Genomic DNA, 72,089 nt, shown 5'->3' on the forward strand with positions numbered 1-72,089 from the left:
TCAGTTCAGGCTGTACTTCTTCAGAAAGACCTGTTCACCCAGTTTAAGGAAGCTACTGCTCCTCCCATCCCTCCACTATGGTGCCATGTGTAAGTTTTTTAATAGAACTTAACAGAAGCTGAAATCTTGTCCATTTATTTCTTTGTTTGGTTATTTTCTGACTGCCCCTAATAGAATGCAAGCTCTATGAGAGTGCAGGCCTTGTCTGTTTGCCTCATCACCGAAGTCCCAGTGCTGGAACAATGCCCGCCACAGTATCAGCAGTGAATAAAGGTTTGTTCAATAAACAGACTGGAGCAAAATGAGCAGAGAGAGAGAGAAATCACAGCTCATCAAAGTAAAAATTTGTTCTTAAACCACAGCAGAGTAATCAAGGAAAATATCACATCTATCTGTGTCTTGTAATTCATGCCCACTCAACCAATATATAAGATCAGGCCTATTTTGCAAATATGACTGGCTAAGCATCACATCTGTGCCATGCTGTCATGTTTTCTAATAACAAAAAAGAAATATCACAGTTTATAAACACTGCCTACACAAAATAAAATATGAAGAAAGTTCAGTGGCAAGAAAAAAGGATGAGATTTCATATATTGATAGAACTGAGTTTCAGTAAAACCTTCTTTTGGTTGTAATAAATAGTTCAGGCTAGGCACCATGGCTCACGGCCTGTAATCCTAAGACTTTGGGAAACTGAGGCAGGAAGATTGCTTGAGGCCAGGAGTTCCAGACCAGCTTGGATAATACAATAAGACCTCATCTCCACAAAAAATGAAAATAAATTAGCCAGACATGTGGCATGCACCTGTAATCCCAGCCAAACAGGTGGCTGGGTGGCTAAAGTGGGATGATCCCTTGAGCCCAAGAATTTGAGGTGAAGTGAGCTGTGACTGCATTATAGCCTGGGCAATGGAGTAAGACCCTGTCTCAAAAAAAAAAACAAACTTCAAAGGCTCTTGTGTCTGCATTAAATTAAATTAAATTTATTAAACGCAACTTCCATTTCTCAAAGTGGTTATAGGATGGATGTAGATGGAAAAAGATAATTTGAGACCAATACTTCAGAATCTGGCCTACATAATAGGACTAACAATAGTTGCTTTCCTCCTTCACTTACCCTTATTATACACCGAGAAAAACCCTGTTGAGTGGAAAAGTGCCTCACCTGCTCACAATTCATATATTAGCATGACTTCACCAATGGAGTAGATATAATCAAAGATCTTGGAAGCAGTGTGAGTTCATAAAAATAATCAAATGTAAAGAGTGTATTTGTAAATTCAGTATCTTTGATTTTGTCTAGTTCTTAATATCTGACCCATTCTCACTCCTAGAGACCATATGGCTCTAGGTAACCAAAGAAAAATTTGTAATTCTAACTACCCGTACCTGAAACCAGTGGGAATGTATTAATAATATTCTTGCTATAGCTGAAAACACTGCTGTAAATAGAAATATCATGCAGACATCAGGTAAAACAGGCTCCTGCTCACATGGCCTTTGCACATTGGCAGTGCCTTACCTCTATAGCCTCTTTCTTATCAATTCTGTACAAATTCAAAGGAAGCACCAAGGAAAAAGAGTTCAGAGACTGTTGATCCAATGGTATAGTGAGACAGACATACTTGTAGTGCTTCCTACAGTTGCTTACAGTTCCTTATTTTTTTCCTTTTACTTGAGGTTGCACACTATTACATGTACAAATCTTAAGTGTACTAACCAATGGGTTATTATAAATATATAATAAAGTCTTGTTACCCACTGAATTATTAATACATAGAAATTTTTGTCATCATAGGAAGTCCCTTGTAGTTCTTTCTCTAGATGCTATGACTTTTCTAAAAATTTTTACTGTATCTTAGTTCTTAGAACTCCACATAAATGGAACCACTGTGCCTGATGTCATACCCTCTGTATAGTCGCCTATGATAGTCATCCATCATCCGTCTTCTTATGTAATTTTTTTTTAATTGCTAAGTTCTACTCCATGAAATAAATACGCCACAATGTGTTTTTCAGTTTTCATGTTGTTGGACATGTTGCCAGTTTGAGGTTATTATAAATAAAGTTGTTACTAATATAGTTGTAAACACCTTTTGATGGCTATATATTTCTCTTTCTCTTGGTTAACATCTAGAAATAAAATTTGCTAGGTCTAAGGGTAGGTGTGTATTTAATTTTTCTTTAAACCGACAAACATTTATTGTGGGCAGTTATGCAACTTTAGAGTCCAAGCAACAGAGAAGAGAGTTTTCATTGCTCTTGAACAGCATTTGGTGTTGTCTTTTTAGTGAGTCTGAGTGGTATCTTTCTGTGATTTTAATTTGCATTTCCTGGGTGACTAGAGATGTTGAGCATTTTTTAATGAAATTATTGGTGTTTTGTAGATCATCCTCTGTGAATTGTGAAGTCTTGTGTACCTCAGCCCCCATTTTATTATCTGGTAACTGGGCTGTTTGTGTTTTTAGTATTGAATTATAGCAGTTGGTTATACAATCTTGATCAAAGTACTTTGTCAGAGTTATGCATTCTATCCTATAATTATTCTATCCCAGCTTATAGGTTTTCTGTTTATTTTTTTCAAGGTTTATAGATAACTGAAAGCTTTTATATTTGATAAAATCTAATTAATCATCTTAATAGTTATTATTTATTTATTATTAGGTCTCAAAGATACACACATGTTTCCTTCTGGACATTTTATAGTTTTAGCTTGTATACTTTGGTCTCGAATTAATTTTTTTTCATGTGAAGTAGGTTTATGATACACATTCTTTCCCATATAGCAATTTAGATGTTCCTGCATTAACTGTTGGGATCCTTTTCCCATTGAATTACTTAGAACCTTTCATTTAAAATCAATCAAGTGTATAAATGTCAGTCTATTTTGCTGTCCCCATTCCATTCCATTGATTTATGTAACTATTGTTATGCTAACAGGATACGTGATTCCTCTGGCTTTGATTCAATGAGTCTTAAAATCAGTAGTATAAGTACTACAGCTTTGTTATTCTTTCTAGAGAGTTTTGGGTTTATACAGTTTTTTGTATTTTCTATATAAATTTTAAAATCAACTTTTCAATTTCGATGGCAAATTCTTCTAGAATGATGAGTAAGATTGCATTGAAACTATAGACAGGAGAAAATTAATGACTTAAATATATTGCTTCTGAATCAGCAACAAGGTATATACCTTCATTTATTTTTGTATACTTCATTTTAGCCAGAAATACTCACTTTTCAGTGTAGAGGTCTTACATATCTTTGATTAAATTTGTGATCATTTTAGATTTTTGATGCTCTGTTAAATGGATTTTTAAATGTTATAAGTTATTGTTGCAAGTATACAGAAATACATTTTTATGTTAAACATGAAGCTTGAAACTTATTACATTTACTTCTTAATACTGGTGTATGTTTTGCATTTCCTCAGGGTTTTCTACATAAAAAATATGTCGCTTGTGAATAGATAATTTTCCTAATTCCTTTTCAATATTTATGCTTTATTTTGCCTTAATGTAATGACAAAGCCTCCCAGTACAATACTGAACAGGACTGAGGAAAGCAGACATACTTGCCTTAAAAAAAAATCTCTGGAAAAAATGTTCAGTATTTCACTATTAAGTATGATGAATAGTTTTGTTTATACAAGTTGCTTATCAGATTGAGAAAGTTTTCTGGTATTCCTATATTGTTCAGAGTTTTCATCATGATGGTCAATGAATTGTGCCAGTCTTTCTGTATTTACGAAGATTTTTTCTCCCTTTTATATTTAGCATAGTGAATTATTCAGAATAATTTCCAAACAATAAACAAGACATGCACTCCTGAGATAAGTTTCCCTTTGCTATTCTAGGTTATTGAATTCAAGTTATTAACATTCTACTATGAGATTTTTGCATCTATGATCATAAGAGCTATTCTTTATGAATTTCTTTTTTTAATGTCTTATTTAGGTTTTGGTATCAAGATTATGATTACCTTACAAAAGCAATTGGGAAGATTTTCTTCCTACTGTATTTCTTGAAGAGTATGTGTCATATTGGTGTTTTTTCTTCCTCATATGGTTGATAGAATTTTCCAGTGAAGACATTTGCACCTAGAGCTTTCTTTATGTGATGGGGTTTTGACAAGTAATTAGTTTAATAAGTATAGATCTATTCCTATTTTCTATTTCTATTATCTTGTATCAACTCTAGTAAGTTATGTTTTTAAGTAGGTGAACATTTCATCTAAGAGACCAATTTGTTATCTTTTAAACTCAATAGGACCTCCAAGGTAACTCCTCTTTTCATTACTGATATTGTTAATTTATGTTTCTCCTTTGTTCCTGATCCTTTTGTAAAAAGTTATTGCTTTTTTATCTTTTCAATGATAAAAAGAATTTGTTTGATTTTATTTATGTTTCTCTGTGTGTGTGTGTGTGTGTGTTTTTTTTTTTTATAGGTATCTGCTCTTTTTTCGTTTTACTTTGGGCTATTTTTCCCTCATCTTCTTAGGTGAAAAATTATAATATTGCTATTTAAAACAGTTCTTGTTTTCCTGGGAAGGACAGTTCTCTGGGTGCCTTGGACTGACCTAGTTCGCCCTGCTTTTTTGCCTGTAATTCTGAGAATAATCATTGAATGTGCTGGGAATGCATATGCTGAGATAGGAGGAACTGGCTGGAACAGCCCAGGCCTTGTTCCTGACCCTACTAGAAAACATAACATCTTAAATCAGAGACAATCTTCTTAGGACAGCCTGGGATTGTTCTTTTCTCCCCTGGAAGCAGGATGTCCTTCCAAGCTTTCCCCAGCAAATCACACAGCCCCTAAATTACATAATCCAGCACAGGCTGCCTGTTGGGGTCCCTTATCCACGGAGCAATGAGTCACACAGAGCCAAGGCTCCATCTACCCCAGGTAGCTTTCTTGAACCTTAGGGACTGGCTCACAATGAATCTTAGGCTTTATTTGTCCCTTGTTGCCTATCTGTAAATAATACATTTACTTCATGTAACTTGTGTAAGAGTGCATCTGTCTCACTCATGCAGGTAACCAGTGCCCAGTAAATCGGATTCATATCCTATAAGCACAGATTAGGCTGTACTCCATAAATTTTTACATGTTCTTACTTATTGGCATGAAAATATCTTCTAATTTTTCTTATGATTTTTAAATATAGCCTGTAAGTTATTTATGTGTGTTGCTAATTTTAAATATTTAGAACTTCTGTAAGTATCTTATTTTATAGATATCTAACAATTCAGTTGTGCTCAAGGAACATACTTTGAATGCTCCCAATACTTTTACACTTACTAAAATTTATTTTATGACCTTTTATATGGTCTGTTTTTGTGAAGATTTTGTGTGAACTTGAAAATTTTAGGATGCAGAATATACTCTAAATCAATACTTACTATATAGCATTATATCCCTATTAGATAGAATACAAAGAATAGGTAGACTATAAAAGTCCAGGTTCCAAAGAGTAGAATCAGAAGCAACATCACTTACTATCTCTCCTAATACCTTACTAAATATAGATGAATGTATATGTACAAACCTGCATCTCCAGGTTCCGTGGATCTACACGCATTAGTTCTTAGAAGGGGAAATTGTCCCATTAAACTTTATCTACAGATACTACCCAGTCATTTTGGATTCTTGTTCCGAGAGACCAGGAAATAAGAAAAAGAAATTACTATCCTGGCAGGGGTAATTAACACTGGCATTCAGAATGAAGTAAGGCTACTGTTATACAATGTGGTCAGAAAAAAATACACTTCACACCCACATGATCAACTGGGATCTCTCTTGGTTATCCCTCAATTTTGACAATAAATCAACAAGTAAAGGAGCTATGATCTGAGTAAGACATAGTAAGCAGGATCTGAAATCCCCAAGGATAAAGGCTTAGGAAACCCCACCAGCAGAAATGTGGAGGGGCAGGAGGATATCTTATATAATAAAATAACTGTAACGTAGGAAAACAATGAATATCAATTGTCACCTGAGTGTCTCTAGGAAGTGACCTAACAGAACCCATCAAAAAACTGTTTCCAAATAGCATGAACTTCTTATATGAAGCAATGGATCCAAGCAGCGCAAAGGGTAGATTGTTTAGAACCAAGGCACTCGCCCTTAGCTGTCAAGAATGTTGTCTGCTTAAAACTCATAATTGATACCCCATCTGGAAATTGCAGTTGTCTCAAGCCAGCTGTCTTGACCAAAGTTACATTCTCAGAAGCAGCCATCATTCACTGCCTTTCCTCTCCTTTCTAACCGAAGGTAACCTTATTAATAAAAGAATATGCAGCATTTTCTGTTTGCTTTAGAGTAAGCTTTCTCAAGCTGACAGGTCTATCAGAACTTGTCACTTACAATCTAATGCCATGCAGCCTGGTTGGGGCTTGTCAAACTTATAGTAAAGCCAGAATGGCTATTATGCCATTATGCATTTGATGTACTGGCTTCAAGGAGCCAACCACTACATTAAATACTTAATGCCAGTCAAATTTATTTACTGTATCAATCCTCTCCCATCTAGATATTTCCTTTTATCTGTTAGGCTGAAGCTTCCAGGGCTCTTTGTGAGCCACTTGGCATATTATCCACCTGCAGTATTTTGTCATCTCCCATGGTGACATTTTTCAGCTTGCAGTGAGAACAGTTAATGAAAGGAAACAGGCCCTGCAGAACTTCAAGTTGAGAGAAAAGAGGTAAAATATATTAAGAAATAATATTATAATGTAGTATTATACTTGCAGAAAGTGCTCTTTTGTTCTGTCTCTTTTTATCCTACAACAAAATAGTATTTATATTGTCCATTTACTTGAAGTCTGATTCCAAATCCATCAGCTTTCCTTCTTTTATGCCTTTTAAAACAGAACTTAAAGTAAAATTTAAACAAAAAAACATTGAGGGGAGGAAAAGTAGAGAAGCTTAGAGGATAGTGTCTCCCTTGCAAACTCAGCAGGGTCTTTGTAGTTACTCCTGTAAATCTTGGCTATTCTGTTTTGTTTTTGTTTTTTAGGACTTCAGTTATAACTTCTCCCATTCTCAGTTGGGGATTTAGAGGCATTGGACTGACATACCCATATGACTTGTGTGCTGTTGTTAGGAACACGTGCCAAAGAGACAAAGCCAAGCTATAGCATGCCCAAGGCAGAACGAAAAGAGAGGTGAGAGGTCTGGAGCTCACGTCATATGAGGAGAGGCTGAAGCATACAAAGATGTGTAGACTGAAAAGATTTGAGAATCACCTGTAATGGGGAAAACATGGTTACCCTTATCCTAATCCTGCAAACGTCTTGCCCAATTAAAACTCTTCTCATAATTCTCTGTCTAGGAGGGCCTTTCCCTTGTCCCTAATCCCAACTCTTGCTTAGTTAGCTCATTCTTCAGATTTCAATGTAAAGGCCATTCCTCAGGAAGTGTTTTGTCCACCAGCACCACCTCTATGACTACTGCTATTACAGAATTGGTCAGTTTATTCTATGAAATGTCTCACAAAACCTCTGCAGTTTTCCTTCATAGCACTTGTTACAATTTGAAACATTATATTTATTATATAATTTTCCAAATACTATTGCTTTCACCCAATATATTAAGTCCCACTAAACAACAAACCAGAACTGTTTTATTTATTATTGCATCCTTGGGGCTTAGGTTGGTGCTTTGCAGTACATAGTCACTCAACAAAATACTTTTTTAAAAAGAAAAAAACACAAGGTGCACAAATGAACGAAGGAATGACTTAGTATAAAGAAACATATAGAGGACAGAAAGTAGAGAGAGTTACATAATATTTCACTAAAAGAAAAACTTGGTATAATCAGTTACTCATGAGTCAATCTGCCTGCATATGTGAGACTGAGCTTCCAGCTAGGATAGCAGAGACACCAACATTTGTTTTTAAAACATGTATATATAGATCCCCATATATATGTTAATTAACTTGGATCCAAATAATTGCCACTTAAGGTAACAGTCTAGTATTCTAAGATTCTACAAAGTCTGTCCTCTTTCCTTTTGTGTCTCTGTAAGGGTCAGCCATTTGTACTGGATTTTGACTGAGAGGTTCAACAACCATCCAACGAATTCCCTAGCTCTATTAGTCATGGCAAAACCAATTTGCTAGGTCTTATCAGGAATCAGTAGTGAAGCTGATTTGGTCACAGGAAGTCTACCATTTGGGGATTCATTTATGAAAGAGTAATTCCCATGTCCTGTCTATCAATCCTGTCTCTTCCAGGTTTTGCAGATGGCTTTAGGTATTGAATGTTTAAAACATAGCTTTTGGTGATTTTTTTCTACTCCCCTGAGAATGGCTCACATAGTTATTAAGTTGATGAATAAGAATAACAAATTCCACAGCAGATAAAGTGTCATTTCTGGAAGGAATTCTATTTCTGATTTAGGTTTGTGTAACAGACATATAATAAATAAAAGTGGATAACTAAGTGGAAAGGAGTTCTAAGAATAAATTAATAAATACAACACAAAAAATAAGAAAAATTTTACAATCAGGGAAGAAGAGTTTGACTCAATATGATAAAATTTTTCAATTTATCAAACTTGTCCAATAATAGAACCTGCTAACTTGTAAGTAATGAGTTTCCTGGTGATGGAAGTATTTAAATAGTGGCTGATGGACTCTTGTTAGGGATGTTACAGTTAGATTCATACACTGAATTGGTGTTTAGTCTTAATGTTGCTTAAAGCTCTTTCCAATCTAGGATACTGTTAGTTTAGTTTGAAGAGGAAACATAGAAACAATTGAGAAATAACACTATATATCAAACAACCTATAAACTCAGTCATTTTATTTAGCAAAGGGCATGGTGATTCAGGAAAATTAATATGCCTACTGATCAAGTCTAGAAATATCTTTTTCATTTAACAGATAAGAAAATTGACTCTAGGAGATAAAGTTTCCAAGGTTATACATAATAAAATATGTAATAGAATGCCAGGATTTTAACTCAGGTGCTTCTGACTCCTAAATCAATGCATTTTCCATACATGTACTTAAGTGATTATACAAAGTCAGGACTGATGATGGAAGCCAAATGGATAGCATTGCCTTGTTTTCAGGGTATCAGGTATTTACAACAAGGATTAGAGAGAGAAAAAGGAGTGATTTTATAGCAGGATCGAAGGTTCTGAAAGAGGGAGACCTCAAGAGGAAGACAAGTATCCTAGATTTTGGGGATCAGTAAAAGGGTCCTTGTATGATTAATCCTTTTCTTGGTGATGTTGTTTGGATATTTGTCCCCTCCAAATGTCATGTTGAAATATGATCCCCAAATGTTGAAAGTGGGGCCTGGTGGGAAATGTTTTGGTCATGGGGGTGGATTCCTCACAAATGTCTTGCTGCCCACCCCCCATGGTAATAAGTGAGTTCTCACTCTGTTATTTCACAAGAGAGCTGAGTGTTTAAAGGAGCCTGGACCTCCACCCTTCTCTCTTGCTGCTTCTTTCACTACACGACATACAAGTTCCTCCTTCACCTTCTGCCATGAGCAATAGCATCCTGAGGCTTTACCAGGAACCAGGCAGATACTGGTGCCATGCTTCTACCTTCTGCAGAACTGTGAAGCAAATTTTTCTTTATAAATTACCCAGCCCCAGTACTCCTTTAGAGTGATGCAAAATGGACTAACATACTTAGAAATCAGAGAGTAAGGTTTAGCAGACCTGGCCATGTGGTGGCTAAGACTGGGCAATGTGCTCAGAGGCAATAGGAGACTCAAGAGACAATCACCCCTTCCAAGAGTGACTGAAATTGAATCATCATCCCACATAGGGAAGACAAACAGTAGCCGTAAAGACCCAACGCCAAATGAGAGGAGGTTCAAAGCAGATGGTGGGGATAAAGCCAGGGTTGATTCTGGAGGCAAAGCACAGGCAGCTGCGAGGATTTGGCACTGGTTCCCACAGCCACAGATATGCATATGTGGAAAAGGCAAGAGACGCTTCTGAGTAGTGTTAGGCAGAGGAGTTAAGGCAGAAGATAATTTGCATGGAATAGGTGAGGCGGGGCCAATTCATCAGTGATTTAGGAAAATCAACTTTTCCTACTGCTCTGATCTTGTCCCTGGGAATCTATAACATAAAAAAAATGGGCAAAATTATTAATTGCATATTCCACCATAAGAAAAGTCCAAGTCTGATGAGCAATGAGATGATTACCTTCAGTGCTGTTCAGGACCAGCTCAAGAGCAAAATAATCTGAATCTACTGGGAGAGTTACCAGTGCTTCCAGATGGGAACCACTAGGAAAGGGAGACACCTCTCTCTAATTTGGTAGAAGGATTTTATATATTTAAATTATGATATATAAATCATTATAATTGAAATATATAAAAATAATTTATATATTTAAATTATGTGTACATATAAAATATAAATATTATAATTTAATGATTATATGAAATTATAAATAAATTATATAAATATATAATGATTATATATATAAATTATAATGATCATGATCAGTCTAATGAATGAAACATATGCTTGAAATTATTCTAGACTGGGAAATGTCATTGTTTGAGACTGTTTGCTTTGGTTTTCACTGCTGCTATTGCTATTGTTGTTCTTTAATAAAACAATATAAGAGAAGACAATAACAATCCATCTAAACTAGGGAAAAATATTTTCTTCAAATCTTGGTACATGTATAGCATTATTTTTGTTTGTCTGTTTGGATTCATTTTATGACTCTGTATGTAAATTGCTTACTTCATTAGCTTTGCTGTGATTTTCCTGAAGCTGGAATAGGGGTTCTGATGCCATATAACATGCCAAAAATCAGAAAAGAAACAAACAATGAACAAGTAAATAAACTCTGCTCAGAATCTGAAAGGAGGCGTTATTAGTTACAAAAGATTGCCTGCTGCATTTGTGCTCATTTGTATGGGCCAAAACACTGTGCGTCCAGATAGAGATCCCAAAGTATTGTCTCTAAATCAGTACTGGCTTGGCTTTTCCACCAGAATGCAAATTATGTTATTTGCTGCCATTGTGTGTCAATTAAATATAAAATGTGAATTCCTATTGCAATATGCTCCTACTGGCATAGCATCATGATTTCCCTAAAATTCACGGACCAGTTCCCAAAGATGTTGGCTGCTTGGATGCAAGAGGTAAGAAACCTTGGCTTCTCAGCAAAACTGTGTAATACCTCTGGCAGCAGTTGAATCATGGCTACCTATGTGTATTCCAAATGTGTTATCTATAAAGGAACTTATCTTTACTTTTTCCTCATTCTTCCTTTCGAAACTATACTAATACCATAACTATGGCCTCCGTCACCAAGATTCACAGCTTAAAATAGATTACAATCTCTCTCTCTCCCTCTTGCATTGCCCTACAATCTGATATCAAATCCCATAGAATCCACTTTGCTGTATCTCTATTTCCATTTTCTGCCTGGATACATATCCTCTACTCCCATTGGCCTAAATTATTGTAATATGTTCTTAGTTTCTCTTCTTCTGCTCTCTTCTCCCTGTAAATGTTTTTCTGTATTACAGCTGTTTGCCTTTGTCAATCACCTTCTGATCATGGCGCTCTCCTTCCCCCAAACTTTCAATGACTTCCAAGTTAAAAATATGACATGATGACTAGGTTGACTGCCACTCCCTGGCTCTCTACTTGCAGACCACCTACCCTAAAGCTGTGTTTCCTCTGTATGCTCCTGTCTTCTGGTCCTTTGCTACTCATTTTGCAAGACAAAGCTCAATTGTTCATCCTCTGTGAAGAATCCCCTTAAACATTCAAACTGAATCATTTCTCACTGTGCCATTTCTGTCATATGCTGTATTTACCTCCACTATTGCATTTATATCCTACTTTTTCACTGGTTACATGTTTGGATTTATAACTCCTATCAGAGCATGTTCTCTAAAATAATTTGTGTTTTTTGAATCTTAACTTCATCCTCAGAATCTATTGCATAAGTAGATACCCAATAAATGTTTTTGCAATAAATGAATAAATGATGGAATTGTGAATCATTCGGTATATATTTAAGTAAATATTTGGTGGCACAGAAATATTTAGTTGTATATAGTAATTCTTACAACTTTTATTGGATTTGGATATAGCAAATTCTACTGAGCTGCCTTATCTTATTCATACAGCTGCATCTCTCTGATAAAGAAAATAGTGTGCATTTGGAATTATGCTTTGCCCTTTATAGGCTTATGCCAGCAAATAAATGACATTATTGTCAATGTGGTCCTTAATGTAAAAACTAAAATATAAAGAAACGTATAAAGTCTCATCTTGCTTTAATAAGGTAATTTTGTGACATTGTGACTCACCCTCTGACATAGCTCAGAGTGATATTACTTGGATAGCTAGGGTAATTGCTATACAAATATGCCCTTGATCATTTAAAATACCATGGTGGAAGCTTGACCTGATAGTATTTATTCATCATCATTTATTTTAACAGTTATTACCTAGACAATGTCTAGTCTCTGAAGAAAAAAATATAAAAAGTTTTGTCTTCAATCCTTGAGATTACTGTTGGAGTATATCAACCTCTCTTGTTGGAGTAGACTGACATCTTATCCAATATCCACAATATCAGGGAATGAAACCAAATCTTCACAGTAGCCTAGTTTTCATTCAATAAGGAGAAAAAGAATTTAAAGCCACCACATGTCTCAAGTGATTAATTTCACACCAAATGAGAATTTTAAAGTTGTCTGAAATATTTCAGTAATGGAAATTAATAAAAAATAGCTGCCCTAGAGAACTGTTAGTCTATGTTGATTATAAGACAGCTTAGCATCCAGGGGCGATGGCTTACACCTGTAATCCCAGTACTTTGGGGGGATGAGGCAGGTGGATCACCTAAGGTCAGGAGTTCAAGACCAGCCTGATCAACGTGGTGAAACCCCATCTCTACTAAAAATACAAAAATTAGCCGGGTGTGGTGGTGGGTGCTGTAATCCCAGCTATTTGGGAGGCTGAGGCAGGAGAACCGCTTGAGCTGGTGGAAGTTGCAGTGAGCCAAGATGGTGCCACTGCCCTACACCCTGGGTGACAGAGCAAGACTCTGTCTCAAAAAAAAAAAAAAAAAAGAAAAAGAAAAAAAAAAATGACAGTTTATCTATCTATGTCTTATAATCAACACAGAGGATTTGGAGCTTTCTAAGGAAGCTATTTTTAGCTGGGTTCCAGGAAGTTGACAAACCTGGTACCTACCCCTCAGATAGCTTCCATTTTTAGCAGAAAGTTGGTTAGAGTTGAAAAGTGTCTTTACAACTTTTATGGTACTTAATTCTCAACAAAGACAGGGAGAAACTTACTACTATACCATTTTAAAAAACAGGAAAGTAAGTCTTGGAAGATGAACCAGCATTCACCTCAATGTCATTAATAAGAAGGTAAACTGGGATGAAACATTCTAAGTTTGCTTATTTGTTTAATTCCAAACCCTATTATATTTCCAACATTTTAGAAAAGAGACACATACTCTTCTAGAGTAAAGAGAAAAATTCAGAGGTTTGTAATTAGTTCACACAACTTTACAGTGCAATTATAGTGTATAAAATCTTCCTTTCCACTTTCCGTCCTTTATCTCTCCTTCTCCTGTTTGAATGCAAAGCATGTGCTTCTTTTCCAAACTTGTTGAACAGATCAATATACATTGTGGCAGGCACTGTGTTAAATATTCTTATGTGTGTTGTCTCATATACTACCATTAAAGGCCTACAAGTAGACTGCTTTTATTGTCCATGTTTGACATTTGAGGAAATTAACATTCCAGGAGGATAGATGATTTGCTGATGATTGTACAGCTAGTAAATAGGAAAACTAGAATTCAAATACAGGCCTTCTGACTCTGCGGTGCGCTCTCCTCTACACTGCCTACCAATTGAACTAAACGATGTTTATCTTGAGTTTAAGAGTACAGCAGAGTAGTTACAGCTCATATTACCAAATTACCTCAACTTGGGTTAGAATCTCGATTCTGACACACACTATTTGGGTAACACTACTATTCTGGACCTCAGTTTTCTTATTTTTAAAATGGAGTTAATAATAGTCTTTATCCCACCTCAGAGGAGTATTATGAAGGGTAAATACTCATTTATGTAATATCCCTGGCAGATAAGAAGCATTCAATTATAACCATATTAAAATATTACTATAATTTTTAGCCTTTATAACTCCATCAACTTTGTCTCTACTTCATTTTCCACAACCATAGCATCAAAGAAGGTAAAGATTTTCATGTCTAAATGAAATTGAATGTTTTCTATGTTCCTTGGACACACTATTAGCTAATATCTCTCAGCCAAATACAGGAACCTGACTATAGTGAAATCTGCCAACATAACACAAAATGCAAGAGACTAGAAATTTATCTAGATAACACAAAACCAATATTCATTATAGCTTTAATTAAATTCTGTTTGGATGTTTTATCCACCCACTTATCTGTCTTTGAAGTCTTCTGTGAGGTCAGAAACTTTAGCCATAAAAACTAAATAGATTTTGATGACTCTATATCAGAAAACACTAATGCCATTTCCTTATCTCTGTGAAGTAGCCTTCTCTATATATACCTCTAATGACCAAAGGAAGAAACCTTGGTTTTATTTTCCTCAGTTTGCTTTTGAGTAATATTTTTCTGCTAGGTTTTCCGCTGAAAACTAAATTTTATCCTGACATACATATATGATTTTTAAAAGAAGAAGAGGAAAGTTTCACATCCCTTTGTCCTTTTGGATAGTACCTGAAATGGTATTTGTAATATTTGTAGTACCCCCTCTACTTGTAATATTTAATATTACTATCTAAAAAATTATTTTGAGAACTAAATCAAGGCCACCTCTGTATGTTTAAGAATAAAACATCATTCATATGCCTTAGAGAAAACAGACTAACAGTGATCTCTTCCATCCATTACTTCTTTCAGCCACGGCAACTAAAAGCATCATTGTTCACACTTAGAACCATGATAATGGAACACTCACCTCATGTTTGCTTAAAATAATATTTCCGTCTAGAGGGCGCTACCTCTCCCTTTTAAATATCCTATTTTTGTCCATTCCCCAAGGCCTATGAGAGATCTACCATTGCTGAGATCTTTCTTTTGAGCTGTAGCAACACTGTCATATGCAGCACTCACTGGGCAATCTTTCGCTATCTTGGGGGAACATTTGACTTTGTTTTGCAAAAAATCAAACTGTCTTTTAAGCAGGTTCCACAATAGTATATGAGTACAAAAAGATTGCTTCTGACAATTGTTAAAATTTGTTTATTTAAAAAGTGGGAAGCACTGTGTCATGGTGAGAAGCATACAGACTTTGGCACTGCCTAGAACTTAAGCTCAAAGCTATCACTAAAAATGTAAATCGGAGAAATTTAATTAGCTTCCTTGTCCCTCTGATGATACATCTGTAAAATGCTGTGAATAATGCAATTACTGAGAAGTTTCCGTAAGTTGTATAATGAATATGGTACATAGTAATTGCCCGATAATAGGTGTTACTCTTTGGTCTTAGTATTTCACTAAGAGAAAGATGCAGAATTCAAGTGCATATCATTTACTGAATGAAGCTATTTTCTGTTCAATAACAAATGACTACCACTCATATCACTTTAATGATGATCTTCAAAACCTTAATATTAGCATATCATGAAGTAGGTTGTTCTTTAATACACAGTGCAATTCCAGCCTATTCCTGTAAAGAAACACTTAGACATTATCTCTCTGCCCCTTTATAATTACATTTGGAAAGCAATAAACAAGAATTCATTGAAAAATAGATAAAGAATTAGAATCAGCAAACCACAGACAAAATAAATGCAAAATGCCAATAAACAGGCAAAGGGGCCAACCTAATTGATAACTTTAAAATACGCATTAAAATTACATTTGAATAATTTTTTCCTCACCATCTTGGCTGTTTTAAATGAATGTGTTGACAAGAAAGGAAAAAACTGTGCATTAATTTACACAACTGAAGAGTTAGCAATTATATTATCATTTTAAAATATGATTATCTATTAAAATAAATGATATCCATACTCTATGATCAAGTAATTCCAGTTTTATGTAAGTTTTATATGAATGTGCATACATACTGTATAAAATATTAACACAAATGTATAAAGTATATTGCAAATATAGTTAAGATTACATATTGCAACATGCCAGACAGTTCTCTGGGTGGCCTCACACCAACCCAGTCACACCCTCCCACACATACTTCTGGCTTATAGTTGTCAAGAATCACTGTAGAATGTGCTAGGAATGCAGCATCCTACAATAAGGGGGAACTGCCTGGAATAGCCCTGGCTCTGTTCCAGTGCCACCAAGAAATAGGACATCCTTTAGTGTATCATCTTCACATCAGGGAATAAAACCCCGAGCAGGTTGCGTCTAGGGTACCTAAGCTGCGGTACAAGTGGGGTATCCATAGATGAGATTCCATCTGCCTTGGGCAGTTTTCCTGAATTTTGGGGGCCGAACTCACAAGGAAATTCAAGCTTCTGTTGTCCCTTGCTGTCTCTCTGTCAATAGTAAATCTGCTTCACGTAACTTTCATTTGTATGGTTATTCTGTCTTACCTGACCCTGGCAAGTTGGCAACCCATGCAAAGTCAACCTGCTTCACACAACACTGTATATAATAGCAAAAGGTGGGAAATAATGCAGATGTTCATCAGCAGGGGAATGGTTACATTAATGATATGTAACCATACAGTGAAATACATTCAGCCAATAAAAAGAATGAGACATATATTGGCATTATATCTACCATACATGTATTGTTAACTGGCAAAAGCACATTGTAAGATAATATGTCAATATGACATCATTTCACTAATCTAAGTATTTATTATTTATTAATATATGCAGATAAAAATCTGCACTACACTAAACTTTTAACAATTTTCAGATTTAGGATGTGGACAATGAGACTTTCCATTTTATTTTACAATTGAAATTTTTTTTTTTTTTGAGACGGAGTTTCGCTCGTTACCCAGGCTGGAGTGCAATGGCGCGATCTCGGCTCACCGCAACCTTCGCCTCCTGGGTTCAGGCAATTCTGCTGCCTCAGCCTCCTGAGTAGCTGGGATTACAGGCACACGCCACCATGCCCAGCTAATTTTTTGTATTTTTAGTAGAGACGGGGTTTCACCATGTTGACCAGGATGGTCTCGATCTCTTGACCTCGTGATCCACCCGCCTCGGCCTCCCAAAGTGCTGGGATTACAGGCGTGAGCCACCGCGCCCGGCCCTACAATTGAAATTTTAATTATTTTTGTGAACTTGGACTTTTCAACTTAAAAACATTTTAAATAATCAACTAAGCTCAAATAATATTTATTGAACATCTGTAATGTATTTTTATCTAATGGTTAATTAAATATGAACCCCATTATCATGAACTTCTGCATTAAATAAAAGGAAGAGGTTGAAAAAGGTGAATTTAAAAAAGAAAACAAATATAGCTAAGCATAATATACTTTAAGTATTTCATGCAAATTATATACTTTAATTTTTAAAATTCTTTGAGATAGATATTGTTGTACTTACTCCCCAGAAAAGAAAGTACATGTGATTTATCTATGCTTATTCCAGGAACAAGTGGTAGTTCTGAGATCCAAGTTCAAGTTTATGTAATTGCAAGAACAATTCACCTTCTACAAACACTCAAGGAATCATATCTGAGATTTTTATATCAATATTCCTAGATTTAATCTCTTTCCTGAAATCCAGCTACCTATTTCATGTTTTACCTTCATGTCTTGCTGTCAAATTCAGTATCTCCAATATTAATTTTCATTGATCCTTCAAACTGTTCTTGCTTCTTGGGGTATCACATATTACAGTACTAATTTCTACCCCAACTCAGAAAATTTCTGACATCTCCATTTCTCTTGCACGTCACCTACCCAAACCCCATCAGCCATCAATCCAACTACCATGTTTACTGCTAAAAGACCTTGAAAAAACTATTTCAACCTTGTTATTGCTCTAGTTCAGCCCTCAACACACTGAGTCCTGCCTATGGTGACAGGCTCCTAATCACCTTCTGGCCTCCACCCAAAGCATCCTCCATATAGTGATCAGCGTTATCTTTGGAAAATAATACTCTGTTCATGTCATTTTTACTGCTGCAATATTCATTCTATAGTACATAAGAGTATTCAATACTTTACCTTTAGAATAAAATCCAAATTATGCAAATGACATTCAATACAAAGCTCTCTTCTAGTCTTTTCCCGTCATATACATACCCACACGTCACTTCGAACAACTAGCCCTTTCCCAAAGAAGTCTTGAGATTTCACATCTTTGTGCCTTTACAAATGTTATTCCTTCTACCTAGAAGCCCTGCTACTCCATAAAACCCACACAATTGTCCTTCAGAATTAATCTCATATATTACTTCCATTAAGCAACTTTGCAAAACTGTTGTCTTCTGGAGAGAAAAGAAATATAATTCCCTATTCTGTACACACAACTTTTTTTTTTTCAGGTTTCTACTCATATTGATCACCACTTTGTATTATAGAGTATATGTCTCCCTTCCTACAATGTCCTATGCCTTAATCAGAGTTCTGACTCCAGAACTCAGGAAACTGCAATAGTTGGTACATGAGGAGTACCCAATAAATATATGTTGAATTACATCAAAATGAGAAGAAGGTGTTCATGTATTCATGCACTCAATCAGCCTTTTTTTCTTTTTTTAACCATATGCTATGCACAGTAACAGGTGCTGAAGATCTAGTCTTTATAAAAGAGATAAAGGATAAAGTGCTCTTGGAGTTCATGAATGTTTCAAAAAATATATCAATTTAATTTACATAATTCAGCATTTATTGAGTTATCCTTTCTGCTGTAACAAACTATCACGAATTTAGTGACTTAAAAGAACACACATACAGAATCTTACAGTTATGGAAATAAGAAGTCCACACTGGGTCTCACTGAGCTAAAATCAAGGTTTTGGCAAAATTGTATTCATTTGGAAGCTTGAGAGAACAGTCCTTCTTTTTTTCTTTCCCCTTTTCCTTTTTCAGCTTCCAAAGGCTGTCCCCATTTTTGGAGTTGTGGCCCCTTCACCCACCCAGCAATATAACATCTTCAAATCTCTCTGTTACTCTGATTGCTTCTTCTGCCTCCCTCTTCCACTTGTGATTACATTTGGCACACCTGGATAGCCCTAGCTAATCATTTTATCTCAAGGCCATCTGACTAGAAACGTTAATGCCCTCTTGCCAGGTAATGTGATATATTTGTAGGTTTCTGGAATCAAGATGTAGATATCTTTGGGGTTGGGGTATTATTTTGCCTACCACAGACACCCAGCAATAGGAATTACACTTCATCTATTTTTTCAAGTGTGGGGAGATCTAAGCAAACATTCTGTAATTAATCTGCTTTCCTGAGATGATGCATAAGGAAACTGCCAGATCAAGATATAAAAGTTTTTTAAATAAAAATCTATTTGTTTTCAGATACACAGAGCCAGGTATTGGGGGGCTGAGAATAGTTTTCCACGGTATGGAATGATTGACATGTATACATCATATTATGTCAATAAAAAGAAACTACAGATGTCATTAAGCATTAAGGAAATGCAAATAAAAAGCACAACAAGCAGAAGCTACTATGCAAGTACCAAAGGAGCTAAAATGAGAAATAATGATAATACCAAATACTGGTGAGAATTCTGAGAAACTGGGTTATTCGGATATTCTTACAAGAATATGAAATGATAAGATACTCTAGAAAATAGTCTGATAGTATTTTAAATGGTAAACATGCAACTACCATACAATGCAGAAATTATATTCCTGGATTATCATCCCATAGGAATTAAGACTCATCTTCACACAAAGCTTATACATAAATATTTATAATTGCTTTATTCATAATAACCAACAACTAGAAAAAGCTCACATGTCCTTCAGTGGGTGAATGGTTAAACAAACTGTGGTCTATCCATGCTATGGAATATTACTCAGCAATAAAAATAAGTGAACTATTGGTACACAACCTGGATGAATCTCTAGTGAATTATGCTGAAAGAAAAAAAGTCAATACTCAATGTTTACATACTGTATGACTCTATTTATATAATTCTTGAAATGCCAAAATTAAAAAATGATGAGCAGTGGTTAACAGCGCTTATGAGAAGGAAGGAGTGATAAGTATAATATTAAAAGGCAACATGACAAATCCTTATGGTGATGAAAATATTTCATTCCTTATCCTGGTTGTGATATTAGTATAGTTTTGAAACATATCACCATTGGGAAAAACTGGGTAGAGGGCACATGGAAAGTCCCCGTATTATTTCACACAACTGCTTGTGAATCTACACTTATCTTAAAATAAAAAGTTTCATCTAAAAAAAGCCTGAAACATACAGTAGTTCTATTTTTATTTTTGAGAAAGCCCCCTGCTGTTTCCATAGCAGCTGCACCATTTTGCTTTCCCAACAGTGTACAAGTGTTCCAATGTCTCTACATACATCTTTGCCAATGCTTGCTTTTGTTTTTGTTTTTGTTGTTGATAATAATCATCATAACAGGTGTGAAGTGACAGTTTTCATTTGCATTTGCCTGATGATTGGTGACATTGAGCATCTTTTCATATGCTTTTTGACCACTTGGCTGTCTTCTTTGGAGAGATGTCTATTCAAGTTTTTAGCCCATTTTTTAAATTGGGTTATTTGTTGTGGGATTATTTTCGATTTAAGTGTAGGAATTCTTCATATATTTTGGAAATTAGCACTTTGGTTTTTTATAGATGTGTAATTACTTTAAGTTCTGGGGTACATGTGCAGATCGTGCAGGTTTGTTACATAGGTATACACGTGCCATGGTGGTTTGCTGCATCCATCCCTGTCAGATATATGGTTTTCAAATATTTTCTCCCATTCTATTGGCTGCCTTTTCATCCTCTTATTTCCTTTGTCATGCAGAAGCTTTTTAGTTTGAAGTAGTCACAGTCATCTGTTTTTTCTTTCTTTTCCTGAGCTTTTGATACCATATTTATTATATCATTCTAAGACAAATGTCATGGGAGGCAAAGAGAAACAGAGAATTGTTCATCAATAATCATAAAGTTTTAATTATACAAGATGCATAAGTTCTAGAGATTTATTAGATAACACTGTTCCCATAATTAAACAATACTGTATTGTACACTTAGAGTTTTGTTAAAAGAGTCATTCTCCTTTAAGTGTTCTTACTACAATAAAATGAAAAAATCTAAAAGCTTGTAGTCACATACATGTCACTGTTTTTACTTTTCCTCAGTGTCTCCAAGTTATACAACATAACAATGTCCTATTACAGTTGAAGTCTTTCCTTGATGAAAATGACAACTGATAATTTTGTGATTTAAGTAGCTTTCTGGAAAATGAAAAAGTGATAATGAAAATTGTTACAAATGACTGTTCCATGGATATATCATCTTAAAAAGTAGGAAGATATTACTGTCTGAAACTTACTACAGTCTGCATTTTTCAATTACAAAGAAATGAATTTGAATCAAATTATATTCTTTTTTAATAATTAGTGACTTAGACATCTTGGACTCATGTAATTTTGATTACCTTTGGAGAGTCCATTTCCCAGAATATCTTAACACTGAAAATTTCTCAGTAAAAATAGAAATGTCACATCTGCTGTTAAATTATACCAACCACTGTTAAGGCATTAGGAGGGAACAGAAAATTGAAGTTTAAATCCCATAATCAGTTAAAGTCACACACACACACACACACACACACACACACACACACACTCCTTCCCAGGCCCATGACTTTGACCTTGTTCCTTTCACCCAGGATGACATATCCAAAAGGAGAATTTGGGGAAAAACAGCCCTACATATATTTATTGTTACTATCTAGCTAGTCACTAAGAAGTGAGTAATTTCTATGTGCCTCACAATGTCCTAGAAGAGGAAGAAATAGAAAATTTCAAAATACAATCCCTGTGTTCCTGGAATTTGTACCAGATTGTGACTCAAATGGCTGTCCTCTGGGTGAGTGTGTCTGTTCATATCTATCCCTATTCCTGGCCTAAGCTCTTCTTTATTTACAAATTCTGGGAGCTTGGAAAGCTTCTCTGTCCAAAGTCTAGTGTCAGCATGATTACATGGCTAACTGCTAACAATGGAAGGCAAAAGCAGAAGAGTCAATGTGTTAAATTTATCAATTTTATTTTATATTTCAATAATTTTTTATTCTTATTATTTTCTTCTTTCTGCTTATTTTAAATTTACTTTGCTTTTTCCATTTTTAAGCTTCTTAAGGTAAAACCTTATTGTAGAAGTGTTTAATTTTCACATAAGCATTAAAAGCTATAGACATTTCAAAATATTTTTATTTTTAATTGACTGAAAATAATGGTATATATTTATAGGGCACAGTGTATTGTTTTTATATATGTTTACAATGTGGAATGATTAAATCAGGCAAATTAACAAACCTATCAGCACACTTACTTATTTTTCTGTGGTGAAAAGATTTAAAAATCTGAAGTTCTAGAATTTTTGCTTAATTTTCATTAAAAAATGACATTAAAATTTTGATAGCAGGGAGCTGCGGTGGCTCTGGCCAGTTGTCCTGGCGCTTGAGGAGGCGAGGCTATGTGTTCAAGGCCAACCTGGGCAATATGAGAACCTCTCATTCATTTAAAAAAAAAAAAAAAAAAAAAAAATTTTGATAGGGATTGCATTGAATCTGTATGTCACTCTGGGTAGTATAGACATTTTAAGAGTATTATTTTTCCAATTCATTGACCCATTTATTTGTGTCTTCCATAGTTTCTTTCATCAATATTTTATAGATTTCAGTATACAGATCTTTCATGTTGGTTAAATTTACAACCATTTTATTTTTAGACAACTGTGAAGGTATTGATTTCTTAATTTCTTTTTTAGATAGTTTATTGTTGGCATAAAGAAATGTTATTGGCATTCTCTAAGGAACCAAAAGTAGAGCTCCCATTTAATCTAGCAATCCCACAAGTGGGTATCTACCCAAAAGAAAAGGTCATTGTATTAAAAAGACATATGCACCTGCATATTTATAGCAGCACAACTCATAATTGCAAAGATATAAAACCAACCTTAGTGCCCACAGACCAAGTAGATACAGAAAATGTTTTGTATATATGCTATGGAATACTACTCAGCTATAAAAAACAATGAAATAATGTCTCTTGCAAAAACTTGGATGGACCTGGAGGCCATTATTCTAAGTGAAGTAACTCAGGAATGGAAAACCAAATATCAAATGTTTTCACTTATAAGTTAGAGCTAAGCTATGAGGATGCAAAGCCATAAGTACTATATAATGGACTTTGGGGGCTCTAAGAGGAAGATTAAGAGAGGGTTGAGGGATAAAATACGACATATTAAGTACAGTGTACACTGCTGAGGTAAGGGTGCACTATAATCTCAGATATCACCACTAAAGAATGTATTCATGTAATCAAAAACCACCTGTACCCTAAAAAACTATTGAAACAAAAAAGCATTTGCAATGTTAAAAAGAAAGAAAGAAATGCTACTGGCAGAGAGCAGTGGCTCATGTCTATAATCCTAGCATTTTGTGAAGCCAAGGCAGGCAGATCACTTGAGGCCAGGAGTTAGAGAACAGCCTGGAAAACATAGTGAGACCCAACCTCTACCAAAAATTCAAAAATTAGCCAAGTGTCTTGGCACATGCCTGTAGTTCTAGAGACTCAGGAGGATGAGGTGGGAGAACTGCTTGATCCCAGGAGTCAAGGCTACAGTGAGCTATGATCACACCACTGCGCTTCAGCTTGGGTTACGGAAAAAGATCCTTTTTCTAAAAAACAAACTAACCAAATAAAATGAAAATAAATATTAAACAAGAAATACTACTAATTTGGGGGTGCTAATTTTGTACCCTGCAGCTTTACTGGATTCATTTATGAAGTCTAACAGTTTTCCGGTGGAGTCTTGGGGGGTTTTCTATGTATAAGACCATGTCATCGGAAAACACAGACAATTTTACTTCTTCCTTTCCTATTGTGATGCCTTCTATTTTTATTTTCTTGTCTAATTGCTCTAGAGATCATTTCCAGTACTATGTTGAATAGAAGTGGTGAGAGTAGGCATCCTTGTCTTGTTTCTGATCTCAAATGAAAAACTTTCAGCTTTTCACCATTGAATGTGTTAGCTTTTAGCTTTTTATATGTGGCCTTTATCATGTTGAAGTGCATTCATTTGATGCCTAGTTTATTGAAAGTTTTTATCATAAGAGAATGCTGAATTTTGTCACATGCTTTTTCTGCATCTATTAAGATGACCATATGGGTTTTGATGTTCATTCTGTTAATATGGCATATCACATTTATTGATTTTCATGTGTTGATCCATCCTTGCAGTCCAGGAATAAATCCCTTTTAATCATGGCAAATGATCCTTTTAATATGCTACTGAATTAGGTTTGTTAGTATTTTGTTGAGGATTTTGGCATCTATGTTCATTGGCGATACTGGCCTGTAGTTTTTTCCTTGTGTTATTGTGTAGCTTTGGTATCAGGTAATGCTCACCTTGTAAAATGAGTATTTCCTCCTCTTTGATTTTGTTAGAAGAGTTTGAAAAGATTTTTTATTATCTATTTATTTATTTATTGAGATAGAGTCTCACTCTGTCCGCCAGGCTGAGTGCAGTGGCACAATCTCCACTCACTGCACCCTCCATTTCCCAGGTTCAAGTAATTCTCTTGCCTAAGCCTCCCAAGTAGCTGAGATTACAGTTGTGTGCCACCATGCCTGGCTAATTTGTTTTGTATTTTTTTAGTAGACATAAGGTGTTACCATGTTGGCCAGGCTGGTCTCAAACTCCTGACCTCAAGTAATCTGCCTGCCTCAGCCTCTCAAAGTTCTGGGATTACAGGCATGAGCCACTGTGCCAGATCAAAAATTGGTACCAATTATTTAAATGTTTGGTAGAATTCTGCAGTAAAGTAATCTGATCCTGGGTTTTTCTTTGATGGGAGATTTTTGTTATTGTTGGTTCAGTCTCCTTACTCACTATTAGCCTGTTCAGTTTGTCAATTTCTTCTTGATTTAGCCTTGATAAATGTGTATGTTCTATGAATTTATCCATTTCTTCGAGGTTATCTAATCTGTGGGTGTATAGTGGTTCATGGTCGTCTTTTCTGATTCTTTGTATTTCAGTGATATCAATTTTAATACTTTCTCTTTTGTTGCATTATTTTAATCTTTTGGGTCCTTTATTAGTCTGGCTAAAGTTTGTTGATTTTGTTTATCTTTTAAAAGAATTGACTCATAGTTTTACTGATCTTCTTTATTGTCTATGTTCTTTCATTTATTTCTTGCTTGATTTTTATTGTTTCCTTCCTTCTACTGATTTTGGACTTTATTTGTTCTTCTTTCCTATTTCCTTGAGGTACAACCCTAAGTTGTTCATTTCAGATGTTTCTCTTTATTTAATATGGGCATGCATTGCTATAAACTTCCCTATTAGAACTATTTTTGCTGTTTCCATAGCTTTTGGCATGTTGTTTCTATTTACATTTATCTCAAATTATTTTTTTTCATTGTGCTTCAGGTTCTGGGGTACATGTGCAGATCATGCAGGATTGTTGCATAGGTACATACATGGCAAGGTGGTTTGCTGCCTTCATCCCCCCATCACCTGTATCTGGTATTTCTCCCCACATTGTCCCTCCCCACCCTCCCCACCCAGCTGTCCCTCCCCTAGCCCCTGCCACTGACTGCAGTGTGCGATGTTCCCCTCCTGGTGCCCATGTGTTCTAATTCTTCAACATCTGCCTATGAGTGATAACATATAGTGTTTGGTTTTCTGTTCTTGTGTCAGTTTGCTAAGAACTTTTCCTTTTAATTTCTTCCTTAAACCACTGATTGCTCAGGAGTTTACTGTCTAATTTCTATGTATTTGCAAAGTTTCCAAAATTTCTCCTGTTGCTGACTTTTAGTTTTATTCCATTATAATCAGTAAAAATACTTTATATTATTTTAATCTGATTAAATGTGCTAACTTGTTTTGTGAATTAATATATGATAATCCTAGAGAATCTTCTGGGTACACTTGAGAGGAACATGTATTCTGCCACTGTTGGGCAGAATGTTCTATATACATCTGTTAGATCCATATGTCTTAAGTGTTGTTCAAGTCCATTTCTCTATTGATTTTATGTCTGGATGATCTATCTGTTGTTTCTTGTGGAGTATTGATGTCCTCCACAATTATTATATTGCAGTCTATTTCATTCTTTAAATCTAATAATATTTGCTTTATATGTTCAGGTGCTCCAATGTTGAGTGCATATATATTTAAAATTCCTATATTCTCTTGATGATTTAACCTCTTTATTATAATGTAATGATCTTCTTTGCCACTTTTACAGTGTTTAACTTACTGTCTATTCCATGTAATATAAGCATAGGCACCCCTCCTCTCTTTTGATTACTGTTTGCTGAGAAATCTTTTAATATCCCTTCTTTTCAGTTTTATGTTCTCATGTTCTTAGAGCTAAAGTGAGTCTTTCGTCAGCATCAAATTGTTGAAATTTTTAAACATCTGCTCAGCCTCTGTCTTTTAACTGAAGGATTTAATGCATTTAAATTTAAAGCAATTAATAGATAATGAAGAATTGCTACCAGCATTTTAATTTTTTGCTACTTTGTAATTCTTCTGTTCCTCTCTTTCAATATTGCTGTCTTTTTTGGTGATATGTTGTATTTTTGCAATTTTCGTAGTTTTGATTTTTTTCTCTTTGTCTTTTGTGCATCTTCTAGAGGTAATCTCTTTGTGGTTATCATGAGGCTTACACAAAATATCTTATAGTTATAATGTCTTAATTTAAGTTTCAATCTCATAAAACTTTAAAATGTTTCTCCCTTTCCCCAGTTATTGATATTATAATTTACATTTACTTATATTTCCTTTTAATTTCTTCCTTGACCCTCTGATAGCTCAGGAGTTTACTGTAATTTCTATGTATTTGCAAATTTTCCAAAATTTCTCCTGTTGCTTTTAGTTTTGTTCCATTATAATCAGTAAAAATACTTTACATTATTTTAATCTGCTTAAATGTGCTAACTTGTTTTGTGGATTAATGTATGACAATCCTAGAACTGCATATGTTATATTGTGTATACTTATATTGTGTATCTGCTAATTAAAATATACAGCTACAGTTGTATTTAGTACATTTCTCTTTTGATTTTGACACTAGACTTGTTACTATATAACATCTTTGCAATATTATAATATTCTGAATTGACTATATGTCTACCTTTACCAGTGAGTTTTATACTTTCACACGTTTTCAAGTTGCTACCTCTGATCCTTTTGTTTTCAGTTTTAACATCTCCCTTTAGTACTTCTTGTTAGGGTGCTTTGCCTAGGTGTTTTCTCAGAAAGGGTGATTTCCAGGGTGTGGAAAAGAGGGCTGGGACCAAGACAGGCCCCTTCAGAATCTGATGTAAGATGACAGCCAGCACACTTATCTCCTTGGGACAGATAGGTGCATCTCACAGCACTTCCATTTGCCACTGGGATTGCTTCCAGACTGCACTCTAGAAAGGCTAAAGTCAAGCTTTAGGGCCCCATCAGAATCTGCCATGGAATAAAGGCTAGCAAATCTTTCATGGTGACAAAAACAGGGGAGACTCCCAGCTATTCTCTGCATAGGCAGGATAGCTTCATGTCAGTGGCAGGCCAGCAAGTTTGTCCTGGTGGTTCAGACAGGCACATATCCTACCAATTCACTCGGTGTGTGAAATAACTTTCAGGCTGTGACAGAGAAAGCCTGATACCAAGACAGGGTCCCCATAGAGTATGCTGTGGGGCAGAAACAGGCAGCCTATCCAGGTGGCACAAATGGACAAATCTCCCTATAGGTCTTTGTGCAAGAGGTACTAAGCTAAGCAGTACTAAGCCAAGATCACAGCTGAGGGAGGCTGGAGCCAGGTTACAGATAGCTCTCAAGTCCATAGCTAAGACTAATGTTGGTGAGCAGACCAGCCTTTCTGCAGAGGCACTAGTGTGTGTAGATTCTCCTGGATCCCTTAGAAGACAATATTGGTAGCAAGCCTAAGGCCAAATGATGCTGTAGCCGCTTTAGGGGATGAGGCTGTTTCCAGGTTTGAACCCAGGAGTACAATTGGCAGATCTTTCACCTGAGTGCAGATATGTACCTTCAAAATTATCCACCTAGGCCTTGGGCTCCACCAAGGTTTCACAACTTCCTAATTAAATCTAAAGTCTACCACAAAATACTTCTGTCTGTGGATGGGTACAGAATTCTTACTGTAGTGTGGGAATACAAGGGGTGACTTCCTGTTTTGCTGTTTTGCTGATGTTGCTCTTCACTTTCCACATTTTTATTATCGTCATTTAAGACTGAAAATTTTATTTAAAATCTCCTTAACTACATACCAAGGAACTTGATATATTGCATTTTTATTATGACTCTGTGCAATCACAAATGAAGAGAGCCAGAAAATAAGGGGTAAAGAATCTACAAAAAAACCAAAAGGAGTTAATAAATTTGTAGTAGTGAGTCCTGAGCTATTAATAATTACTTGGAATGTAAATGTATTAAATTATCCAATCAAATAACGTAGAGTGGCCAAATGGATTTAAAAAACAAGACCCAACCATATGTTGCCTACAAGAGACTCACTTCAAACTAAAATTGAAAATCTAGAAAAAAATCTTCCATGTAATAAAAATCAAAAGAAAGAAGGCTAGCTATACTCACATCAGGCAAATGGGGTTTTAAAACAAATACTTTAAAAAGAGACAAAGAAAGTCATTATATAACAATAAAGGAGTTAATTCACCAAAGTATTTTCTAATTTCTCTGATTTCTTCTTTAATCCATGAATTATTTACAAAAACATTGTTTATTGTGCCAAATATTTGGGGGATTCTAACTATATTATTGCTATTAATGGTAAGTTAAGTATTCTATGGCATTTGTATGCTTCCAACTTTTTTTTAATGTATTGAAACCTATTTCATGGTCCATCATAAAGTCTGTCTTGGTATATGGATTACTGACTATTTTGGTACAATTATTCTATCAGCTGTTGAAACAGAGTTTTAGTACCTCTAACAGTGACTGAAATCATGGATTTTTTATAATTCTGACAATGTTTGTTTCTTATATTTCAAAGGTTGTTGTGAGACAAATGCATGTTTACCATTCTTGTGTCTTTCTGATTAATTCTTTCTTTTATCTCTCCTCTGTTATAGCTCTGCTTCAATTTGCTCACAACTTTCCTCAAATATTTTAATTTTTTGTATTTTTCTAGAGTTTATACTTGTTATTTGTGGAAGGGGTAGTTTGATATTATACACTGGCCATACCAGAAGCTCGCATAATTTTTTTAACAGCAGAACAGGAGCATAAGCCATTATTTGAACTTAAAAAAATTATTTCAAAATATTGTTGTTTCATAACAAAATTCTCCAAAACTCTGTAACTAAAATCAAAAGTTACCAACATCCACTTGTTTGGGTAAATACCCAAATATCTGGCAAGACACAGAAAATAAATATTCATGTGGTATATTTAGGCTAACCACCCTTAGTTGGACAACCTCAAAAGTAAAATTCATCATTTGTCATTATGTTATTTCCACTACCATCTCACATGCACCTTGCTTTTAGAAGACCAAAAAGAGCAGCTTATGATATTTATCTTTCTCACAATAAACCCTTGGCACTATCCTGAGAATCATATTTACTTACACCCTGGAACTTTGGTAAACTCCTTAATTCATAAATAGATAATGTTTCAGGCTCTTTCCCTTACCTCAAATTATATTTATGCTGAGAGTAATAAGTTACCTGGAATAGCCTCAAATCTTAACCACAGTTTTCAACATTTACTAAAGTTTTATCTCTCCCTTGTCAGAAATATTTCATAAATAAAACATTTTTAAAATCTTAGGAGAGTTTATAAGTATACAAGACGAAGGAAAGAGCAACCCAGCAGCATTAAGATGTGATAGACTAGCATCATTCACTATCTTAGTAATTCATAGCTCAGCATTCAGATTTGTGCTGCAGCAAGGGAATAAATTATCTATGTAGCATTTATTGAGTACTGTGATTGTATGATTTTTTTTTCCTGCATCCTCTCGTAGATCATGAACTAAACTGACAGTGCACCCCTAGGGCCAAGCATGGTCAGCCCACAGCAATATTAGTTGAGTTAATTAATAAAAAGTAAAAATGTTGAAGTTCAACTTAATTCATATGTTAATAAAACCTCTGCTTTTCAACACTAATGATTGCTATAAGATGTGTGCATATATGTAGTCATAAAAATATATAAATATATAATTTCATAACTCATAAATGTATTAACTGAGTACATTTTTGGAAACACGATTTGCCTATACCCTACAAAATACTCCTAGTACTAGTCAACTACAATACTTTTTAGTACTCCTACTCCCAAGCTTTTCTTTTGGTATTACCTAGGCAAAAGTTTTTCAGAGAACTCAATGAACCCCAAAATTCTTGGCTTTGATCTCATATATTTGATAAAGATTTCTGCACTGACCAAAGACATGCCATCCACTTTTCCACCAACAAAAAATATTTTTCTCCTCCAGTGCAGCTTCTGGCATATCATGTTTTTGCTTAGAATGGTCATTTGTTCCCCACTATCTAATATTTACAATCCAATCATCTTAGACCTTCCATTTACTTTGGGCCCAATCCCTGCTTCATTCCACTAACTAGTTAAGTGGCTGGAGAATTGTAATTCCTGTCTCTGAACATCAGTCTCCATTTTGATAAATGAATATAACACCTTTGAGTATCAAATATAAGCAATATGAAATACGGTAGGTATTTAGTCAATGTCATCTATTAGTTGAATTGCTAGTATTTATCTTATTTTCTTTCTTACAAGCAGTCTACATGATGAGCCGTTCCCCAGAAATGTTCCCTATACCCTGGCACAATTATTAGAGTTTAGACAAGTGCTATTTTCCATAATTTTATCTGATAGAGGAATGTTCTGTATCTATGCTGTTCAACACTAGCATGTGGCTATTGAGTATTGGAATGTGGCTGGTGTGACTGAAAGTCAAATTTTTACTTCTAGTTAATGTTAATTCATTTAAATTTAAATAGCAATGTGTGGTTATTGACCACCATATCGAACAGCACAGATCACACCTCCCTTTAAAGGTTTCATGATTTTCTATATAGAGATGTGATTCCTTCTTGAGATATTCTATTTTTTCAATTTCAGTGAACTACAATTTGATCACTTCTAAGAAGTCTCTTGTTTGTTTATTTGTTTGTATTTTGGGGGTGGTGGAGAGACATCAGCCATCTCTTTCCTTCTCAGATATATTTTTTTTCATTTTCTATCAGACATTTTTAGCTTGATTATTTGTTCACTTGCAGGAACACTCATTAAACATTTTTGAAGACAGAATTTGAGTTTGAAATTTTTCTACCTCCAGTGTTGAGGGAAAGCCTTTATATGTAGTAGGAACTCAATAGAGATGGATTAAAGAGAAGAATAAAAGGAGAGAAGAAGGGAGGGAGGAAGGAAGGGAGAGAGTTTCAGGTAGGCTACCATAGAAAGTATGCCATGGAGAAGATGGCCCTGATAGATCCGTTCACTTTACAATCATATTGAAGCAACATTGCTACGTTGGTTTCCAATATCTAACAACCACTAACTAATATTTTCCCTGAAGATCTTCTCTGAACAGGAACCAATAGGCACCTGAATGTAATGGTGTCTTCGTTGGGTTAGCTGGTGGGAAGCTTTATCATAAGGAAATAGGGGAATGATGCAAAATAAGAAACATTCATTGTTCTTTAAAATCTTTTACTCATAACACTGTGACATTTAACACTTCTCAAGTGGCTCCTTAAGTCAGGCTGTCACCAGAAAACTACTGACACATGTCCTAGTCTGTTTAGGCTGCTATAACAAAGTGCTATAGACTAGGTGGCTCATAAATAACAGACATCTATTTCTGACAGTTCTGGAGGCTAGAAGTCAGAGGTGCAAACATGGTAGGGTTCTGGTGAGGGACTTCCTCCAGGATGCAGACCATGGACTCCTCACTGCACCCTCATATAATGAAAAGAAGGCAAGAGAGCTCTCTAAGGTGCCTTTTATAAGGGCATGAATCCCATTCAGGAGAGTTCTATTTTTATAATCTAATTACCTTCCAAAGGCCCCACTTATTAATGTCTTGTGGGGTAGGATTTTAACATATAAGATGGAGGAGATACAAACATTCAGTCCATAACATCATAGTAGACACACTCTGCGGCATTGTGTTGTAAAATCATATCTTTTGTACTTATACCCTTTGGAACCTAATGAATGGAACCCTAATGAATCTTCTTTCATTAATACTTTTGTGAGCTTATTCATCCTCCCACAGAAAGATCAATCTGCAAAGCAGCTCTTTCTTCATAGGAAATGCTAGATCAATGGCTTTTCCTTTGAAACCCATTTAATAGCAGTCATGTAACATGTAACTGTTATGTTTCCATGATTACTAGGTGAATCTTAACTCCAAACAATAGATATAAAATTTCTCCAGAAACCATCATAGCAAGGAGCCATTTAATATAGTCGTAGGTATAGCTATGAGAAAAGGATCATATGCAATACTGGCTTGAACATTAACTCTTTGAACAATAATTGCCTGTATACATACCCAGAAGAATGGTAAAGTGCTGTATTTATTTTTAAAACATTTTTATTCATCATCTATTATGCCCAGGCTTAGTTAGGCATGGGAGATACAAGGAACAAGACACAGTTCTCGATCATAAGTGATTTACAGGCTGGTGAGGAAAATAAAGAGACTAATTTAAATGCAATATAATAAATGTAACCATGTGGGGTGAGGAGTAGGGAGTGATTTTAGGACATTTCTGAAAATAGGTAACAGCTGGAACTAAAAGGATATCTAAGGGTTACCCAGTTAAGTATGTGTGTTTGGATTGGTAATGGAATTAGGGCAAAAGGTAGTAAATGGTAGGGAGCTCTGAGTCTTGGAAGACTTTGCACATAGTGTTCACTCTGAATAGAACTCTTTACTCAAATATTTGACCAGGCAAAATGAACACAAAAATTAATGAGAAACAGACGTTTTTCTTAAGGAGCTCCCAGTCCGTATCTGTTCTGTAAATGGATGAATTACACCACTAGAGGTAGAGTTCTATAAGAAAGAATGAATAAAGTTCTGGGGGTCTAACATTCTCTGGGGGCTCAAGAAAAGGTTTATAGATGAAAACGGTATGTTTCATCTGAATCTTTAACCTTTAGATATCCTGAATTCTGTTAGAAGTTGAAGAAAGTCCCCAATATTTTTAATACACATGTATTCTAAACGGTTTCAGAATAATATGAAAATGAGCATATATTTCCAAAGTTTGTTCTAAACAAAACAAAACCATGACCATTTTGAACTGACAGAGTAAGGGGTGAATAATTCCTGTTATTGTATGTGTCAAAAATGAGAATATGTAAAATCACAGAATATCATATCAAATATCATAGAATCAGACATCAAATGATAAAAACTTTCATTCAATGAGTTAATCAACTGATAATTAATGCATGCTGACTCTGCAACAAGTATTATAGCAGGCATTAAGGATACAGATGCATAGATTAAAAAGGTAATGTCTGCCCTCAAGTCTGAGACAGCTAGTGGAGGGGACACAGTCATGGAAACATATGAGGCACAGTAGAATGAATAAGTGCTGTGGTGTGGTGTATACAGGAGACTGAGAAGCACAAACGAGGCACCTAATCAAACACTCTGAAAGCGAGAGGGGCAGTGTGAAATGAAGAGGTCAGCCAAGACTTTCTGTTAGAGATACTAGTGGACCTGCAGTCCTGAAGATAGCAGGACATCACAGCTGAGGTTGTAAAATAAATGAAAAAAAAAATTCATCACTAACTGCAGTCAACATTCTGGTACCTGGCAAGAAAATGGAGTCAGGAAGTCAGTGATGCATTAATATAGTCAAGCTTCTGCCTGAAGCAGGTCTATATTGAGGTTTCTTATTCTGGAGCAGATGATCAAGAAGTTTACTCTAATAGCCAGTGCCAGACATGACAGATGGTAAAAATCAAAGCCTGAGGCAATGGAAGTCAAATCATATTTATTTGCCTGAATGATCCCCTTCCATTCACTGCTTCTCCTGAATCTTGGAGAAGTGACAGTTCAAAGACATTTCAGTTTCTAGTATTCAATGTTTTCAATAAACTAACCATGGAAGAAGAGACTACTTAGTTTGGGAGAGTACCAGGTGTCCATGTAAGAGTAATTGGAAAAATGAAATTTTATCTGTCACATTCCCCTACAGATAAAGTTCAAAATGATAAGATGACCTTGTATTGGTATTTTTCTGAGATGAATGTTTTAGTACAGGAACTGCTCTAGACACATTTAAGAATATTAGAAAGACATTGACTTTTTCTAGAGCCATAAGGCTGAACCTTATCTTTTATCTAGAGAAAATTAATCAGTTCAAAAGTAATCTCACTTGGATTAAATGTAATTAAATATATGTTTGTGATGCAAAAAGGATCTAATATTTTCATGTGTGCATTCATTTGAACATATTTCTTCAGAGCCAGTCTACAAAATATATATGACTTGACCCATTTTATAGATATACAAATGAGAAATTAAGTCTTATTTTAATTGACTTGTGCAAGAGCATGCAGATATTAAATGAGAGAACTGTGATTTGAGACTTGTTTCTAACAAAAACTCAATCATATCCCTAGTTTAAAAGTCATTCTCATAAAAATGAGGTCCTTAGAAAAACAAGACTACATGTCAATGAAAATAAATAAAATCAAAGTAAAGTCATTGATTTTTTGGAAAGATAATACAAAATAATATTCTATAAATGGAAATAACAATATATAATAAAAAGAACCTTTTAAACTCCAATTTTACTTAATCTCAGCAGCATCTGACTCTATAAACTAATTCCTTCTATGTCTCTTCACTCTGCTTCTGTAACACCAAGTTCCTTATTCCCCTCATATCTAATGGGCCATTCTTTCTTAATCTCTGAATTTGCCCCCTGCCTGATTAAGTGCAGTATTCTGCATTAAGATTCTCTTTTGACCTATTGCTTACTTTCCTTTACCTGCTTTTATTAATTAACCTTTTCTAATGACAAAGTGTTAACTTAAAATGACATGATACTATAATCCAAATTCATATCTCCAACCCATGGCTAAAAGTCTAATTCCTCTTTCTGACTCATCAGTCTACTCTTTCTGGGACAACATTCTGGTCTAGGGAGAAATACAGCAGATTGAGAATTACAAATGAGGTTTCTAAAATTTCACTGAATTGTTAGGTGACTGGAAAGTCAAGAAATCATACAAGATTAAATATGAGTTCCTGGGATGAGGGTCTGACGGTGAATTCAAGGGGCCTGGACAGAGTAATAGAGTGAATTTGTGCTTCCTTCAGCTGCCCTCCCCTTAGTCATCTACCCATCCTCAGCTGTGGTTTGCCTACTGCAAAACAAGGGCTATGGTTTCTATTCTAGAAGATTTCTTATCTCCCTGTAGATCTATACAGACCAAAGCAAGATGCAGCTGTTGAACAAATTTCCCTTTGCTTAGCCTATGTCTCTAATTCCCTGGTCTCATTTTTCAGTGAACCAGTTTTCTTTTTTCCCATCTGTCTCTTACAGATACATTTGAGAAATCCTTTCTTGCTGATTGAATTAGACCCTGCAAATTAATACTCTGTGGGATTTTACTTTTTCACTTCCACTTACCTCTTAAAAATTTGTTTAGATTTTTTGCCTTTGAATTGTCCCAATTTTTCCCACTGCTAAAGGTTCATGGTTGTCTTTTAAAGCATCCTATTTTCTAAGGCTTCTTTGTGGGGAGTGGCAGAGAAAATTATCTCTATAACTGTTCTATCAGAAAGCATTAATGTGTTTTTAACTGAAGTTTATTAAGTTTATATTATTAATGCCTTCAGCCCTATCATAAGATATATTGTACTAATACTTGTTCATTCACCTCTTCATTCAAAAATCATTCATCAGACTTACAATGTGCTAGAAACTATATTAGACCTTAGAGATGTTAAGATAAACTACACATGAAAACATTCTGAAGAAGCATAGGATCTTGAATAAATATGTTAAAAATACTATACGATAAAAAAATACAAATATATTTTTCAATAATAAAATTATGTGGGTGATCAGACAAAAGTGTATCTAAGAGAAAAGGTGGGGATAGAGATGATGTCCTAAAAGATGTAATGCCTGAGCTTGAGCTTTCTGTGTAGACCAAGGGTAAAAGTGCATTGAAGGTAGAGGAAGCAGCATTCTTCGGCCACAGGTATTTACAGCGGACCTTTTAGGGATGTATGGCAAACTCAGAACAATCCAGCCTTCACTGAGAAATGTCTCCTTAATCTATGATGTTGATATAGGTGAGTACCATGGAACCAACACTTCATCCCTGGGCATAAGTTCATGGACGAGACATGGATACTTAAAGTAAGGCAAGTACAATTTCTTTTCCAAATAATTTTGATGCAGTACCTTAAGAAAGTCATATCCCTCTACTTATATGGCTATAACTCTTAACACATAAATTCAGTCACTCTGAGATAGCAGCTGTGTCTCATCATGTGGCCTGAGGTTATAGAAGGAAAAAAACAAATGAGACATATAGAGTAAAGCAGAAGAGGGATGCGAGGGGGGCTGATCACCTTCCAAATATCAATTTCAGTCCTTCTGATAACCAGCCATAATCTAGTTCAAAGTTTCTAGGAGATGCTTCTATGTCCTTATAATAAATTTCCACTTTTTGGCTTAAGCAGAGCTGAACTGGTTTCATTACTGTTAGATAATGAGTTCTTACTAAGCCAGGTATTATAAAGCTTGAGCCAAACACTTCAGGCTCCCAAAGGCCAAAGCTGGAACAAATTGAGTGATAAAATAAATGACATAGCATTGATCTATAATCCAAAGTATAAAATAAATATTCATAAGATCATAGTGAGATAATAGATGTCAGATAGATGGATGATAGATAGATAGACAGATAAAAAGGAAATAAATAGTCCTTACAGAGATAAATAGTTCTATAGTCCCAAATAACATAAATAAATATTCCTCCCTTTAGGAGCTGTGGTTTGATCCCCCCACCACCCTTGGGCTGACTTACTAACTCAATTCCAAAGAACAGATTACAAAAAGAGAAAACTTGTAACTTTACAGTGGAGAAACCTGGCAAACACTACCTCACGGAAGTGGTGGAGGTTAAGATCACCAGTGAGAATTCATTTTCATGATATGATGACAAGGGCATTTCATTTCTGTGGTATTCTTCACCAAGCCCCATAACACTAGTCTAATCATGAGGAAAGACATAAAAAACACCCAAATTGAGGCACATTCTGCAAACGTCTGATCAGTACTTCTCAAAAACAAGAAAAATCTGAGAAATGATTATGTATTAGAGAAGATAAATGATACATAATGATTAAATGCAATGTAATATCCTAAATAGAATTCCAGAACAGAAAAAAAAAGGCAGTTAAGAGAAAAAAGCAGGTGAAATCTGCATGAAGTATTGAGTTTAATTACTAGCAATACACCCATATCTGCTTTTTGGTTTTGATAGATATGCCATGGTATTGTAAAATTTTAAGTGTAAGGGAAAATGAGTGACAAATACATGCAAACTCCATATTCTGTCTTTGCCAATTTTCTGTAAATCTAGTATTAGTCCAAAATAAAAAGTGTACAACTAGAATGAATGACACATATAAGGGCAGCAAATATTTAGATCAAAGAAGTGAAGACCAAATTTGAGAGACCGGTTTTGCCATACGTAATAATGGGAGCCCATCAAAGAAGTGAAACTAACAGACCTGTCTCTTAGAAATAGGTTGTTGTAGAAGATATACAGGCAAATAAGTAAGGCTTGAAGAAGAGATCATAGTTGAAAAGGCATTACAAACCCGCATTAAAGATTTCAAGGACTTAAAGTATCTTTCCTAATCTGATATTACTCACTAAAACCAAGATCCAAATAAAAGCCAATTTACCCAACCAAACATGTGTAACCAAATCACAAACGCAATTTTTCAAAATCCAGAGAGACACCTGATATATTGGGGCAGATCCTAGCTCTAAGACTGTATTACTGGCCTGAGATCATTAAGGAGGTTTAATTTTCTTTATTGATTTTAAAGAAGCACTGCAATTCACCTTTAAATATGCTTCCACTCTTCCCCTTTACATTATAAAATTTCCATCAAAAGTCCTTAGAGCTTTCTATACATTCCTTCACAATCAACTTTCTTTAATGTTTCTTCCACTTAGCATTTAAAGTCTAATAATAGTGTGGTCACTGCCATTCCCCAAAGTCTCACCTATTATCATAGTTGGCTTTTATTCTAGGATGCGCTTAGAATAACAACTGTCCACAGTCTAAGAGCAGTCAGGTCTCCCAGTGTGAATCTAAAAAATCCAGCTCTGTTCTCAAACCCGTTTTCTGTAGTTGGTTCTTAGGTGTTCTGATCAATATCTGAGTAATTAAAATTTCTCATGATCAAAGTTCTGACCTTTGCTTTGGCCTTCCTTATCAGTAAAAGCATGTCTTGATCTCTTTGTTGGTAGCCGCCCAGAGGTTTGTGCAGCAATATCTCTAAACCCTGCCTCCCTCCCCTGCCCTTGACATTGGTTCATGCTGTGTCTGCTGTGTCAGCCAAAATTACGCTGTAAATGCCCTTGGCTGCCCCAGCTAATTCCCAACCAGCAACACATTCCTTCCCTCTTCTCTGTTGCTCCTCTCTTTTTCAACTACCATTTTAAATCCTCTGACACTTTGCTGGCTAAGACCCGTGTTACATTGGTTTTCCTTTTATGAATCTTTAAATCTGATTTTGTGTGCTCTGGGAATTTGTAAAAAAAAAAAAAATGTGTTATTTGCTCTGCCAACAGAGACGGTGACAGTCCTCTCTTCTTTGAAGAGCCTCATCACCACTCTGAGCTTTCACCTTCCCATCTATGCTTAAACAAATAAAGGCAACTTTCAATGCTAAAATTTCTTTGACCCCTGACTACAGTTATTGTCTTTTCTTATTTTACACTTATCCAACAAATGCCTACTGAGTGACTCCTGATTCCAGGTACAGCACATGGTGCCATAAAAAGCAGCAAACAAGAGAGACATGGTATTCTGCTATCATAGGTCTTAAATTTTACTGGTGGCAAAAACAAGTAAATGGGCAATTGTAATAAGAATTGCAGTTAAGCAAAGGCTTGTTCACAGTTATGTAGTTACATGTACCTGAGACAGATAACTAGAGTCTAGAGAAAGGCATAGATTGATCTACATTTCTATCTATGCTGAAATTGAGGAAAGCCACTGCTATCCTGGAGCCAAATAAACATAGCCAGTCACTCAGCAGGTGTCTAAGGTTCCTCTCCCCCAGATTTCAGGAACATTAAGATCATATCAACATTCCAGTCTACTTCCTACACTGGAGTTTTGTGATCAAAGTTCAAAAACACTTCTCTGAACTACTCAAAGTTTTGTAGAGAGCTAAATTCACCATGTGCATGGAATTCCATCAACCTTCTTCACTTCCAAGCATCAGGTGCTAGGGTGAGTATTAATCCAATTTCAACCCAGTTTCCCAAGATGGACTGACAAGAGCTGCTCCAAGAAACACTGAATCTTCTCCAATCATTAACTCATTCCGTCTTCCAAATACTCTAAGTAACCATTTGTTGAATACTAAGAGATAGTTAAATTTCAGAACCTATCCATAGAAAATGGTCAACCTAAAATTTCAGGCCAACTCAAAATGTTCAGTCAAAACAAGATCTGATAAATACAGTTCTTAAGTAAGTGTGGTTTACTTCACAGAATACGGCAAATAACAAAGCAAACCTTAACGTTTACCGGCCCCCTATCTAACTTAGAGAGAGGAGAGCTGACAACAACAACAACAAAAACCCAGAAACCAACTAACTCAGTGAACATGGTTAATACGAGAGTCCAAACTAGAATCATTATATCCTTGAATCTCAAGTTTTAAATAACAATAAAAATGTTTAATAATAGTCCATAGAAAGCATTTATTAAATGTTCACTAGGTTCAAGCTACCGTCCTAAGGCTCCCTACCTCATTGCATTGTGACAGTTATCAAATATAATAATGGAAGTGAAGGGTATTGTGAATTGTTCAGCACTCAGCAATTTAAAGATGGTATTTATAATGGTAATTGAAATATTTGAATCATTAGGCCTTTCCCCACTTCTGTCAAAATGAGAAAACACAAAGTCTGACAAAATATTTACTAAATAATAAACTAATAAAATAATTAAAAGCACAACTTCAATTATTATAGAAGTAATTTTCTGAACTGCTCGCTTATATCCTCTTGTTTTGTTTGCCTTCTTTTTTCCGTGTAATTGAGCAGGCATTTTATTCACCTCTACTTTTCACTCAGCATGAAGTAGCATACGGGAGCATAATAAATAATATATAGCAATGTAGTCATATCGAAGTGGAATATGCATCAAAGCCTAAAGAACTGTTCAGAATTTTGCATAATCATATGCATCAAAGTTAAAGAATATAGGATAACTATGTTTGGAAATGAAGGCAGAAATCTGTTCATGCAATGTTAGAGTCTATTTTACCAATTATATATTTTTACCTTTTAACCCAATAGACTTAAACATGAAATAAAATCATAGCATGTTAGATTTAGAAACAAGATGAGAAATCATATAAACCAAGCTCAACAGTTTTGAAGATGAGTTTTATAGAAGTTAAATATATTCCCTATTTTGAAATAGATACCAAATCATTTATCCAAGAGTGACAATAACACAAACAAGCTCTAAACGCAGTGCTCCAGGATACTACCAGAATACAATTGTGTTTATACCTTCACAGTTCAGTATGAGTCAAGAGTATCTTTCTATGGCCTCAAAATTCTTACAGGCTAGATTGTGAAATTTATCATAAAAAGGTAAAAATAAATATAAACAAAAATAGTACCTTGCAAGAACAGCAAACACTGTGCTTCCTCTAAGAAGACACTTGTCCAAGTATTCATATTTCATAAAGTATTAAGTTAGTCTGTACATTAACCCAATGAAATGAGCAACATTAATAGTACCATGTTATAGATCAGAAAATTACACAACAATCAAATTACTTGGCAATAAACAAACACCTATTAAGTGGCTACAGAGTCCACGTTTAGTTTGTAATTTCAGTAGCTTTGACCTCAGCTGCCTGGCTTCGAGGCTATGCTTACAATAATTAGGTCTACTATCTATTTGTACTAAGTTTATGCTATTATTTTCTTCTTTCTGCCTTCTACAATTGAAGAGAAAAGCCTCTTTATAAACCAGATCAAAATCTCTTCTTTATCCAATTCCAGCTAAGTCTACCTCTGCAAGCATATTATTTAACTCATCATCTTCTCCCTCTATTGCTTCTATATCCTCTCTCATATGAGTCCTTGAAATCAACATTCAAACATATTCAGTACATTCCTTCAGCCCACATCCTTTTCCAAACACAACCATATCTCTCGTATCCTTCACAGCCAATTATTTAAATCAGTTGTTTGTACAGAATGTCTCCCCTTGCTGTAGCCCACTGAAATCTACTTTAGTTATACTTATGGATTGAAAAAAACTATAACCCCGTACCTATAGGTTCTTTTCTGAGGTCTATATCTACAGATCTAATTGATTCAACTGCCTGCTCCAACAGAATTACCTCAGGTGTCTCAAACTCAGCATTTGTCAAACTAAACTTCTTCTTGCACTCCAAATCGCAGTGAATGACATCACCATCGAGGCAATCTAGTTTTCAAATATGTGCCTGGTGGCTTTGAAGACTGATGAAAGGGACCATGAGTCAAAAAATACTGGTAGTCAGTATTTTGCCATTTTCACTCAAATATGTGCCTCAAAACTCTCCCAGCCTCTACTCATTGCCCAAGTTCCAAAGTCATGTCCATATTTGTAGGCATTTGTTACAATACTATCTCACTTCTCAGTACCAAAATATTGCTCAAGCCAAAAATACTATAAAAACCTGAGAAGCTTCCCACACTACTCACTGACCTCTCTTTACCTCTTAAACATTTTCTGTCACCAAGTCCCATCAATTCTACCTCCCAAATATCTTTCAAATTGGCCTCGTTTTCCTCATTACAGTGCTAATAGCTTTGTTCAATTCCCCATCAATGCACACTTATACGCTAGTTTTCTATGGCTACCGTAACAAATTACTACCAACTTAGCAACATAAAAGAACACAAACTTATTTTCTCACAATTCTGCAGGTCAGAAGCCTGACAAGGGTTTTACTTAGCTAGAAACAAGAAATCAGCAAGGATGTTTTTCTTTCTGTAGGTTCTAGGAGTGAATCTGTTTTTACTTTGTTTTGTTTTGTTTTTTGCCTTTTTCACTAGGGACTACCAGTATTTTTTGACTCATGGTCCCTTTCATCAATCTTCAAAGCCACCAGTATAGCATGTGGTCCAGCTTTATCTTTCTATATCTTTCTCTGACCACAGCTAACAAAGATTCTCTAGTTTTAAGAGCTCATGTGATTAGATTGTGCCACCAAAATAATTCAAGTTAATCGCCGCATTCCAAAGTCCTTAACTTAATCACATCTGCAATGTCCCTTTTGCTATGTAAGGTAAAATAGTCACAGCTTCCAGGGATTAGTACTTGGATATCTTTGAGGGGCACTATCCGTCTATCACTGTCTAGATTACTCAATCAGCCTGCTACCTGATGTTTCCACATCTACTTTTTCTCTCTCCATGTATCCTCCCACGTGCCAACAAAATACTCTTCCACAGTAACAATACACTAAAATCTTTCAATAGTTTCCCACTAGTCTCCAGATACAGCACTCAATTATGTTACATGTACCAAGCACAGCAACAGGGAGTCCAGGTGAGAAAGCTATTTGGTCCAACAAATATATGAAAAAAAGCTCATCATCACTGGTTACTAGAGAAATGTAAATCAAAACCACAATGAGATACCATCTCATGCCAGTTACAATGGCGATTATTTAAAGTCAGGAAACAACAAATGCTGGCAAGGCTGTGGAGGAATAGGAATACTTTTACACTGTTGGTGGAAGTGTAAACTAGTTCAACCATTATGGAAGATAAAGTGGTGATTCCTCAAAGATCTAGAAAAAAAATACCATTTGACCCAGCAATCATGACTGGGCAAATACCCCTGAAATTATAAATAATTCTAATCTAAAGACATATGCATATGTATGTTTATTGAAGCACTGTTTACAATAGCAAAGACTAGGAACCAATGCAAATGCCCATCAGTGATAGACTGGATAAAGAAAATGTAGCACATATACACCATGTAATACTATGCAGCCATGAAAAAGGATGAGTTCATGTCCTTTGCAGGGGCATGGATGAAGCTGGAAGCCATCATTCTCGGAAAAATAACACAAGAACAGAAAACCAAATATCACATGTTCTCACTCATAAGTGGGAGTTAAACAATGAGAACACATAGACACAGGGAGGGAAACATCACATACTGGGGCCTGTCAGGGATGAGGGGCAAGGGTCAGGAGAGCACTAGGACAAATACCTAATGCATGCAGGGCTTAAAACCTAGATGATCGGTTGATAGATGCAGCAAATCACCATGGCACGTGTATATCTATGTAACAAACCTGCATGTTCTACATGGGTATCCCAGAACTTAAAGTAAAATTTTAAAAAAAGAAAGAAAGAAAGCTATTTGGCCTACTGTGTACATTCATATAAGGTCTCATATTTTTAAAAATTATCACATGAGACTATTCCTACTTGTATTTCTACCATAAGATCACCACTTTGTCAGTATAAAAATTTAAAATACAATGTAACTCTGTAAACTTTTTTTGAATTTTTAAAAATATTCTACGAGACTCAAAACCAAGAGCCACATGTAAGATACCCTATGTTTTATGGTTTATGGTTTATAAGTCTCTACCCAAGTTGCTAACTGCCTCTCAGCCTTACATCTTGACCCTGCACTCTCTGTGCTGTTTAGCCTTCATAGTATAAACCCCAACCTTCTGAAAGTCCTTCCGGAAGCACATAACAAAGGTTTGATCCTTGCAAGATGGAAAAAGCACATTTGCAAAGTTTTCCTCCAGAATTATCTGGCCTGAGTTTTACACAGCTTCAAACCCTGAAGTAAGCTCTGCACTACAGAGAGAGCTCTAGGACAATCCCTCTTCTTCTGGAAGGAGGAGCTGGAAGGAAAAGTTTCATACACACAGATAGACTGCAGAAATCACCCTATTTTATTCTGTTTTGCTCCATTTCCTTAAACTCCAACTTTCAAGTAATCCCATGGGGGTGCAGGTAAGGGTACAGCCACCCATAACAGAAGGCCACAGAAGCCAAAACTCTGAGGCAGCCTAGTTTTCCTCTCCCTTCAGTGAGGAAGAAGTTCCAACAGGATGGGACCATGCTGTAAAGGTGAGCACCTCAGAATCACAGTACTAGGGAGATTACAAAGAGAGAAGAGCTTGGGCAAGTGACCTCATAAAGTTATTTATGAGCTCTGGGCTCACTAATGCTATGATGGGATACTAATTAACATACCCAAAACTCTGAGAACTAAACTATAGGTTAACTACGGCCCAGGATCCAGACTGTCCATTGGGTGGTGCACTTGGAATCAGATGTGAAGTGCTCCATAAAGGCTTTGAAGTTCGACTCTGGAATCCCAGCTCACAGAAGCAGGTTTGGAACTTGCAGCATGAACCCAACTGGATAAACTGCATCAATATTTTCCATAGCATTTAAATTAAGACCTAGAGTCTTGACATATTTAAAATGTCCAGGATTCAATTCAAAATTACTCAAGCCTGAAAGGTTAAACTCATGGGAAAAGACACTCAGCAGATGCCAAAGTCAAGATGACTCAAATATTGCAATTATCATCAAAAGATTTTAAAGGAGCAGTTATAAAAATACTCAAATGAGTGATTTCAAACATTTTTTAAATAAATGTTAAAACAGAAAGTTTCAGCAACTAAAATCATATGAAGATTGAAATTAAAATATAAGATCTGAAAAATCTGATAACTGAAATTAAAGAAAAACCCCACTAAATGGACTCAATAGCAGAACATAACTGACAGTACAGAAGAGCCAGTAAACTTGATTATTAATTAGTAAGAATGATGTAATCTAATCAACAGAGGAAAAAGTATGAACAGATTCTGAGGAACTTGAGACAATAACAAAAGATCTAATATTTCACTGGAGTTAAAGAAGAGAAAGAATACTGAAAAAGTATTTGAAGAAATTATGGCTGAAAATTCCCCAAGAAGTTTAATAGAGGAGAAACCCATAAGTCTACACTGAAAAAAAAGAAAGGAAAAAGGAAATGTTCACATTGTAGAAAGTGAAACACTGTTTGTAAAAAAAAAAAAAAAAAAAAATTATGATTTTTTAAAATCAACAATAAGTGCTAAAACTCATTGAGAAAAAGTTTACTGAGGAATGGTTTATATACTTTGACATTATGTAAATAACCATTTACACAAAGTAACTCCTCATGAAGTATTTTTTAAATTACAAATAAAATAATGCTAACTTTATAGTGCAGAAATCTGATAGACAACACTTTAACCAAGTGATTAATGTTAACATCACTGTGATTGGGATAAACTAACATTATCTAGTCTTCTGATATGATGCACTGAGAATAATACAACATCATATCTTGTTATTTCTACTAAAACTTTATAACTTGAATCTAAACATAAGAAAATATTACATAAATTCAGACCGAAAACATTTAAAAAAAAAAAAAACCTGTCATATGTTCTTCACAATTGTCAAGGTCAAGAAAGACAAAGAAAGTCTGTGGAACTGTTTCAGAATAAAGGAGACAAAGAAGATATGACAACTAAGTGGAATCTATATTACAGGATTGTATCTTGAACTAGGTAAAAATAAAAACCAAAAAGGATGCTATTGAGACAGTTGATGAAATTTGAAATTGTACTGTAGATTATGTAATTGTGTTGTATCATTGTTACGTTTTCTTAATTCAATAAGTATATTATGGTTTTTACTTGTACTTAGAATACACATGATAAAGTATTTAGAAACAAAGAACCATGATGTCTCTCCTATTTACTCTCAAATCATTCAGAAAACAAGAATATGTATATGTTTATGTGCATATCTGTGTATGATAGAAAGTAAATTTCTTTGGGAACAACAAACAGATCTATCATGTCCAGATAGATCTTAGATACAAAGAAAAAATGGGGGGAAAGGCCTGTTGGAGGGTAGAGGATGGGAGTAGGGAGAGGATCAGGAACAATAACTAATGGGTACTACTAGGCTTAATATCTGCATGATGAAATCATCTGAACAACAAAACATCACGTCACAAATTTAACTGTGAAACAAAGCAGCATAATGGACCCTGAATTTAAAATAAAAGTTTAGGGGAAAACTGAGTGAAAAGAATTGGAATTAGAAAAACTAGGTTCGCATTTAGCTCAGTTACTCAACAGCTTTGTAGTCTGGGAAAGGTAACAACCTCTCAGAGTTTCACTGTTTGCATTATGAAATCATGTATAGGATTGGTTTCAAGGAAAAAATGAAATAAAGTATGTAAATTTGCCAAGCGCATTACTGTCAAAAAGTAGAAAATAATACATTTAGTTGAATTTGTTACATAACAATACTCTGAAATATTTCCTCTGTGGGGATGAGCAGAAACTGCCCTTTTGTAGAGCTTGGGCAATTTTCCATCAGTCACGAAGGAGGGCTTCTCTTACCTTCTCTTACATTAAAGAAAAATGTATAGAAAATAAAGATTTGTAACACTTGAATGTTCATTTCTAGATAAAGATTCCTGGTTGAAAACATGCATTTATCTCTGCTCCCTTCTAAAACTATACCAAAATGATGTAAGATATATATATATATATATATATATTTTTTTTTTTTTTTTTTTTTTTTTGAGACGGAGTTTTGCTCTTGTTACCCAGGCTGGAGTGCAATGGCGCGATGTCGGCTCACCGCACCTCCGCCTCCTGGGTTCAGGCAATTCTCCTGCCTCAGCCTCCTGAGTAGCTGGGATTACAGGCACGCGCCACCGTGCCCAGCTAATTTTTTGTATTTTTAGTAGAGACGGGGTTTCACGTGTTGACCAGGATAGTCTCGAAGCAATATTTTTAAAGGTATAAATCCATAAGGATAAAGAAGATATGAGAAGATACAAGAACAATCAACTTTGAAATGTGAAATTAAATAAGCCAGATAGTACCGACATTAAGCCTGAGAAAACTAGAACCTGAGCTGAAAGTAAGCTAAACTTAAAAATAACCCATTTTACTTTGAAGGAATCCCAGAAGGATCAACCATTGGTGGCTCTATTAGCCCTAAAAATCAAGATAAAAATGGGGCTAAAATCAGGAGAATTGTCTGAAAATATATTTGAGAAGTCCAACTCCTGATCCACTCTTGTTTGGCAAAGCTGTACAACTGTCTATTCCTATCCCAAGAAAACACCAGGGTTTTTTTCTGAAAAGGTAAAACAGGTCTCCCAATTGGGAGAAACCAAGCACAGTCGAGGCTTGATTTCAGTCAGCAGAAACACTAAGTGAAAATCCCCATGCTAGATTTTGACAACCAGGCATTCTTTCCCCATACACAGCCCAGAATTATGGAAGCTATGATGATGTTCTACTGACAAGACTACATCTGAATAGCTCATAGGATACCACCTGAACATATGAACTTCTGAGTTTCTCCCAACAAATTAGGACACACAGGTCACTTCACTATGAAGTTCAGAGTTGTCAAGCCTCACCCTCTAGAGCTTTCAATCCTTTTTTGGTGTTCCAATCTTAAATGAAAGAACACCATGCAGAGGACAGTTAATTGAGTTTAGCTAAAGTTCATATTCAAATGGGTTGAAGAGAAGGGCAAGGGAAACAAAAATATTCGTAAGGCAGAACTTTGTATGTTGGACCATTAAAACTAAATTTCTCAGAATGGAGCTTTGAAAGTGAAAGGGTGATTAGGATTGTTTGCAATCTATCCATCTGACAAAGAGCTAGTTTCCAGAAACTACAGAGAACTTCAACAAATTAAAAAAAAAAAAATCCATCAGAAAGTGGGTAAAGGACATAAACAGTCAATTCTCAAAAGAAGACATTTATGTGACCAACAAACATATGAAAAAAAGCTCCTCATAACTGGTCATTAGAGAAATGCAAATCAAAACCACAATAAGATACCATTTCACACCAGTTAGAATGGCAATCATTAAAAAGTCAGGAAACAACAGATGCTGGAGAGGATATGGAGAAATAGGAACACTTTTACACCATTGGTGGGGAGTGTAAACTAATTCAACCATTGTGGAAGACAGTGTGGCAATTCCTCAAGGATCTAGAACCAGAAATACCATTTGACCCAGCAATCCCATTACTGGGTATATACCCAAAGGATTATAAATCATTTTACTATAAAGACACATGCACATGTATGTTTATTGCAGCACTCTTCACAATAGCAAAGACTTGGAAGCAGTCAAAATGCCCATCAATGATAGACTGGATAAAGAAAATGTGGCACATACACACCATGGAATACTATGCAGCCATAAAAAAGGATGTGTTCATGTCCTTTGCAGGGTCATGGATGAAGCTGGAAACCATCATTCACAGCAAACTTACACAGGAACTGCATGTTCTCACTCATAAGTGGGAGTTGAACAATGAGAATATATGGGCACAGGGATGGGAACATTACACACCAGGGCCTGTTGGGGGTAGAGGGAAAGGGGAGGGATAGCATTAGGTGACATACCTAATGTAGACGACAGGTTGATGAGTACAGAAAACCATCATGACACATGTATACCTAAGTAACAAACCTGCACATTCTACACATATATCCCAGAACTTGAAGTATAAAAAAAAAGGGAGAGGGTGGTAAATAAAGGAAATGGGTTGTACTCAACAAGATGGAAATCTCTGGGCAATAAGATTATATTAGAGTGAGTGTATAATCTTGAGAGACAGAAGATACTAAAGGATGGAAACCTTAGAATTTTGGTTTGAGAAGTATTCTTTGAGGTTATTGTGAGGTAATATATGGTGCCTCTTGTTTTATAACTGGGAAGCCCACAAGGGCAGCTAATATCCAGAAATTATCCAATAAATGTCATTTAACTCAGGTGCTCTCTCTTTCTTTACTCTGCTTCCTCTTTGCTGGCTACATTCTCAGGCAGCTGATTTACAATAAATATTTGTTCAAAAATTCGATATATAATACAATAATTTGTATTATTACTATCAGCACTCTTCCCTTTCACTTCAAAAGGTATTCTCCTTAACCTCTATTGCTTCTTCTAGTTATCAAAAAAAGGCATGCACCCCTCCTTCTTTCTAAAGTTCTACATGTGTCACCTAAATTCTCATTTTCTCCCACAGTTTCTAAAACCACTTTCTATAAATCACCCTCTCACAATTTAAGTGTCACCCTCTTCTTGATCTTTCTTTGATTGATTGCCATAAAAATTATTTCCCTATCCTGAAAACAAAACAATCGAAAATTTTGTTCAAGGTAGCTTTCCTCATACTCATATTCCCTTTTCCTTTTCTTGCCTAATTTCTATAAAATGCAGGCTGTACTTACTGCTTTTTACCCCTTTCTAATCAACCTTTCCCACATAGCCACTTGCAGTCCAACTTCACCTACCAACACAGTCATGAATTGGTATTTTTTGCTTGTTTGTTTGATTGATTTTGAAATCAGTCATGCTTTGCCATCTATAGACCCTGGTCCAGGTCTGACCTCAGTTTCTATCTTGTGATCCCAATCAGACTTCTTCAGCTCATTTCAAATTCCTGTCATTAATACCCTATCAAGCCTACTTCTCTTTCACTTACCTATTTCAGTAGTGCTTTCAGTTTCCCAGGAAACAAAGATAGAAACCTTAGAATTACACGTCAAGAATTCTTTGTTTTCCTTTCTCTCCATTACTAACAACTTACTAAGGATTCTCGAGTTTGCCTCTGGCACCTGTCCTTTGTTTTTCTTTCTCCCTTCCAGTAACCCACTTAAATCTCCTTGTGTGGTAACTAAACAATGACATACGACACTTTCCCAAATCTAGTTGTTTTTCCTTTTCCAAGTCATCCTTCACAATACCATCAGTTTGCATCCTTAGAGACAACTAAAATCGCATTTCTCTCCACAAGTGTTTTTTTGTCTCCTTGTTTCCTACAGAAGAAAAAATTTCAAACTCTAAAGAGTAATATTTACTTTGTCATGGATTCTCTTTAGCTATAAAATTACTATAGAAATTGTAACAAACTGCAACAAAATAGTAATAGGAAATTGGAGTCAGAAGACCCACTTTCAAATCCAGCTCTAAAATGTTCCTTGAAATAATGTTTTATCAATATTATGTAAATAGAATATCTATAAAATATGTACAAAGTTTCAAGAAATACAATTGAGAGGTAAGAATTAACTTGTCCAAGACTGATCACTTGAAGGCCAGCTTCCTAGAAAGGAAGTATGTCTCCAGCAAAATTCCACAGAAATTGACATGGCCAAATGCATAAAATAATCAGTTTTGGTCAACAAGTCTCGATTGCAATTGCACCACTAATTATGCAAGGTGAGATGCCAGTACTTTCCCAAACATGAACACTTAGATGACAGGTTAAAGCTACAGCCCAGGTCCCACAACAGCACATTCCTACTGTATCTTAGCTTCTGTTTTCACCAAGGAAAAGACAAGGACTTTCCTCATAATTCAGCTTCCGTGCATCATAGCCAAGTGTCAAGATCTCTTTTCAGCAAGCTGACGTCTGGTCCTGCCAGATGGCTGTGCACTGCCTAGAGTGTAGTGGGAAACATGGGACTGGTACATTTTCTACTTCTCTGTCAGCAAGTGTTCCCAAATAAAAATTGCTCCAGCAAGTCTGTGATACCTTACTTGAGTATTTTCCCTTATAGTTTGATACCCAGGACGGGAACACTTATATATTCCCTCTGCTGTTCTAATGCTCTCCAGCCGGGATACTTTTGAAAGTCACATAACATTGTTGAACTTCAATAATTTACCAAAGTAAAATCAAAATATGTTTTTGTGACTAAAAAATATAACATGTATGAAAATGCTAAGTTCAGTACCTAATACAAAAGTGAGCTCAAAACAGTTGTTAAATCTGAATTGATAAAATCTAATTCTATAAAATATTTCAGGTCATGAATAAAGGACAGAGAGTTTAGTTAAGAAATTTAATGGACTTCTTAACTACAGGAGATCAGAGCTTATTGAACTAATCAGAGGCAATGAACTTTAAGTGTCAATATACTTGCTTTTACTGACATAAATAGAACACAGAAGAAACAAGAAACTATTTGCTTTTATGCATAAGAGGCAAAATAATGAGAAGGCTTTAAAATAGACTAGATGGCTATAAATTGACATGTATTATTACATTTACTGCTCCACGTTCAGAGTTGTTGTCTCTTTTAAACACTGTCTAACTGAAACATCAAAATCACATGCTATCTGAATTAAAGAGTTAATCTTTAATAATATAATATTAAACAATATTTTCATTAAAAGCCTACTATCTGCTTTGCCTAAGCAAGGAGTTATTAGGAATGAAGATATGTATAAAATGTAAAATGGGTTATACTAAAATATATATATAACAGTGTGGTATAGGCCTTATTCTAAAGTATAAGTTGAGAATGGAAGGCAGGTCTCACATGGACTGTCCGCTCTTGGTACCAGAAATTTTCGCTATAATCATTTTTGTCCATTCAGTTCAAAAATATATACACTGTTATTCTCATATAACCAATTCATTGAACACTGTGAATTCAATGGGTTATGAAAAGGAAATTTTTCTTCTAATATTGCCTTAAAACATTGTTGAATCTCCCTTCTCTTCCCCATGATGATACCAAGGGTGAATTCCTTCACTTTAGTATCATTATCAGTTATAAGAATAGTGATATTTTAACAATTAAGACTGGCTCACTTATTTTAACAGTTCAAACCTATCTAATTCAAAATTCAACCTACCAAAAAACTCAGTTTGCCCCCTCTGATGCCCTGTTATAACCTAAAGTTTGGGAAAGGGGTATATTCTATTCTTTTATTCCTTCTCATTGTCCTTTGTGACTGAAGGAGTGAGAAAAGTTTTCTTTTTCTTGATTTTTTTTTGTTTATTATTTTCCAATTACCTCAGTCTACTAGTTACCACTGATTGGATGTCAATGCTTTTGTCTGGTAGATATTCAAGTTCTGATTTCACATGGTCACTTACGAAGGTTCTTCAGAGGTTTTATAGGCTTTGGAGGCTGACAGAATTATTCCCTTTTCAGCAGAGCACTTTGCCCCTCATCTGCATTTCTGGAAAGTACATTTAGAGTGGCTCTAGCTTGTCTTCTTTTCTTGGTGTTCACTTGTTCCAGAAAGAAAAAACGGTCTCTCTCCTTACCATGTCAAACAATAGCGGTACACGTTGACTCACTATTGCTCTAACATTATGGGCTACTCCCAGTTGTCTATCACTTCCAAAATTCTCTATGTGTGAGTTATTTAAGTATTCTTGTGTGTCCCTTAAGTCATAAAGCATGTATCTGAGAAGCAGGTTTGCTAATTTTCAGTCCCAAAGGAGAACTCCCACTTTGTCAGAAATAGCAAAGATCATAACTATGATAACCACCAGGAACATGGGTTCAAACAGTTCTACCTACTGTATCCTGGGCTACTGTTTAGGTTCAACATGCATTGGTTACCTATTTGTCTGAGCCTAGTGAGACAGAACACACACACACAACAAGTTACATAAAGAATGCTTATTACTTATAGATAAGCAGCAAGAGACAGATGAATTCCTGGATCCATTGTAAGCTGGTTTCTCAAGCTGCCCAGGATGGATGGAGTCTTCATTGCACGTGATCCACTTTGCAGCACAGCTGAAGGACCCTATAAGGGACCTGCCCAGGGTCAGATACCTTGGGGGTTACATGACACACTGGGTAAAACTTAGAACATCCTGATTCTAGGGGAGAGAGGAACAAAGTCTGTCTTTCCTGGGAAGTTCCACTCTAACTGAAGATATTATAAGCCATAGGAGGGACAGAAACAAGGCTTAGGCTGTTGCAAGCAGTACCTCCCTATATCAGCATATTCCATTCCCAGTACATTTTAGTTACTCTAGATAACTACATGAAAAAAAGAGGGGGAAAACTGGGTCAGTCCAAAGCCACCTGGAGAAATATCCTGCAGTATCAAGTTCTTGTAAGACAGTTTTCCAATGTTGCCCCCAAGAGGAGACCTACAGAATCAGACATGTTAGCATCAAGCTATATAGTGAAAGCCTGATCTGTTGTTCAGCCATTCCTAATTTCTCTGAGTGGTACTTTTAAAAGATGTATCACTTATCTTTAGAGAAGGTGGAGGGCAGTAAATATATAGAAAATTCTGTATCCCACAAATTTATTCAAATTTCTATCCTCTTATATAGCCCAATTAGCATGCCATGGGAGAAAGTTATGAAACCTTCACATTATAACTAGTAAATTGGGGAGTTTTTTATATTTTGTAAGTGTTATCTTTATAATATGGAGGTACACAGTAACTTGTTATTTTAATTGTGCATATTTAAAGTATACAACAAGACATATTGATATAATTACAAATAGAATAGTTACTGCAGTCAAGCAGATTAATATATCCATCATACATCATCTCACATATTACCCCTTTTTTGTGGTTAGAGTACACAATATTGTAACTATTGCCCTCATGCTATACATTAGACCTCTACATTTGTTCACCCTGCGTAACTGCAACTTTGTATCTTTTGATTTTCATCTCCCCATTCTCCCCACCACTACCCCTAGGTAGCCGAATTGATTTTTTTTAAACTAAAAAAAATAAAAATAAAAATAAGCAAGATACAATATCTGCTGCTTACAAAAGATTCACTCTAATTTTAAGAATAGGCTGAAAGTGAAGGGATAAAAAAATATATCTAATTCAAAGAGAAACTAAAATAAAGCAGCTGTGGCTATACTTAGATAAAACAGACCTTAAGTCAAAAACTGTCACAAGACTCAAAGAAGGTAATTATGCAATGATAAAGGAGTCAGTTTATCCAGAGGAGAAAAAAATTGTAAATATATATGCACCCAACATTACAGCACCTAAATGTACAAGGCAAGTATGAATACATCTGAAGGAAGAAATAGCACTGCAATAATAATAGGGGACCTCAGTACTCTTCTTTAGACAACAAATAGATTAACTAGACAGAAAATCAAGAAGAAAACAATGGATTTGAACTAAACTTTAGACCAAACATATCTCACAGATATATACTAGAATATTTCATCCAACATGAGGTGTCAATCTTGTTAGAGTAGGGAATTTGTACAGGAAAGTAGACTAGGAAACAGGGAATTCTTTTAAGGCAACGAAACGATTGTACTTCTGTTTCCTCTCCTTGTATCTCTTCTATATTTAAAGCTTGATCTTTATCTTTTTATTTCTCTTACAGAGTCCTTGTTTCTGATTTTTTTTATTAATTTGTCAACGTTGCTCATCAAAATAACCTCATTTTCTTGCATGAATAACAGAGACTTAGATCTGTGATGTAGTGCCTTTTTAAATATCTATGCTAATAATATAGTCAGCCTTTAATTCTTTTAACTCTTATTGGTAGATCATTTGTGTAATTATCTACCTTAAAAAAGAAAGAAGCAGTAAATATTACATAGGCTCTGAGAGACTACACTTCTAAGAAATCTGAGATAATGCACTGTCAACAGAGATATTACAAGAGGAAGAATCTCTGTGTAAATACCTAAGTAAATAAAGGTTACTTGTGAGTCATTACCTAGTAATTTACAACATTTCCCTTTACATTTCCAAAACCTGATATGCAGAAAGCAGAAACTGAACCCCTTTCTGACACCTTACACTAAAATTAACTCCAGATGGATTAAAGACTTAAACATAAGACCTAACACCATAAAAACCCTAGAAGAAAACCGAGGCAAAACCATTCAGGACATAGGCGTAGACAAGGACTTCATGACCAAAACACCAAAAGCATTGGCAACAAAAACCAAAATAGACAAATGGGACCTAATCAAACTCCACAGCTTCTGCACGGTGAAAGAAACAGTCAATAGAGTGAATTGGCAACCAACAGAATGGGAAAAAAATTTTGCAGCCTACCCATCTGACAAAGGGCTGATAGCCAGAATTTACAACGAACTAAAACAGATTTACAAGAAAAAAACAAACAAGCCCATTCAAAAATGGGCAAAGGATATGAACAGGTACTTTACAAAAGAAGACATACATGAGGCCAACAAGCATATGAAAAAATGCTCATCATCACTGGTCATTAGAGAAATGCAAATCAAAACTACATTGAGATACCATCTCACATCAGTTAGAATGGTGATCATTAAAAAATCTGGAGACAACAGATGCTGGAGAGGATGTGGAGAAATAGGAACACTTTTACACTGTTGGTGGGAGTGTAAATTAGTTCAACCATTGTGGAAGACAGTGTGGTGATTCCTCAAGGACCTAGAAATAGAAATTCCATTTGACCCAGCAATCCCATTACTGGGTATATGTCCAAAGGATTATAAATTGTTCTACTATAAGGACACATGCACACGAATGTTCATTGCAGCACAGTTTACAATAGCAAAGACCTGGAACCAACCCAAATGCCCATCGATGATAGACTGGACAGGAAAAATGTGGCACATATACACCACGGAATATTATGCAGCCATCAAAAACGATGAGTTCGTGTCCTTTGTAGGGACATGGATGAAACTGGAAACCATCATTCTCAGCAAACTGACACAAGAACACAAAATCAAACATCGCATGTTCTCACTCATAGATGGGTGTTGAACAATGGGAACACATGGACACAGGGAGGAGAGCACTACACACTGGGGTCTGTTGAGGGGGAGTGGTGGGGGACAGCAGGGGGTGGGGAGTTGGGGAGAGATAGCATGGGGAGAAATGCCACATATAGGTGAAGGGGAGGAAGGCAGCAAATCACACTGCCACGTATGCACCTATTGCAACAATCTTGCATGCTTTTCACATGTACCCCAAAACCTAAAATGCAATAAAAAAAAAAAAGAAGGATTTCATTTGAATAGTTTTATCAATTCCTCAAGGATATTTTCAACAGGGAATCATGTTTCTTTTGTTTTGGTCTTCTCTTGAGAATACTGTTTTCAGGAGCAGATCCTCTTCCAGAAATTCAAGAGCAAAAAAGGTGAAATAGGCCTCCTAAAGCTCACTATCCATTTTCTATGCACTCAATCTAAAAATTGTACTTACATGGATAAGTAAATATATACTGTAACCCAATCAATTGGGAGATAGATAGGTTAATCTGATGAAAAACCATGTATTTTTAGAAAGAAGAATTAAGACATTATTCCATTTAACAGTTTTGGGTTCTCACTCAATCATATAATTACTGACTTCCAGTATTCTCATCTACAACATGAGGCTAACTCTTTCATATGGTGGTAGGGAAAAATAAATATAATTGGTATATAAAGTTGCTAGAATAGGCCGGGTGTGGTGGCTTATGCCTGTAATCCCAGCACTTTGGGAGGATGAGGTAGGCAGATCACCTGAGGTCGGGAGTTCGAGACCAGCCTGACCAACATGGAGAAACCCCATCTCTACTAAAAATACAAAACTAGCCAGGCATGGTGGTGCCTGACTGTAATCCCAACTACTCAGGAGGCTGAGGCAAGAGAATCGCTTGAACTCGGGAGGTAAGTGTTGCGGTGAGCCAAGATCGTTGCACCATTGCACTCTAGCCTGGGCAACAAGAGTGAAACTCCATCGAAAGAAAGAAAGAGAGACACAGAGAGAGACAGAGAGAGAGAGAGAGAGTTGCTAGTGTAGAAATAGCTCAATAAATTAGTGTCCTTTCCTCTAGAGTACCCTATAGTTGCACTGCATATATAACTTAATTCAACAGATATTTATTTGACTGCTATTACATGCAAGGCAATGTATTCAAGTGTGTTTCATTTATAAATATTTAACTTCTACGGATTATTCCTTCAATATTTTGCACTAAGGAAAAGATGGCATGCTTCTATTTCTATAATTCCATATAAAAGTGGTGACAATTACTGTAAATTAGCTCATTCAGCACTAATTTCAACCTCCTTGTTTCTAGCTTCCATTCTTGTGTTATGAAGACAATAAAGATAAAATTACATTTCTCAGACAGTTGCAGCTCTAGTGCAGCACATGACTTAACTTCTAGCAAGCAGACACAGACCTATGATTTGGATGCAAAGGTGACCATGGCAAGAGAACTGTTATTTGATTGTGGTCACAGTACAGATTCTTTGGGCAAGTGAATGGTGAAAAAACATTTGGTGTACCTGGGGCGACTGAAGTTAAATCCTCTCATATAGAGGCGGCAGTGGTGGCGATGTTTGTTTTAAGAATAGTCCCATTGTGTAGTTGTGTGCCTTTCCTGACTGTGTTGTGTTTGACTTCATGGGTCCTAGCTGAACCCGTTACTTCTCTGGTTCATTTAAAGATTTTTGTAAGCAATTTATGTTATTGAATACTAGATCCAGTGGTTTCTGTCACCCACAGGCAAAACCCTAACAGACGCAAAAGTGGTGTGTTCTGTTTTAGATTCTGTTGTTGTTTCTCATTTTTGTTTAAAGCTTTTAGGTAATCACAGGTATGATACAGGCATTCAGTGGAAGACAATATGAATTCCTGTGAAATTCTGCTTTCCCTTTTTCCTAGATCCAGATCATTGTCTATGATATGGAACATAAAGAGATTTAATAGTTCACCAAGGTATGTCTGCCAGGCAATGTTCAGTGGTGAAAAGCAGAAAATGTTCCTGTGGAGTACATTCAGAATGCAAGCAAAAAGTGATGATTATCACCAAAGTAGGTTTGAAATACACCCCTCTGAATGCTCTAAAGCACAGAACCAATTTATAACTAAGAAATTCATATCTAAACAGAATTAGAGGCAGAGGAAGTAGAAAAACATGGTCAGCTCTGCCATACTTACTAGTTGTTTAGCCTTGGGAAAGAAATGTTGTTGACCTTTCTGGTCCCCAGCTTTATCATCTATAAAACTCAGATAGTAGTGATAATGGGCAGCCCTACCTTCTATTAAATATAATACTAAAGTAATTTTAACAAAGCCTGGAAAATTCTATCATTAGCATCATCATTAATATTCTTATTATGATCACCAATATAGCTCTTAAGTATTGTTGACCATACAAAAGTATATATAGTAAACCAAAGCTATCTTTTGTCATAAGTTTAAGAATCCTCAAAAATCCTTCATTATCTTTTCAGCATCCCCCTTAATAAACCTGTGAGGTATTTTAATACATTAACAGATGAGCATGAATTTTGTTTGGGTTTCCGGTACCCAAAGCAGGAAGACAGATAAAGAGCATTTGTTTAGAACACTTCTTACACATGCTCATTTCTGCCTGTGGGGGGTTATTATACATTCTTTTAAGGCAGTGTGCAGTAGAGTAATGGTTCTTAACAACTTGGATTGATTTTGCTCCTCTGGATACATGTGGCAAGGTCTGAGACATTTTTGGTTGTCATGTTTGGGAGTGGGAGTTCCACTGGCATCTCATGGGTAGGGGCCAGAGATGCTACTTAACCTAACACAATGCAAAGGACAGCCCCCAAAATACCAGTAGTGCTGTGGACAAACCTTGCCATATAAAGCAATGATCAATAGCAAATATGCTCTTAACCATAACCCACATTTGCTACTTACTAGCTGTGTGATTTGGGGCAAGTTATTTGACTTCCATGGTTTAATTTAATGATCTGTAAAATGGGGCTAATAATAATACAAACCTAAAAAACTGTCATGAGAAAGAAGAGACCACTTATGAAAGTAACAGCACATAGTTACCACTCAATAGACTTAGCTACTAATATTATTTTATACATTATTTCTTAAGTTCTGTTAACCAGTGAAGTGGATATTGTCCCTGTTTTATTAATTAGAAATAGATTCTAAGTAAGTTTAAATTATTTGCACAAGCTTACCCAATCAGTAAGAGGGAATACTGGATTTAAATTCAAGTCTCTAGATCTTTGCACTCTAACCCAATGCAAACAGTTACAATGTTTTGGGGTACGTTAGATTTAGACTCTATTTTCTGTTTAGGACTCAAAGTCAAGAGAATAGAAGGAACTTATCATCTTTTTAAAAACGGACTTATGGCCGGGCGCGGTGGCCCAAGCCTGTAATCCCAGCACTTTGGGAGGCCGAGGCGGGTGGATCACGAGGTCAAGAGATCGAGACCATCCTGGTCAACATGGTGAAACCCCGTCTCTACTAACACAAAAAATTAGCTGGGCATGGTGGCGCGTGCCTGTAATCCCAGCTACTCAGGAGGCTGAGGCAGGAGAATTGCCTGAACCCAGGAGGCGGAGGTTGCGGTGAGCCGAGATCGCGCCATTGCACTCCAGCCTGGGTAACGAGCGAAACTCCGTCTCAAAAAAGAAAAAAAAAAAAAAAAACGGACTTATTTATGGATTACCCATACCAAAGAATCTCACCATATAGTCTCTACCCCACATTTTCCTCGAAACAGCTGAAGGAAATGATCAACAATTATTGATCAAATATCTAGTGAGAAATTATTAACCACCGCTAGGAAGTACAACAATTACAAAATGGTCACATCTATTCTGTTTGACTTAATTACTCATTTAACCAAATGAATGGAAAGTAGAATACATTAAAATTTAGATACTAGTGATAATTGTGCAGAAGTAAAAATACATAGGCATGTCAAAAATGTAAATGCTTGGACATAATTGTGAAGAAAGAGAAGACTATAAAGTATACACCAAATGTTGTAAATTAATTTCTGAAGAAAGGGGCAATGCAGAAGTGGCGAAAATGTACAATGTGATTTGCTCCATGTACTCAGAATAACAAACAATGCAAACATGGTCCATGAGGGCAAGGATCTTTGGCTGTTTCATTCACTGCTATGTCCCAAGTGCCCATACAGTGCCTTCATGGTAGTGGGATTTAAATAAATCTTTGTTGAATAGGTGGATTAATGAATATGATCATTATCTTTTTTAATTTCCCAAATTAATTACTCCCTAGCCTACAATCAGAAAGTCCAGCAACCCTCTCCTGAAAACATGTTTTCCCAAACTGCCCAGGAACTCAGGAAGGCAGGCTTGATTCCAAAGGTCAGATGGAAAAAGAATAGAAGTAGGATTGATTTTGCCCCCCTTTCCAGTCTTTCTCTTGTGTCATGCATTTTGTGCCCCACTTAACGACTCACAATACTCCTCTGCCAATGGCGAACCATTGCTAATCCAACTTCCTGTCCACTCGGGAGCTACAAAATCACACACTCTCCTTCCCATCCTCCACAATGGTTCTGATTCTCAGCAACTGTTCCATAGGCACAGCCACTTGCCAATTTTCAATTGCCATGGTGTCCAGGATGGAAATTACTACAAATAGCAGCAGCAGGAGGTGCAACAAGGCTTATCCCACAGACCCCAACTTTTATATTAAACCTAATTCACTTGCTCGTACTCCTTCTGAATTCATTATAATTTTATTATACCAGGCCTATTCACCTACCTTTTCACTGAGTCATAAATACAAACAATTTGGTCCACACTAAGTGATTTCCCTTTTAGAAAACAAAGGCAGTGGTAGCTGGGTCTTGATCTCTTCTCTCTCTGGAAAGACTCGGACAAATAATTGACTTTCTACCCCATGAAAGTATAGGTTACAAAGGTACCCAAAACATGATTAAGATTTTGTTCAGCAAGCAAAGAGCTTGTTGCTCTCTTCTCTCCTGGTTAATGTTGCCTTCTGAACCCACATAAATAAAGATCATCACTCAAGAAATTATTTGTAGAACATGTAATTTCAGGTATAATCCAATGACTGAGTATAAGCAGAAATAACAAGGGTTGAGATGATAGGGTGACGGTAAAACTTCGACAACCAGCTCTAAAAAACTAGTCTGGGCAGGCGGGGCGCGGTGGCTCAAGCCTGTAATCCCAGCACTTTGGGAGGCCGAGGCGGGTGGATCACGAGGTCAAGAGATCGAGACCATCCTCGTCAACATGGTGAAACCCCGCCTCTAATACAAAAAATTAGCTGGGCATGGTGGCGCGTGCCTGTAATCCCAGCTACTCAGGAGGCTGAGGCAGGAGAATTGCCTGAACCCAGGAGGCGGAGGTTGCGGTGAGCCGAGATCGTGCCATTGCACTCCAGCCTGGGTAACAAGAGCGAAACTCCGTTTCAAAAAAAAAAAAAAAAATAGTCTGGGCATGGTAGCTCACGCCTGTAATCCCAGCACTTTGGAAGGCCAAGGTAGGCAGAGGCTTGAGGCCAGGAGTTCAAGACCAGCCTGGGCTACATGGCAAAATTCCATCTCTACAAAAAATACAAAAATTAGCTGAGTGTGGTTGCATGTGCCTGTGGTCCCAGCTACTAAGGAGGCTGAGGTGAGAGGATGGCTTGAGCCTAGGAGGTCGACACTACAGTGAGTCTGATTGCACCACTTGACTCTAGCTTGGGAGAGGAAGCTAGACTCCGTCTCAAACAAAAATAAAAATAAAAATAAAATAACACAAATATTCCTAATTTGTAGCATTGACAGATTTCCATAGTGCAAATATTTCCATCATGGCATGCCAATATGACACCATAATAGAGTTGTGAAAAACTGCAATTAGCTCTCCTCTCTGATGCAAGTCAACTTCAGCACAGCTCTGTTTGAGGGAATGAGCATTGTAGAGGGAAAGAATGCAAGCAGCTTCTCTTTAAAAAAATTACCAATGATACTTAAAATTATAATTTTATAAGGGGTGTTATAAAAGCATCCCAGTAATCCATATGCAAGAAAAAGTTTACATGTCGCTAAAGTAGAACAGATTTCTTTATAAAGGGAACAGGCTGGTGATTCATACTACCTTTACAAAATTTTTTCAAAGTTGCAAAATACCTTGCAAAATGATGAACAGTATGCCTTTATGTTTTCTCAGTGTCTTTCAAATATGCTGAGCAAAACAGTTTGAAGAAAAAAATTGTTTACATGTTCTTATTCATATTTGACATTTAATCTTTATTTTCAGTAATTACATATACATTGTATTATATGTAACAGTAAAATGGAATATTTACATCATAATTTGGGGAATATCTACTCTATGCCTGGGAATGGAACTCTTAAAATACTTAAATCAATTTATTTCTTTTGCATCTGTGACTGTCGTACAAGTTTCCAGAAGTACATTTTACATGAAATTACAAGACTGCCTACCTTGGAATACACAGGCAGGCTAGCAGTGGGAGCAGCCTTGACATTGTGGAGGTCTATAAGCACACAGCTAAGTGTGGCATATACCTGCAGTATAGGAGAATGGTATAGTTTCTAAGATGGATTAGAGAAATGGAAAGAAAAATGAAAAGAAATTAATATTTTTTGAGTTTAAAAATTTAAGCATGAGTTAAGTTTTTACAATCTCATGTGATTTTCATTAGAGCTCTTTGAGTTAGGTATAATTGAGTCTGTTTTACAGATTAGATAACTCAATTTTATAAATAAGTATCCACAATCACATAGCAGGGAATGACGAAGTAAGGATTTAAACTTGGACCTGTGTGATTCCAAAGCCAGTGTTCTCACCAATTCACAGTACTGCTGGAGTAATTGAAGGTTATCAAGGTGAGAATCCAGGAACCGATAAGATCCTATAATGTGACTTTATTTGGTAATAAGACAGAAACTCAAAGGGTTTTACCTGGATTAAAAGTCAAAACTAGTCTAGAAATCAGGATTCATACTAGTGAGGCATCTAACTTTTAAATGTGATAGAGTTCCTCCAAATCCCTCTCTGCCTAAGAACAGAATTGTCCCCAGAACTTTGATGGAACTGTAGGTAGAGTTTTAGATAAAGGTCAGGTGATCCTGGGGGTCTAGACAAGCAAACTGCAAAATCAGGGCATAAGCAGGTCCTATGTTACATTACGGTTTCTTCCAATTCTTTGATTCCAGATTATTTCATTCTTCCTGATTTCCCCCATGCATTAGGAGAGTGGACTGCCACTATATCCAGCACTCTATCAAGTGGTGCCCAGTAAAGGTATACAGAATATTTTTTTTAAATTATAAAATAAAATATAGTCTTTGTTCCACAGAATGCATAAAACACTTCTGGGAAAAAGACTCACACATATTAAACAAATGTGAAGAATATATGTCCACATCTTTATCATAATTTTTAAAAAATTAAAAGGAAGTAAACAGTAAAACACTATATCTAACTCAAGTAGAAATAATAAGGTACTAAAGCTAACAGAACAGACTTTTAGATGTTGGTCAGCCAGATCAATACCCAGCCAGATCACTCTGGGTTTGGACACATGTAAAGGATTTAAATGAGTGATGGGGAAAATCATATTAATATTCCCAATAATAAAAAACAAATCTGATAAAAATTATGTAGCTTGTTTAAAGCTGATTTCAAATATCCATACCACAATTTTGGCCTTGATGTCCAATGTCATTTTAAAATAGAAAAGAAATGTAAATGTTTAAAATAATCTTCAAAATTTCTTATTAGTTTTTATTATTGAGGATTTTAGGTGCACACACCATTTACTTCTCTTGTTTGCAACTTTTAGCATTTAATATTGCTCAAATAAGTTGTTCTTTTTTATTATAATAATAATAATGGCACTTAATCAGTTTTCAAAGGCTTTTCATGTATATAACTTGCATGATTTTCATTAAGACCCTGAATTTGGGAAAGATAGCTAATCGCTCAGTCTTCTTTCTCTCCTTTGCTCAGATGGGGGTATAACAATAAGCAGAGATTACTGTGAAAACTAACTATACGATATAAAGTTACTGCCTCTCACACTTATTAATCAGTAGTAACTGGCTCTAACTCTGAATTCTCGTGACTCCACTGTTGGAGCCGAGGTCTCAGTTAGCTCAGTCTTCTGATTTTCTTACAGACTTCATTTCCCCACACCACACTTGTTTGGTAGTCAACCTTGGAGAACTCACTGATCTTCAAATAGCTGCTCAGTGTTAAGGAGGATCCCCAAATGCAAAATGTGAACAGAGAGCAGGTTTTAAAAAAATGCTTTAAAAAAGTTTATAATTTTCAAAGTAACATGGGATGTTAAATTATTTCAATTTGTACTTATTTGAATTCTAGAATAGTTGATTATTTTTCAAAGTTCACTAACCATTTGTACTTCCTATTTGGAGAATTATGAGAGTTCCATTTTTAAATATTATTAATTAAGCCCAGGAATTTAATAATAGTGCTGAATAGAAATGATTAAAGGAGTGTCAGGGGAAAAGGTTTTTGAAGGATGCTTGGGATTTGAACAGGCAGAAAAAAAAAAAGATAATGAAATACAGTTTTGTTTTTCCTTTTCTATTCTGTTTTCATAGTATCTACCTTGGAAACTCTTTATTTCCACTTGTCTTTTCTTCCACAGGTAACTACTTTGTCTCCTATTGGTAGTCCAATATTTTTTGTACGTTATTAAGATGCATTGTTATTGCAATCTTCTTAATTGCTTCCTAATTGGTTCTTTCCTCCCCTTGGTGTATTTTTCATGCATTATTAAATTCCAGCTGGCTTTCTGAAACTCATTTTGAATTCTTTCCAGACAGCCTTTCCAAAGTTAAACTGTGTGTCTCCTGGTCCTTTGGTCACACAGGAAAAAGCACTGGGAAATTGAAAGGGTCACTCTTATGAATCTACGTGCTTCCTCATGTAACTACAAGGCTGTCAACAACTTCAACCATTCTGATTATTGTCATACACAAGCACCTTCACACAAAGCAATTCATTTGATAGCAGTTTCTTAAAGCAAGTAGTATTATTCTCAATCAACATGGCAGGCATCTAAGGATTAGAAAGGTTAAATATCTTTCTTTCCCAAATTCAAAAAGCTGATCTGGGACTTATACCTAAGTCCTCTGCTTATTCCAACATCACTGGCTGTTTGTATATTAAAACAAATGACAAGCTTACCAATTAACCTCATTATTTTACATATTGCTCAAGAAATTGTTTTTACCTTCCATTCTTGAAGCCTGTTAATAAGAAAACTATGTCACAAAATGATTAAATTATCTGGAATCAGAAGATCTGATTCCAAATCCCAAGCTCCAACTGAGGAATTGCTTAGCCTGTCTGATTGTCAGTTTCTTCATCTGGAAAAATTAATTATCATTATTCTACCCACTTTAAAGAGTTTCTGTGAGTCTCCACTTTAAGTAACTTATTTTTATAAGGACAAAATTGCTAAGAGATCATTGGGCTATACAAATTGTAAGGTTCATTTTCAATCCAATATTTTGTTAATCTCTGAATATCTTAAAATGGCATGTCAATAGATACTTGAAAATCTTAATGCTTGGAAGAGTTTCTGGACAAAAATAGAATTTTTAAAAAATAATAATCTCAAGTCATCCAACCAATCAACATGTTCCATTCTGGAACTCTGCGTAATTTAATATTTGAAGGTCATTTATTGTTTATTGCATTTGTATATATATTAGTATATATAACTATGAATCAATCAAAATGATGCCATAAGCTCTTATAATTCAGAATTACATTAGTTTTCATACTAATCCAAAACAACTGTCTATTAATAATTTTTAATTTTAATCTATTAGCAATTTTTAATTTTGCCAAATCATGAATTTAAATCATGTATGTGCTCATCCAATGTGTTTGAGCAAGCTACTTAGACAACAGGTGTGTTTAACCCTATCTTCTTCTTGAATCAACTTTGATTTTCTTTTATATATAGATAAGTACCTCCTCTATAGGACTAATCATGTATTTCATTGGTATTGAAAAATTTATAAAACTTTTCAGAATATATAAAATGTCTAAGAATTTACAAAATATCTTTAGATATATCCAGTACAAATTTAGAGTTCTCTTTATTCATTGAATGAATTTTATCACTGTCTTGTATATTAGAAGGAGTTAAAAAAAGAGAAGTAATGGTTAGGTGGAAACATCTGGAGGAACCATATATGAATGGCATAAAGTTTCCGATCAGTACGTAGGTGAGTGATAGTAGTGACAGTAATAGCGATAAATAGAGGTAATATTCACCATTCACTGAGTGCTGAAAATGTGCCTGGTGCTCTTCGAGGAATATTTCATATATTAGTTTCAGTCTATAAAATAGTTCTACACAATAGGCATTATTAAACCAAAGTAAATGAGACTCAGATTTTAAGCTCAGAGAGAGCACAATCACCATAGTTTTTTTTTTTTTTTTTTTTTGCTTGCTTGTTTTTTTTTTTTGTTTTGTTTTTTATATTCTAGGAGTAGAAATCTGAGTCTCTACTGAGTTTCTGGGTTTCTATTCCTAAAACATCTTTTAAAAACATATAGTAGCCAAAATCAGGTGGATTAGGAGCAGCAAAACTCCTTCTGAGCCCTGGAGAGTATTCCTTGGTTTAATATGTTAGCTGATCCCAGGATCCTATTTCTGTACGTTTTAGAGCCTATTCCTGGCTCAATCTAATTACGCCTTCTAAGCACCAAAATGAGACAGTGAAGAAGCCTTGCTCTTTGGGGCCAGAAGCCACTTCTGAGCTCATTAGCTTTATATCTTGGCCAATAAAATCAAACTTTTGTCAGTCCACCATATCTATCCCCACAAAGGAAAGGCAAATATAGTGGAAATTCAATTCCAAATTCTGTATCCCTCAATCTTGAAATTCACTCAACTCCCTCCTACCTTTCGTGCTTGTCTATGGATGTTACTGACAAACTTTCATCCTGCACTTTCCACACGTTTATGTGAATAAAAGAGAAGTAATGGCTAGGTGGAAACATTTGGAGGAACCATATATGAATGCCATAAAGTCTCTAATCAGTAGTTGGTGAATGGTAGTATTTCCACTATTTAAAAAAAAAATTCCTTGAGTTCATCCTTTTTTTTTTTTTTTTTTTTGAGTTCATCCTTTTTTTTTACTCGTTCTGTACCTAGTCCATTCTTAACTAAACGTCAGCTCTCCCCTGAGGACTTAAACATTGTCTTCTCCAGAAGAAACTATTCTATCACTTTTTATCAAATACACATGGGTTCTCCCGCACCCCTCCTCCTGAATGCTTCCTCTTAATACTTTTCTGATTTCCCATTGCCATTTCCAGATCATTGTCATTCTACTTTCCCATTAACAATCATCATCCACTGAAACTCATGATCTCTCACCTCTTCCTTTACTCCCCCTATCAACATGCAACATCTTAAGAACTCTTCTTCATTTAATGTTGTCTCTAGATTCTGTGGTACAGTTTTCCTTTCTACTCCAGCCCTTGTTTTCATCTTTCATTTCAAAATCATGTACATAGCTCTTAAAAACTTTAAGTCTTAACCTTAAACTGTCTTCACTCCAAAGTCTTTACCTCCATTGAACTTCAAGCCGTAATCCACAGGGACACATAATAAAGAATATCATTTGCAAATCTGTTCTACCATAGAAGTCACCTGCTTCAGTATTCTACCTTAGCCTGACTTACTAACATATTATCTTTCTCAGGTCCTTATTTCCCCTTCTCCTATACTTTAAATTCCTTTTTTTTTTTTTTCAACTTTTATTTTAGATACAGGGAGTACATATGCAGGTTTGTTATGTGGGAATATTGCATGATGCTGAGGTTTGGAGCATGGATCCTATCACCCTGGTAGTGAGCATAGTGCACTATAGGTAATTTTTAAATTTATTCCCCACTCCACCCTCTAGTAGTTCACAGTGCCTCTTGTTCTCATCTTCACGTTCATGTGTACTCAGTGTTTAGCTCCCCCTTATAAATGATAAAATGTAGCATTTGGTTTTCTGTTCCTGCATTAATTTGCTTAAAACTATGGCCTCCAGCTCCACCCGAGTTGCTGCAAATGACGTGACATCATTCTTTTTCATGACTGCATAGCATTCAATGGTGTATATGTACCACATTTTCTTCATCTAATCTACCATTAATGAATTAATGAGCACCTGAGTTGATTCTATATTGTTGCTATTATGAATAACACAATGATGAACATACAAGTTCATGTGTCTTTCTGACAGAATGATTTATTTTCCTTTGCGTATATACCCAGAAATGGGATTGCTAGGTCAAATGGTAGTTCTGTTTTAAGTTCTTTGAGAAATCTCTAAGCAGCATTCCACAGTGACTGAACAAATTTACATTCCCACCAACAGTGTATAAGCATTCCTTTTTCTCCACTGCCTCACCAGGACCTGTTGTTTCCTGACATTTTACCAATAGTTATTCCAACTGGTGTGAGATGATATCTCATTCTGGTTTTAATTGCATTTCTCTGATGATAGGGATGATGAGTACTTTTTCAGATATTTTTTGACCACTTTATATCTTATTTTGAAAAGAGTATGTTCATGTCCTTTGCCCATTTTGAATGGGATTATTTGTTTTTTGCTTATTGATTTGTTTAAGTTCTCTACAGAATGCTGCTACTGGCCTTTGCCAGATACATACTTTGGGAATATCTTCTCCCATTCTGCAGGTTGTATGTTTGCTCTGTTGATAGTTTCTTTTGCTGTGTAGAAGCTCTTTAGTTTAATTAGGTTCCACTTGTCTATTTTTGTTTTTGTTGCAATTGCTTTTGGGAAGTTAGCCAAAACTTCTTTGCCAAGGCTGATTTTGAGAAGAGTATTTCTTAGATTGTCTTCCCAGATTTTCACAGTTTGAGGTCTTAAATTAAAATCTTTAATCCTTTTTGAGTTAATTTTTGTATATGATGAAAGCTAGGGGTCCAGCTTCAATCTTTTGCATATGGCTAGATAGCTGTCCCCACACTATTTATTGAATATAAAGTTATTTGTCCATTGCTTATTTTTGTTGGTCTTGTCAAATATTAGATGGTTGTAGGTGTAAAGTTTTATTTCTGAGTTTTCTATACTGTTCCATTGGTCTATGTGTCTATTTTTGGACCAGTACCAAGCTATTTTGGTTCCTTTGTTCTTTTTGCTTAAGACTGATCTGGCTATTTGGGCTCTTTTTTGGTTTCATATAAATTTTAGAATAGCTTTTTCTAATTCTGTAAAGAAGGACATTGCTACTTCGATAGGAACTATTCCCCTGAGAACTGGAACAAAACAAGGATGCCCACTCTTATCACTCCTATTCAACATGGCATTGGAAGTCTTAGCCAGAGCAATCAAACAAGAGAAAAAAAAGACATCCAAATAGGAAAATAAGTCAAACTATATCTCTTCACTGACAATATGATTCTATACCTAGAAAATCCTAAAGACTCTGTCAAAAGGCTCCTAGAACTGATAAATGACTTTAGCAAAGTTTCATGATACAAAATCAATGTACAAAAATCAGTAGCATTTACATACACCAACAACGACCACGCTGAGAGCAAAATCAGAGCACAATCCCACTTACAACAGCCACAAAGAAAAAAATATCTAGGAATACAGCTACCAAGGAAGTGAAAAATCTCTACAAGGAGAACTACAAAACAACTCTGAAAGAAATCAGAGGTAACACAAATAGATTAAAAAAAAACTCAATGCTCATTGATTGGAGGAACCAATATTGTAAAAATGGTCATACTGCCCAAAGCAATTTACAGATTTAATACACTTCGACTCCTATTCTGTTCCACGGTGAGTAGATCTATGCAAACCTACCACCCTGAAATGCTGAGGGAGCCGAGAGGCCAAAGAAAGAGACTGACAAATGCTTTTATTTTTTTAGAGAGAAACATATAATAGGGAATTAGAGAAGCAGTGTCTTGGGTGGTTGTGAGATGGTGAATCACCACATCTGCCCTCCAGAAAGTATTCTTCATATAGCAAGCTTTTAGAGTAAAACCTGTGCAGCTGATTACATCTTCAGACTCTTGCCACGACTTACGACCACTGAGGAGGATAAGTATGCATACTGATGAAAGGTTACCCATGCTACAGGCATTGTTTAAAGAAATAATTCCAGAACACTTTGGTGTGTGAAGGTCAAACAACAATAATCATGGCAACTTTGCTTCACAACGACATCCATGTAACAGGCTGTTTTCCTACATACTCTATTGACCCTTCCTTTCCTACTTTCTACCTGTTGGTTTCTTTCTAGTTTTCATTTCTTTGATATTGATCCTGGTCTGCATAAAGTTTATTCCCACTGTCTTCATATATCTACCTACACTTTCTTATACTCCTAGACTTTTCCATTGTGGATCCCTACTAAAATCTAACCTTGTGCTGCCATTTATTTTAAAGGAAATGTCTCATTTGTCCTGTATAATGTCCCACATTTATTTAACTGATGATTTTCCCATGGTGTTTAGCTTTTTCTTTTACCTCCCACATTTCTAGAACACTAGGAATTAGATCTAGGTTCTTGATTACACTCAGGGCTTTGTTTGTTCTTTTTTGTCTTGTTTTGTTTTTGCAAGAATATGTCATACCTCAATGATGAAACTGTATACCTATACATCTTCTATTATATCTTATTAGGAAACACATTATGGTTGATTGCTCTACTTTTAGTCTAGAAGTGTTTGGATTGATTATTAGGTTCAAGCGTTTTCAGTGTAATCTATCCATTTTCTTCGCCTGTTACTTTTAATAACCATTGATAATCTTTGCATAAGCTAATTTTCCCCATTAGGGATCACAAATGGTAATTTTCTAGATCCATCATTCCTTCTGCATTTATTAACTACAATTCTACAAATAAGAGCATTGCCTTCTTACCATTTCATTGCCCTGAAGTAAAATTCATGAAGGTAAAGACAAATGCCTGATTCATTATTTTATTGATTTTCAGACTAGTAAGTTGGTGCCAAAATAACCTCCAAATATAACAAAGTATTTTATGGGTTTTTTGCGAGTTTTATTACTCATAGATTCATCTAGGTTGTTATGTTTCAATCCATTGTCATTATTCTCTTTCATATTCAAATTAACCCATTTTAGCTAGTGGGAGCCCTTTATATGAATCCTAGATCATTTTCAAACATTCTTGGGATTTTCTGAGAGCTTCTCTGCTTTCTGAAACAATAAGACATCCCAGGCTCATTGCATACATTTCCTGTCCCAGATGGAAGTCCTAGCTTCTAGTTTCCTTGCACAGAAAATAACATTCAGATGCCACAAACATGCGCAAGACATAACTATTGCTACTGAATTTTCCATTATTTATAAGTCCTCCTTAGCAGGCAAAGTTAAGATATAAGCATTTTTAAGAGAAAACTAAACAATGAATTTATGCTGATATTTCCAATTCAAATATAAAATCATAGAAAATGTTTAATTCTCTGATTTTCTATGTTTGTATTTTTTTCTCTTAGCTGAAAACTTTGGTTGCTAAGATAGGAACAAAATTACATTACACTTATTGTGTCATTTCCAATAATAAAACTGCAAAAAGTCATTTTGATGTCTTAGTGATTTTTTTTATCCTTAGCATATATCAAGATATTTAGTTATTTAAATTTTTTTGTATGTGGTTATGCAACCAACAGGGTTTCACCATGTTGGTCAGGCTGATCTCGAACTCCTGACCTCAGGTGATCCACCTGCCTCAGCTTCCCAGAGTGCTGGGATTACAGGTGTGACTCACTGCACCTGGCCTTTAATCTTCTTTTAATTATGTAAAATATTTACATGGTTTTGATCTCTATATCGATTTAATTTCTATATCCATGGTTTTGATCTCTACATCCACCACCATCGTCATCTCCTTCTTTTCAGTCAATGAGATGTTTTTTCCTTTAAAGCAAAATCTGTTCACTGCTGCTTTCCTCTAGAATAATGCTTTATTTGCTTCTCTGTATATATAGTGCCC

The sequence above is a fragment of the Aotus nancymaae genome, unplaced genomic scaffold (assembly GCF_030222135.1).
Source record: "Aotus nancymaae isolate 86718 unplaced genomic scaffold, 86718_ANA_hifiasm-v0.15.2.pri h1tg000059l, whole genome shotgun sequence".
NCBI lineage: Eukaryota > Metazoa > Chordata > Mammalia > Primates > Aotidae > Aotus > Aotus nancymaae.